At 44.0% G+C, this 72,089-nt stretch overlaps 1 protein-coding gene across 1 annotated transcript; it reads right to left on the bottom strand.

Moving 5' to 3' along the window:
* Positions 1-49,666: 49,666 nt before the first annotated feature.
* LOC115082509 (eukaryotic translation initiation factor 1b) lies at positions 49,667-63,777 on the bottom strand. Its single transcript, XM_029586736.1, has 4 exons — positions 63,582-63,777; positions 62,850-63,013; positions 57,954-58,055; positions 49,667-50,052 (listed from the first exon to the last, which is right to left on the bottom strand). The coding sequence occupies exons 1-4, from the start codon at positions 63,610-63,612 to the stop codon at positions 50,008-50,010; spliced, it is 342 nt and encodes a 113-aa protein (XP_029442596.1). The 5' UTR covers positions 63,613-63,777; the 3' UTR covers positions 49,667-50,007.
* Positions 63,778-72,089: the final 8,312 nt, after the last annotated feature.

The raw sequence follows: 72,089 nt of genomic DNA, 5'->3' as shown, positions 1-72,089 counted from the left end.
ATATGGAACCTAACATCGTGTAACTACAGCAACGGTTATTTTTCCCTATATGCAACATCTTGCACATGCCCACATTAAATTTCATCTGCCATTTGGATGCCCAATCTTCAAGTCTTGCAAGGTCCTCCTGCAATGTATCACAGTCTGCTTGTGATTTAACTACTCTGAATAATTTGTATCATCTGCAAATTTGATAACCTCACTCGTCGTATTCCTTTCCAGATCATTTATATATATATTGAAAAGCACCGGTCCAAGTACAGATCCCTGAGGCACTCCACTGTTTACCCTTTTCCACTGAGAAAATTGACCATTTAATCCTACTCTCTGTTTCCTGTCTTTTAACCAGCTTGTAATCCATGAAAGGACATCGCCTCTTATCCCATGACTTTTTAGTTTTCGTAAAAGCCTCTCATGAGGGACTTTGTCAAACGCCTTCTGAAAATCCAAATACACTACATCTACCGGTTCCCCTTTATCTACATGTTTATTAACCCCTTCAAAAAAATGAAGCAGATTTGTTAGGCAAGACTTCCCTTGGGTAAATCCATGTTGACTATGTTCCATTAAATCATGTCTTTCTATATGCTTTACAATTTTGTTCTTGAGAATAGTTTCCACTATTTTTCCCGGCACTGAAGTCAGGCTCACTGGTCTATAGTTACCTGGATCGCCCCTGGAGCCTTTTTTAAATATTGGGGTTACATTGGCCACCCTCCAGTCTTCAGGTACAATGGATGATTTTAATGATAGATTACAAATTTTAACTAATAGATCAGAAATTTCATTTTTTAGTTCCTTCAGAACCCTAGGATGCATACCATCCGGTCCAGATGATTTGCTACTCTTTAGTTTGTCAATCTGGTCTACTACATCTTCCAGGTTCACAGTGATTTCGTTCAGTTCGTCTGACTCATCACCCCTGAAAACCATCTCTGGAACTGGTATCTCCCCAACATCCTAATTTGTAAACACGGAGGCAAAGAATTCATTTAGTCTTTCTGCAATGGCCTTATCTTCCCTAAGAGTCCCTTTAACCCCTCTGTCATCTAATGGTCCAACCGACTCCCTCACAGGTTTCTTGCTTTGGATATATTTAAAAAAGTTTTTATTATGAGTTTTTGCCTCTATGGCCAATTTCATTTCAAATTCTCTCTTCGCCTGTCTTCAGGGAAGCAAACCAATTTGGCAGTGCAATAATAATGGGAGATTTCAATTACCCCAATATTGACTGGGTAAATGTAACATCAGGACTTGCTAGAGACATAAAGTTCCTGGATGCCACCTTGGTGGGGGTATGGCACTTTATGTCCGGGAGGGTATAGAGTCCAACAGGATAAAGATCATACAAGAGACTAAATGCTCAGTAGAATCTATATGGGTAGAAATCCCATGTGTGTTGGGTAAGAGTATAGTGATAGGAGTATACTACCGTCCACCTGGACAAAATGGTCAGACAGATGATGAAATGCTAAGAGAAATCAGGGAAGCAAACCAATTTGGCAGTGCAATAATAATGGGAGATTTCAATTACGCTCCTGCTGTCAACACTGAAGGTACGCATTTACATTGCATAATTTCTCATTAGCAGCCTGTATTGTTCCGTTCGTGATGTATGTTATTTTATTATAGATTAAACTTTCGCTGTGGTCCCTCCTGATGCAGCTTACCCGAAACACGGACCGTGTCGGGGGACTTTAATTGTTGTTTCGCTTGATTACCTGGAATGGAGTTGCCTCAACTAAATGAACTTTGAATGATTCACGTTACAATAAAAAATATATTTGAAGTTTCAATGGAACTAGATGTTTTGTCCTGCACCATGTTTATGTGAGTACTTGCTTATATGCAAGGTTGGCTTCTGTTGATTTTGGAGATTTCAATTACCCCAATATTGACTGGGTAAATGTAACATCAGGACTTGCTAGAGACATAAAGTTCCTGGATGTAATAAATGACTGCTTCATGGAGCAATTGGTTCAGGAACCAACAAGAGAGGGAGCTATTTTAGATTTAATTCTTAGTGGAATGCAAGATTTGGTGAGAGAAGTAACGGTGGTGGGGCCACTTGGCAACAGTGATCATAATGATCAAATTTAAACTAATAACTGGAAGGGGGACAATAAGTAAATCTGCATCTCTAACACTAAATTTTAAAAAGGGAAACTTTGATAAAATGAGAAAAATAGTTAGAAAAAAAACTGAAAGGTGCAGCTGAAAAGGTTAAAAGTGTTCAACAGGCATGGACATTGTTTAAAAATACAATCCTAGAGGCGCAGTCCATATGTATTCCGCGCATTAAGAAAGGTGGAAGGAAGGAAAAACGATTACCGTCATGGTTAAAAAGGTGAGGTGAAAGAGGCTATTTTAGCCAAAAAAAACATCCTTCAAAAACTGGAAGAAGGATCCATCTGAAGAAAATAGGATAAAACATAAGCATTGTCAAGCTAAGTGTAAAACAGGCTTGACAATGCTTATGTTTTATCCGATTTTCCAGAGGTCCACCTAAGCCCAGGCAGTCCGGGAATCCAAGGGCTCAACCCACGGAGCCCCCGAGCCAATATTGGTGAAGCTCCAGCTAGCCTCTGTCTCCTCGTGTGCTCTGCCTCTTGGCAGCAGGCGCCCTCTGGTCGCCTGCGCCAGGCCAAGGGTCCATCTCCAGCGCAACAAAATCTATTTGGAACACCAAAAAGCCTGAAGGAAACAAAAACTTTGTTTACCAGTGTATCCTGCAGCACATACATCTAGAAAGTATTGAAAAAGGGGCAAAGTGAGGGCATGATCTGGGTGAGGCATAGGCATTTCGGGTTATGAACCTGAGATGTGTACTTTTATACTTATGTGACCCTGCACATGCTGAGGCCCCCTGCTGTGTATTTTTACTTCTTCTATGGATGATGTGTAAGTTAAAATTTAAATAAAATTAGGCAAATATGTGGGGTTTTAAGGATCAGGGATAAATGGGAGGAGTGAAAGCTATTAAACAAGGGGCGGTTAATAAATATACACAGCTATTTCAAAACTACCTTTTATAAAACCTTTGCCAAAAGAGACCGAGAAGAAATAGGACAATTGTTATTAAAGTCTGAGTATCCCCCAATAGATTTTTAAAAAATGGGATGAGCCACAGCTTCCTAAGTACTTCAAGAAGTTGCCCAGTACTTAAGGACAAATTAATGAATATTGCTAAGAATTAGAAACTAGGGATATGCATTCATTTAAAATGAATGTACAAACTGCAATGAATAAGGAAAATGTGTTTCATTTGGGGAGGCCCCAAAATGAATCGAATGCCCTCGAATGAAACTAACCTTATTCATTTTAAATGAATGCATCGGGCCTAAGCCTAGGGCATTGGCCAAGGCCCAAAGCAGAGGCTGCAGCCCACTCCCGAGCACAGTGCGAGTGCCTTGGCTAAGGCCCAGACTGATGCCGGGCCTAAGCTGAGACCCAAACACTCTCTCCCTCCAAACTTTAACTTGCCTAATCCATGGGTATCCATGGAAGTGAAAAGACTGGGGCCCAATGCCTGGGACTCGAACTGGACCCAGGCCCAACACCAAGGCCCATCCTGGAGGTTGGGTCCCAAAACCTGGGCCTCAGCATAGTCCAGAACCTGGGCCCAGACCCAATGCCATGGCCCGGTACAGATGGCAGGTCACAACGCCAGTGCCTAGCCTAGATTACAGGTCCTGCTGTCTGGGCCTGGGCTTGAGGTCAGGCCCAGGCCCAGAGCCCAGACCTCAGAGAAGCTCTGGTATTTTTATGGGTGCATAGGAGGGAAGGACGGGAGGCCTTGGGAGGCCCCATTTTTGTATTTTGTCCTTTTTTTTTTAAGTTTGATTCATTTTTTTCACACGAGTGAAAACACCTCCTGAAAACAAACTGAAAAATGAAAACTAATTTTTTTCCCTGATTACTCCTATTAGAAACATAGAAACTAGAGATGTGCTTCGGGTTTGTATATCGTGCCTGGCTTCATTTCGGGGCTCCCCCGTGGGAATTTCGTTTTTCCCACGGTTCGTGGGGTTTTTTCCGGGGGCCCTGATTTTCAGGTTTGCGCACGCTGACGGGAAGTTAGCGTGCGCTAACCCAAAAATGATTTTTTTCCAAAATTTTGGAAAAAATTCAATCATTTTTCAGTTCTCCCGAACCATTCTGAATTAGGCAATTTCGTTGAAATTATCATCTTTGTCACTGACTAAGTGCTATTCAATGATCACACAATAACACTAAATATTTATCACACACTTCAGAGTAGATATTAACCAGACGTTATAAAAGGGGACCACTGCCAGAAAGCACAGTGGAGATAAAAATGGTGGAGTTCTATTAGTATCAGCAGGAAATGCTGCAGTAAACATGAAATAGGCAAGAAAAGAGATGAAAGGAGGAGGAGAACAGAGGAAGATGAGAGAAAAAGGAGAGAAAAAGGATAGAAGGACAGGGAGGACAGAAGGAAGAGAGGAGAGGGGAGATGGAGATGGAGAAGAGAATTGATAGAAGAAAGAGAGAGAGAGAGACAGTAGAGGAGAGCAAGAAGACTGCCATGTTCCCTTGATCTTTAGAAAATGTCACACCTATCTACAGAGAGTTCTGTTTAAGGCTTGGGCAACATGGTAGGAACCAGCAAACCTGGCCTCCATATCTGGCACCAGTAAACTGGGTTCATAGCACACCTAGTACCTACATGTTCATGCTGTGGTAATCATCATTGCTTCAACAGATGAACTTCCTGGGTTCTTGGAGGAGCTAAGCCCGTCTAAGTACAATCAATATTCCCAATCACACTGGGGAAGTGAATGATCTCACAGAATCCACTTTGCACCTCCTGCTTCTCCTTCTGAATATATGGATATATTCCGTGTGTTGGATTGGTATTCATTTTCGTCCAAATTTTAAAAGGCCCGCGTGCGAAAAAATCGGGTGCACAATTTAGAACGGGCGCAGCCAAATGCGTATCCCCCAATAAGTACACAAGTGCCAGGCCTGCTGAAAGGGGCAGGGTGGGGCGGAAGGCAGGCTGGGACAGCATCCTTTATTGGAGCAGACTGGGAGGGAACTGGGGAAGCCCTACTCACGTCACCACGCGTATTATTCTAAAATTCCGCGCACCCCCCCCCCCCCCCCCCCCCCCCCCCCCCCCCCCCCCCCCCCCCCCCCCCCGTGTATGGAGCAGGCCACCTGCCCAGACATATATGTGTGGACATGAAAATCCGGCTCGCATGTGTGCACGGGAAATGTATTTTATAACATGCTCACGCTGACGCACCCATGTTCTACAATTGGCACGTCCATCTGCACACAGGAAACACGCGCAAGCCTTTTAAAATTGACCCCTTTATGTCTGGATGCATGATTTTATGATTTATTTTTATCAGTGGAAGCTGAATTTGTAATTGCTTGTTTTTGTGCTTGTCTTTGTTTTGCTTGTCAGTGTTATGTAGTTTTAATTATGGATTTGATTTTGTTATTCACCTAGCATGATGGATAGAGTGGGCTACAATTCTTATAATACATAAATATAGGCAACTACTTTGACAAAAGGGAACTGACCGAATCCTGTTCTGGCCAACTTCTCCCACCAAAGAATAGATACTGTATGAGTCAAGGCACTCTGAAAGGGATTGTTTTCCACAAACTTTTATATATTGCTTATAAAACAGAAAACATTTATTTATTTATTTTCACAATTTATAACCCACACTATCCAGATTCTAGGTGGGTAATACAAAATTAATATAAAGAAATTTCAAAACAAATGTAAAATATTAACAAAAAGTTAACAAAAGACACAATAAAACACATTAGGTGACTAGGAAGAGCAGCAGGGAGAAAAGGGAGAAAAGTTGGAAAGCTATGACCACAAATGCTCATAGTCTGAGCAATAAAATTCCAGACCTGCAGGTCTTAATAGTGGAAGCAGACATGGACATAGTTGCTGTGACAGAGACTTGGTTCACTGAGTCTAATGATTGGAATACTGCCATCCCAGCTATAACTTGATAAGGAAGGACAAAGAGCACAGAAAAGGGGGAGTAGCAGCTCTTTATGTCAAAAACAATATCCAAGCAATTGAATTGCAAGGGATGTGGCATAGGGAAGAAGCATTATGGGCTGTCCTAAAAACAAGGATGGTGTTTCCATTTCAATCGGTGTGATCTACAGACCTCCAACTTAAACAGAAGAACTGGACAGAGATCTGTTTGGAGACATCCAAAAGGTTGGAAGGAAGGGAGCCATAGTACTCATTGCAGATTTTAATCTGCCGGATGTGGCTGGAGTATCCCTTCTGCAGAATCTGCAAGAAGTAGAGAGATAGTGGATGCCCTGCAAGGGGGTTCTGCTCAAATAAATGGTAATGGAACCCATGAAGGAGGATGTGATACTCAATCTACTGCTCACAAATGCAGATAATGTCTCTAATGCCCAGGTAGGTGCCCACCTGAACACCAGTGATCACCAGACAGTATGGTTTGTTATAGCAATTAAGATAAAGAGAAGTCACACAAAGACCCGAGTGTTAAATTTCAAAAATACAAACCTTGTCAAAATGGGGACATTTCTGGAGAAAGAGCTAGAAGACTAGGAGATAATAGGTGAGTTGGAACAACAATGGGCCAAATTAAAGGGAGCTATTATAAAGGCAACATTTCGGCCCCCCGCCCCTCATTCCCTAAAGTATCGCAGGCCTGCGATACTTTAGGGAATGAGGGGCGGGGGGCCGAAATGGGGGGCGGGTCTGCGATCACTGCCGGTTTCGCACCCAATAGCGCCACCATAGAAGGTGTAGCTATTGAGTGCTAACTAGGACGCGAAAAAAGCCTTACCTTTTTGTCGTCTGCGGCGTCTTCGCAGAGTTGGCCCCGGTGACGCCCTGACTCCTCCTTTTCCGAGGCCGACTCCGCCCCCATCCTGGTATCACACACAATAAGGGACTTTTCGCGTGCGAGCCACTTGGAAAATAAGGCCCTATGTATTAGAAAAGTAAACAAGAGGAAGAGGAAAAAGAAACTTAAGTGTTCAAGAAATATAAAGTATCCCAAAAAGAGGAACACGGGGAAGAATCCCTGGTGAAACTGAGGGAGACGAAAAAAGAAATCAGGAAAGCAAAAGGTCAAGCAAAAGAGAGGATTTCCAAAGAGGTAAAGCGAGGTGATGAAACATTTTTCAGATATATCTGAGAAAAAAGGGAGGCCTGAAGTGGTATAGTGAAATTGAAAGGTGACAAGGAGCAAAGTGTGGAGAGAGAATGAAGAAATGGCAAAAATATTAAATAAATACTTCAGTTCAGTGTTCACTAAAGAAACCCTGGAGAAGGAACATTGCTGGTTAACAAGACTGTAGATGGAATGGGGTAGACATAACTCCATTTACAGAAGAGAATGTATGGGAAGAGCTAGGAAAACTAAAAGTGGACATGTCCATGGAGCTGGATGAGCTACAGTCCAGGATGCTAAGGAAGCTCAAATATGTGCTGGCAGGTCCACTGAAAGACCTGTTCAATAAATCCCTGGATTCAGGAGTGGTGCCGAGTGATTGGAGAAGAACGGTGGTGGTCCAACTATACAGGAGTAGTAGCAGAGAGGAGACTATATACTACAGGCTAGTTAGCCTCACCTCGGTGGTGGGAAAATTAATGAAGTCTCTACTGAAGGAAAAGATAATGAACTATCTACGATCCCATGGTTACTGGAACCAAGGATTCAGCAGGAGAAGATCCTGTCAGACCCAATCATTTTTTTAATCGGGTGACTAGAGAATTGAATCAAGGAAGAGTGCTCAATGTGATTTACTTGGATTTAAGAAAAGCTTTTGATACAGTCCCACATAGGAGGCTCATGAATAAAATGAGAAGTTTGAGAGTCAGTGCTAAGGTGGTGGAGTGGATTACAAACTAGTTGACTGACAGGAGACAGTGTGTAATGGTAAATGAAACCTTCTCTGAAAAGAGAATATATTGAGTGCCACAGGAATCGGTTTTGGGACTGGTTATGTTCAATTTCTTTGTGAATGACCTGGCAGAAGGGAAGACAGGTAAAGTTTGTTTGTGGATGATACTAAGATCTGCAACAGAGTGGACACTCCTGAAGGAGAAAAGAGAATGAAAAGTGATATAAAAAAGTTTGAAGAGTGGTCAAAGACCTGGCAACTGGGATTCAATGCCAAGAAGTGCAGAGTCATGCATCTAAGGTGCAGTAATCCAAAAGAGCTGTGCGTGATGGGGGGTGAAAGTTTAATGTTCACAGACTGGGAGAGGGACCTTGGGGTGACAGTGTCTGGCAATCTGAAGATGGTGAAGCAATGTAACAAGGTGATAGCTAAAGCCAGAAGAATGCTGGGCTGCAGAGAAAGATGATAACCAGAAAGAAAAAGGAGGTGATAATCTCCTTGTCCTTGTACAGGTCCTTGGTGAAAGCTCACCTGGAGTGCTGTGTTTAGTTCTGGAGACTATCTCATAAAGGATAGGGACAGGACGGAGGTGGCCCAGAACAAAGCAATCAAAATGGTATGGGATCTGTATCAGAAGACTTAGAGGCTATAAAATCTAAATATGTATACCCTGGAGGATAAGAGGTGCAGGGGAGATATGATACAGACCTTCAGATACCTGAAAGGTTTTAATGATGCATGAACTTCTAACCTTTTCCGAGGGAAAGCAGACCGTAGAATTGAATTGCTGGGAAGCAATCTGATCTTTGGAAAAAAAAAATACCCATGACTGATTATAAAAATTAGTGCATGCATCTGATTATGCATTCTGGACTACTAGACTCAGACACAATACTGTTGCATTTGTTTAACATTTTGCCATTATACTCGCTCCCTAGTCCACAGAGAGGCTTGCAAGTATACACTGCCATCTAGTGCTGTAACAAGATATTTGAAAACTCTATGGAGAAAATAGAACGTGTATGAGATTCTCAAGCATGGATTGCATCTCCTATAATAAATTCTTTCTTCCCTATCCCTGCTCGTTCCTCCCCTTCTTTTTTCTGCCATCCTTCTCTTCTAGAATCCCAGCATTGAACATAAAGTTTGACCCGCAAAAGTAAGCCATTTCTTCTTCTTAAGTAGTCTGAACCAGTCCTGGACAAATTTGAGGCTTGCAAAATATTCTTTGATTTGGTTTAGCATTTATGAACATCTCTTCACTTGCTATGATAGAATACATTTGATATGTTTAAGGGAAATAGTGAAATTGATATTGTTGTTATCATGTTGTATATAAGTAACAGAGTAAACATCTTCTTCTAAGAGTGTCACCCCCCTATAATGATAGTAACTTGAGAGATGTGTTCATTTTCTCCCCAGAAACTTCATTAAAGCTTGCACAAGCTCCTAAACATTTACAGAATTTGATGATGCTGATGTTCTGAGGAAATGATTTTTAAAAAATGCCCCTTTTAATACCAGTGAACATTGGAACTAATTGTGATTTATTAGTTCAGAGTGGGAAATCAGATTTTTGACTACTCTGTTAAAATTTACTGAGTCACAGCTGATTTGGGCCTTGGGGATCTGAGCCAATGTGCCAAATGGATATTAGTTGACTTATCGATTGCTTCTTAATTATAACTGGGTCGATATTTAAAGTGTTTTGTCTGGCTATGTTTGGACCTGGCAGAACAAATAACGGGATTTCAAAATCCTATCAGTTTGACAACCCCTGATATAGCCAGATAAGTTGTTAGCTGGTTACTTTTTTAACTGATTACATTCTTATCTGGCTATGTCGGGGCATTCCAGGGTGGAGCAGAGTTATCTCGCCAATAACTCTGTAGTTATTGGCTGGATATTGGCTAACTAATGTAGCCAGATAACTTTAGAACAGCTGAAGAGCAGTCCTAGAGTTAACCAGACAAACGTATCTGGCTAACTTAGATAGCTGGGTATATTCAATGATGTGCCCACACATCTGAATATCCAAGCTAAAAAGTGAATTTTCAAAAGTTGCGTGCTTAAAAATGAGCAGTTGTGAGTATAAAATTGCATATATGCGAGTATATGCTATTTTAGAAACCTTCATTCAGTTGCTTCTTGGCACTAGGAAATAAACTATTCACTGGGGTAGATTTTCAAGGATTTACGCGTGACCGCCTTATGCACATTGGACCAATTTTCAAAGGTCTGGTCACGTGCGTAAATCCCCGGCCCTTTGCCGTGTGCCAGAGGATAGTATGTCAGCATGGTTCCGGCGCATGCAACCTGCACCTGCCTCGGGGCAGGCGCAAAAGGTAAAATAAAGATTTGGGGACGGCTAGGCTAGGGCTAGGGGGCAGGTAGGTTAGGGGAAGGTGAATCAGGCATCCATATGTGCGCACTGGGTAGCACATGCACATTGACATGCGCGCATCTCTGAAAATCTACCCCAATGCTTGTTAGGGCCCAGACCCGTACCTCCAGGCCAGGGGTGGGCAATTAATTTTCCCATGGGGCCGCATGAGAAATTGGGATGGTTTTAGAGGGCCGGACTAATATAACTCAGTTCTCAATAGCCCTACTTATGAAAAGACAGCAGTTTACCACCAATGTATGTCCTCTGAGAAAACACAACAAATAAGACCGATACAAACGCTTACATGCTAGCAAAATATCTCATCTCGGTAACAGACACAGAACCGACCTAACATACTCCCAGGATCTGTAGTAATGCACATAAACTAATCCGCACACAGTTACACCTGTATTATGGAATACACTCAAACAGGAGCAACCCTATCTATGAAAAGGCAACACTACAAATATTAAATCAGGTCCTAAAAACCAATACACCTCTTATTAGGAAAACAGAACTAGCAAGCAGCTATATATCCCCACACAGAAATAATTGTAAAACTATACTAATAAGCAGAATAAATGTTTCAAAACAGCTATGAACATCCAATAATTAAAAACTCATAAAAACTATTAAACATTCTCCAAACACCAATAAAATATTTCAAAAAAGCAGACATCACACAATTAAAATGGCAGTCAAGAAAAATAAACTTAAAGCCACCTTTACTTACCCCCTCCAGCAGCTCTCCTACTCCCCTTCCCTGCAGGCCATGGCACACACCAGAAGCAGCAGTAGAAGCTAAGCTCTATACTTATGGTCCTCTTCCTTAGTGCCCATGTCTCTCACACACACACCATACCAGTCATGCCCCATGACCAGTTTCTGTCTCTCACACACCAATCATCTCCCAAACAGTCTTTGGCACACACATACCAGTCACCTTCCTGAACAGTTTCTCTCATGCCATACACACACACACACACACACACACACACACACAGGCTTCCCACTCCCGTGTTCTACTTGCATATATGGTCTTCTCACTCTCATAATCACTTTCTCTGTCTCTCTCTCTCACACACACACACACACTCACTCACCAGTCTCTCACTCCCATGCTTGTTCTCTCCACATGCACAGGCTTCTCATTCCCAAAATCACTTTATTTCTCTCTCTCACACACACACACACCAGTCTCTCACTCCCATGTTCTCTTTCAGATATACCGGCTTCTCCCTCCCATGATGTGTCTCACACACACCCGGGTTTCTCACTCCCATGCTCACTCTTCACATGCACAGGCTTCTCATTCCCATAATCACTTTTTCTCTCTCTCTCTCACACACACCAGTCACCTGATCTCACTCATGCATACACACACACACACACAGGCTTCCCACTCCCAAGTTCTCTTTCAGATATACAGGCTTCTCCCTCCCATGCTGTGTCTCACACACACCCAGGTTTCTCACTCTCATGCTCACTCTCTTCACATGCACAGGCTTCTCATTCCCATAATCACTTTCTCTCTGTTACACACACACCAGTCTCTCATTTCCATGCTCACTCTCCACGTGCACAGGCTTCTCATTCCCTGAATCACATTCTCTCACATTCACACACACCAGTCTTTTTCTCTCACACACACAGTCACCTTACCAAGCAGTCTCTCTCTCTCATGCATGCACACTCACCCAGGTTTCTCACTCCCACAACTCCAGGCTTCTTATGCTCATGCTTTCCCACATACCCAGACTTCTCACTTCCATGCTTTTTCTCTCACACACACATCAGTCACCTCCCTGACTAATGCCTCACACTCTCACATACACACACACACACACATCAGCTCTCTGACCACTCAATCACACACAGGCTGGCTGGCTGCTTCTCACTCTCTCTTACTCACTTCCTCTTTCCCCTACATATGTCACGGAGTTTTTTACCGGTCCGCGGCGCGCGCTCCCGGTCTCTCCCGCTGCCGTTGCCGCTGGGCTGTCAGCACGTTCAAGCCCAGTGGGAACGGCAGCGGTGTTGGAAGAAGCTGTGGCACCCGCGGCTGGGCCTTTTCTTCTTCCCGCGCCTGCCCCCCCCCCTCCCGTGACCCGAAACAGGAAGTGATACACGGAGCGGTGCGCGGGAAGGAGAAAGAGCCGTGCCGCGTTGGCTGCAGCATCGGTCCCCGAGCAATTGAACCAGCCGGCAATCGAGAAGAGTCAGCAGCATGAGCCCCCGCAGGCCAAGAAAGAAGAATCCCTTCGGCCGCGGGAGGCTCATGCTGCTGACTCTTCTCGATTGCCGGCTGGTTCAATTGCTCGGGGGCCGATGCTGCAGCCTATGCGGCACGGCTCTTTCTCCTTCCCGCGCACCGCTCTGTGTATCACTTCCTGTTTCGGGTCACGGGAGGGGGCAGGCGCGGGAAGAAGAAAAGGCCCAGCCGCGGGTGCCACAGCTTCTTCCAACACCGCTGCCGTTCCCACTGGGCTTGAACGTGCTGACAGCCCAGCGGCAACGGCAGCGGGAGAGACTGGGAGCGCGCGCCACAGACTGGTAAAAAACTCCGTGACATATGTAGGAAAGAAACTCGAGCGAAGGCACGCTGTCCGATTGGCCGGTGCTGGGCAAGGCTTGCCCAGCACCGGCCAATCGGACAGCGTGCCTTTGCTCGAGTCACTCCCTCCTCCCCCCCCGGACGCTGTAAAAAAAAAAAACAGTTCATTCTCCGCTCCCTCGCTCCCCGATTGGCCGGCCAATCGGGGAGTGAGGGAGCGGAGAATGAACTGCTGCCTTCCCTCTGCAAGGGAAGGCAGCAGTGCGTCATTCCCCGTCTGCTCTCAGCAGTGGGCAGGCCGGATTCAGACCGTAGGCGGGCCGGATTCAGCCCGCGGGCCGCCCCTTGCCCAGGTCTGCTCCAGGCTGTCGCCCATCTCCCAGCACGATCAGGACCATCTCCATCCTGGCCGTGCGCCGCGCATGGTGCACGAATCGACGAGGCCGTGTTCCTCCCCTCATGTCAGCGCCTCTCCCAACACTCCTCGCGCTTACCGTGGGAAAAATCCCCTATTTAGGCTGACAGCCCAGCAGAAGCCTTTGCCTCAACTATAGGCTTGCTGTGCTAGTGCTACCTTCTGCGAACTCTCCTTACTAGAGATATGCTTCGGGGTTTTAGATCATGTCGGGGTTCGTTTCGGGGTCCCCCCGCGGGAATTTCATTTTTCCCGCAGTTTGGGGTTTTTTTTTCGGGGGTCCCGATTTTCCAGTTAGTGCGTGCTAACGAGGAGTTAGTGCGCTAATCGGAAAATGAATTTTTTCAAAATTTCGGAAAAAATTTGATCGTTTTTCGGTTCTCCCAAACCATTTCAAATTAGGAAATTTCATTGAAATTGCCTAATTCGGGGAAAACGATTGCACATCCCTACTCCTTACTGCCTTTTGGATTTGGACTGCTTCTGTATTGCCTTGTCTGCCGCCTGCCCTTTGGATTTGGACTGCCTTTTGGATTAACTTGCCTGCCACCTGCCCTTTGGATTTGGACTGCCTTTGGATTTACCCTGTCTGCCGCCTGCCTCTGGATTCAGACTGTCTTTTGGATCTGCCTGGCCTGCTGCCACCCCAGGCTTGGATTAGGCCCCTGAGCTCAGGTAAGGCTGATATTCTACCATTGGGTCCACATAACAAAACAATGCTTTTGAGCCTTAGTTTGAGCTAACAAAATTTATGATTTTAACACTGAATTGTGGCTACAATTATCAGTCATTATGGTGGATGTCATTGTTGACCAGCATTTTCCTAAAGCAGAGAGCGTTCAGCTCTTGAAATGCCTGCAGCGTCGGAATTGAAACTGCTGACAGCTAGGAAGACAAAGTCTGTTGCATTTTCAGCTTGCAAACAAAGCAAACATCATAATCTCCCGCAGCCATTACAGGATTTACTGTTCTTCATCATTGTCATCTACCTCCAGCACGCTGGAATGACTGAAGATAAGTATAGTCACATTTTTATGGGCATTTAAAAAGACCTAAAAATATATATATGTATACATATACCTGAATAACATGAGTTGCAGTATATTTCTATCATAATAAGTGTCATTGCCATATGGAAGAGTTTATAGACTCTTGTTTGTTTTAATGACCAATGATTATACCATTTATGGCTTTAAGGACATTAGTTATTGAAATAATTAATGTAGTCCTTTTGATGAGAATATGATGGTCATTTGAAACTTTATTTAAAAGGTTAATAGTGATTACATTATTTAGAGCTATTTTCTAGATATTGGATTATTTTAGAAACCTCAACATTCACGCATAAATCAGGGTCTGCAAGAAAATTTGTGCACGTATAAAAAAAAAAGGGCTAGGTGCATTATAGGGCGGGACCATTTTAGAAGCAATTTATGCAAGTAAATTTGGCAGCCCATTCACGTATATTTACTCCTGTTCAATATCTGGAGTGATTGTGAACATCTTAAAAGTGAAATACTAACTGCGTAGGTGATCTGGGTGAAATGGGGGAGACTTCTGGCTGAAGAGCCAGGAAGGTCTTGATGACCTGCAAATGGACTGGGTGAACTGGTAGATTAATTGGTAAAACTGATAATTTCATTGCCGTGCTCATGTTAGAAAATCCTGACTTACACCTGTAAAAACTGACTTATGGGTGTAAATTAGGGATGTGAATCGGGCTTCGGACGATTGAAAATATTGGACGATATTTTCAAAATCGTCAGAAATCGGGATCTCCCCCAAAACGATAGGAAAACCCCACGATATTGATCATGGGGGTTCTCTTATCATTTTGGGGGAGGGCGGGAAAAACGTCACACAAAAATAACCCCGAAACCCACCCCGACCCTTTAAAACTAATCCCTTAGCTTCCCCCACCCTCTCGACCCCCCCAAAAACTTTTTACAGGTACCTGGTGGTCCAGTGAGGGTCCCTGGAGCGATCTCCCGATCCCGGGCCGTCGGCTGCCACTAATCAAAATGGCACCGATGGCCCTTTGCCGTTACCATGTGACAGGGTATCCGTACCATTGGCCGGACCCTGTCACATGGTAGGAGCACTGAATAGCCGGTAGCCCTGTGACATAGTAAGGGCAAAGGCTATCGGCGCCATTTTGAATACTGGCAGCCGACGGTCCGAGTGCAGGAGGTCGCTCCCGGACCCCCGCTGGACTTTTGGCTAGTCTTGTGGGGGTCAGGAGGGTCCCCCAAGACTTGCCAAAAGCCCCTGGTGGTGCAGCATCTTTAAAGATGGCGCTGGCCATCCAGTGCTCCTACCATGTGACAGGGGCCGGCCAATGGCACGGATACCCTGTCACATTGTAAGGGCAAAGAGCCATCGGCGCCATTTTTATTAGTGGCAGCCGATGGCCCGAGGGTGGGAGATCGCTCCTGGCGCCCCCACTGGACCACCAAGTAATTTTAAAACGTTTTTGGGGGGGTCGGGAGGGTGGGGGAGGCTATGGGGTCAGTTTTAAAAGGTTGGGGTGGGGGGTTTTTTATTGGGCCATCGGCGCCATTTTTCTTACTGGCAGCCGACGGCCCGAGAGCGGGCATCGGTCCCGGGGCTTCCACTGGACCACCAGGTGATTTTAAAACATTTTGGGGGGGTTTGGGAGGGTGGGGGAAGGTAAGGGATTAGTTTTAAAGGGTCGGGGTGGGTTTAGGGGTTGTTTTGGTGTGCCGGTTTTCCCGCCCCCCCCCCCCCCCCCAATAACTCCCGTTAGTGGACACAAACCCGATTAATGATTTTTCACGATAAATCGGGGGAATTTCTATTGTATCGCACTCTTTAACGATTTTTGACGATTTAAAAAATATCGGACGATATTTTAAATCGTCAAAAAACGATTCACATCTCTATAGGACCACTTTGACATTCAAAGTGAGACGTATGAACAGAACAGTGCTCTCTTGTGAAGATTTGATGACCTTCGGAGTGAGGAAACTCACTCAAAGATGAGATTTGTGCAATATTCTCTCAACTTAGCTTGATGGACTCTCTACCTGGGTAACATCAAGCTAGGTTGAGAGAACATTGCACAAATCTCATCTTTGAGAGAGTTTCATCATTCCGAAGGTCATCAAATCTCTCTCTCTCTCTCTCTCCTTCAAAACTATTAAAAACAGCATTTGAGAACACAATACAATAAGGCCTTACTTAACACTACTGAAAAAGGTGTAGTTAAAGCCATGCAATAGGGCTTTGCAAAATGGTAATCCCACTCCTCCTCTTTTTCTGATTTGCATCGCACCATACATTATGGTGCTATCGCATGCGTTAAAGGCCTTAACGCATGCGAAAACGTCTTATAGCATTTTGATAAATGACCCTATTAGTTGGATAAGTAGCATTTTAAGACTTATCCAGCTAAGTAGTGGCATTCCCGCTACTTAGATAGATAACTCAGAATTAATCCAGATAAGTGGAAAAATGTATCTGCATGTTTTTTACATACATGCGCATATTCCCATGTGCATTTCCATATATTGTATAACCTGCATACATCATATACATGCAAGTTATAAAATACCGAACCAGTTCTGTGCGTGCCATATATATGCGTATATGAATGCGTGCATACACATTTTAGTTATCCTTAGTTTATTTTAGTGCAATTGGCACATATCACCATCATGTAGGAAAAGAGACCCATCTCAGTACAGACTATTTGTCCATTTCATATATGGTTTGCTTCACCCAGACCTTCCACTGTGTCTTGAGTTTTCAATGTGATACCAACCCAGCAAATAAAAGCTCCTTTTGAGCCTATGTACCAAAATATCTGACCTGGAAAGTTGTATTTTTGTTAGTAGTGAATTCAAAGTATATAGAGTCAATGAATTCCAAGCTCTAGTGACTTATGCACCTTATGCCAAATATTTTATATGTTAGAGTGGTTTTCGTCTAAGGTTAATTGCCCTTCCAACATTCTTTCCCAAGTTACATGTCACAAAGGTGAACAAGAACAGCACAATTTGAACTGGAAGAGAACTTTGGCCTTCTACCTGGAGTGGACTGAAGCCAGCTTTTTGATTCTTTTCACAAACAAACCTGTGATTGCTGTTTCCAAACATGCACTATTGAATTGGCTAGCAAATTGCATCTCCTTCTAATATGCCCAGATGGGCCTGAATCTGGTGGGCAAATAGTGTCAGAGTCATGGCAGTGGCTGTGACAAAGTGAGAGCAAAGGCGATAGGTGCCATTTTGAAACCAGTCCAGCAGCACCGGCACCGAGGGTATGATTGAAGGGATGGCTCCCGGACCCCCTGCTAGACCACCAGGTACATGTAAAAGGTTTTTGGGGGGGTCGGGAGGGTGGGAGAAGCAAAGGGGTAATTTGTAAAGGGTCGGGGTGGGTTTTTTTTTATCGGGCCATGGGTGCCATTTTTATCAGTGGTAGCCAAAATAGCGCTGATGGCCCGAGAGCGGGAGATTGCACCGGGCCCCCCCCCCCCCCCCCCCCACTGGACCTCCAGGTAATTTAACATTTTGGGGGGGTTCGGGCGGGTGGGAGAGCAAAGGGGTCATTTGTAAAGGGGTGGGGTTTTTTTTTATCTGCTCAGGCCTCACTAAAAAATTAACGATGTGAATTGGAATCGGAACCAATTCCAATTCACATCTCTAACGATCCGATTTTTTTCTCCCTCCATCTGAACCTGATCGTTAAAACGATCGGGCACACGATTCACATCTCTATTATTTTTCCCTATATGCAACACCTTGCACTTGTCCACATTAAATTTCATCTGCCATTTGGATGCCCAATCTTCCAGTTTTGCAAGGTCCTCCTGTAATGTATCACAGTCTGCTTGTGATTTAACTACTCTGAATAATTTTGTATCATCCACAAATTTGATAACCTCACTCGTCGTATTCCTTTCCATATCATTTATATATATATTGAAAAGCAACGGTCCAAGTACATATTCCTGAGGCACTCCACTGTTTACCCTTTTCCAACTAAGATTGGTCTTCATGAATGAGATCTGCAAGAATGCAACACAGAGTTCTTTCCACACATTCATATTGCATTATTGTTTGGACAGAAACTCCAAGGTGATAGTAAATTCAGCCAGTCTCTCCTGAGGAATATGTTTGAGGAGTGGAACCCAGCTCTATCCCTTCTAGGGCCCATTGTTTTCTTCCAGGCTGCATCTATCAAAGAAAACTATAAATAAAAAAGGCTCGTTACCACTAAAAACCGTTATTGTGTCCAATGGCACTATTTTAGTTTGTCAGGGCACTCTATAGCTAATGATTCCTCACTTGTGAGGACTGCCATCCTGCTTGTCCTCAGAGAAAATAGAGTTCCTGACCTGTGCTAGGTATTCTCCAGAGATGACAGAATGTCAGCTCTCATGAAACCCACCCATCTCCCCATGGAGTTGACTTCTTCAAGTATAAGCTAAGAAATTAGACTGAAGGGTCCCCCAAGTAAATGCGTGGCAGCATGACATGCTCAAAGTACTAGAAACTTTGAGATAAAAATTATGTGCCAGACTCCATCCGAAGATATCACCCACTTGTTAGGAATGACATCCTACTATTCCTTGGTAACCAAGGAATTGGATCAAGGAAGAGCGCTCGATGTCATCTACTTGGATTTCAGCAAAGCTCTGGATACGGTTCCGCACAGGAGACTGGTGAATAAAACAAGAAGCTTAGGAGTGAGTGCTGAGGTGGTGACCTGGATTGAAAACTGGTTGACGGACAGAAAACAATGCGTGATGGTAAATGGAACTTTCTCTGAAGAGAGAGAGGTTTTAAGTGTTTTACCGCAAGGATCGGTGTTGGGACCGGTCCTGTTCAATATCTTTGTGAGCGACATTGCGGACGGGATAGAAGGTAAGGTTTGTCTTTTTGCGGATGACACTAAGATCTGCAACAGAGTGGACACGCCGGAAGGAGTGGAGAGAATGAGACGGGATTTAAGGAAACTGGAAGAGTGGTCGAAGATATGGCAGCTGAGATTCAATGCCAATAAGTGCAAAGTCATGCATATGGGGAGTGGAAATCCGAATGAACTATATTCGATGGGGGGGGGGAAAGGCTGATGTGCACGGAGCAGGAGAGAGATCTTGGGGTGATAGTGTCTAATGATATGACGTCTGCGAAACAATGCGACAAGGCGATAGCAAAAGCCAGAATCTCTCTCTTTTCTTGCTAATGTCTTGAAATCAGTGTTATTAAAACACCTCTCTCGCAGGTTGAGCCCTTGGGTTCTAGCAGCAGGCAGATCTTAGTTTATCCCTAGGGTGGTCTTGTAAGCAAGAGTCTGAAGGCACGCCGAGGTCAGGGCAGGTAGTAGACACTAGTCTGAAGGAGGCATGCAATTGTGGACAAGTCCAAGCAAGAGGTCAGAATCTGTAAGTCAGGCCAAGGGTGAACAAAGACACACAGAAGACATTGGATGAGACAGATAGGATAAAGCAAGACTGGACAAGGAAGGCTGGATGAAATAAGGCTGAACAAAGAAGGCTGGATGAGGCAGGCTGGACGAGGCAAGGCTGGACAAGAAAGACTGGACAAGGCAAGAATCAGGAATGCAGGACAATCAGGAACTCAAGCAATATAAACTGCTACAGCAGGAGACCCATTGCCGAGGCATCAAGGCAGTGTTCTGGGGAGCCTTATATACTGAGAGCTTGTGATGTCATCAAAGTGTCCTGAGGGATCATTTCCCACTATGGCCCCTTTAAGTACCAGCACACAGTGCATGCTCACCTATGGATCCTCGGAGGGAAGCAAGATGATAATGGTGTCTTGGCAGTATATGAGCCTTATCAGTTTCTAGGGCCGGCATGGTTGTGGTGGCATAGGGAGTAAGTGCAGAGGCTCATGGGACCTACACACAAATTAAGGACTACAAATGGTTCTCAATGTTAGTACGTTCCATTGGAACTTCCCATCTCAAGTGTTGACATTTGTGTGTGATGGGCCAAAGGAAATAAAAACATTATTGAGGCCTTCCTTATTGGTCCCACCTACAGTAAAACTATCACTTTGCATTCCAGTGGCGCCAGCACATGCCCAAAGCTTGGAACTGCTCCGTCTCCAATCTAATGGATTTCCTTATAGCTCCCATTTGAATCAAAGTCATTATGTCTGTTTTCCAAATATTTATACTCCTTCAACAAACTGCAGCTTATTGAACAAAATATGTAGTAGAACCTGGTTTGGAGGTTTAGGAAGCAAATTGTTGTATATGGTTGTTATTATTGAAATTGCATTAATTTTCTTTATTGACTTATGCCTTGGCTGCCAATATGTTATAGGTCTCTGCCATAAGTCCACCACCAGTTTAATAGTTTCTGCAATGGTATCAACTTCACTTCCTGTTGCTACTGAACTTTCTGATCTCCATGCAAGAGGAAACTCTCAGCCCTTTCTTATTATCCTCTTATTCCAAACTCCCCAGAAGAAGAATTTCAGATGTTTCAGATTGGCCTCAACTAACATGAAACTAGCCCAGAGTCTCCACTCCTATGACACCTGAAAGTTCTAGCTTAACCTATTGCTCCATGGCCAGGCTCTTCATGGGATCAACTTAAGACACAAGGTGTAGGCCAGACGTATTGGAGCTAGCATAACATTGTTATACTAAATATTGCAAAGGAGGGAAATGTAAGAGTGCTTTAAAGGAGACAGACCAGTTGGTGGCAATGAAGAAGCAGAAAGATAATAGCAGCATAATAAGGTTGAACTGATCAGACCTGTGGAAAAATGCCAAGGTTGTTAAAATACTAAAGTATGCCAAAGGTCAACATTAGGTTTTGCTTCTGCCTTCTAGGCTCAGCTTTCAAGAAATCATATGACCCACATTAATGCAGAAATATTAGCATATTTGAGATAAGGTAGTGCCATTAATTAGTTGGAAAATGTTATGTGAACAAAGTAACTAACCCATTGGTGTATAAATTTAGAGGAGACGATGTATATAACCTGTTGCACAACCTCAGAGGCTTGAGCTCTGTATTTACCTTGCTCTATATTGCTCTATAAGATATCTTACTAATAAAGATTTTCTCTTTGCTGATTGTCAATGCTCAGTACTTATTCGAACAATGGAAAAAAACCCAGAACACAAGAGGGATCTGCATTGATGTGGCTTACAAACAGGGTTGGTGGGAATGCCAGGCCCATCAGCCAATTAGGACATGGAATCAAGTGAGCTGACTAACACAGTTGGTGAAGAACCCAAGTTACACCAGCCCAGGATGCAGAAGTGCTAAAAGAGTTAATCTCTGTAAATAGTAGGGAGCAGCCCAAGGGAAAGTGTTGTGTCCATCAGTTCCCGACGCCCTCTCTCCGCCCTCCTTACCTCTTTGGTGCCTCCTAGGGATGTGAATCATTTTTTGACAATTTAAAACAATCGTCAGATATATTTTAAATCACAACACCCCTGGTGTCAGGGTTAGGGCACTGTGTGCAGGAAGATCACAACACCCCTGGTATCAGGGTTAGGGCACTGAGTGCAGGAAGATCACAATACTCCTGGTATTAATAGGGATAGGGCACTGTGTGCAGGAAGATCACAACACCCCTGGTGTCAGGGTTAGGGCACTGTGTGCAGGAAGATCACAACACTCCTGGTATTAATAGGGATAGGGCACTGTGTGCAGGAAGATCACAACACCCCTCGTGTCAGGGTTAGGGCACTGTGTGCAGGAAGATCACAACACCCCTGGTATCAGGGTTAGGGCACTGTGTGCAGGAAGATCACAACACTCCTGGTATTAATAGGGATAGGGCACTGTGTGCAGGAAGATCACAACATCCCTGGTGTCAGGGTTAGGGCACTGTGTGCAGGAAGATCACAACACCCCTGGTATCAGGGATAGGGCACTGAGTGCAGGAAGATCACAACACCCCTGGTATCAGGAATAGGGCACAAGTTCTAGTCATATTGACTGATCACATTACTTTTTTTGTCAACTACCAACAGTTTCCATTTCCCATCCCCCCAACCATCACCTCAGTGGGAACCTTGGTAACATCAATAGATAAGAGGGGAGCCAGCCAATAGGAATACATATTCATTCCTAACTGACCTTTACTGACCTGGAAAGTGTCAATTTGTATCATTTTCTGTTAGTGCGCACTAACGGGAGTTAGTGCGCACTAACACGATTTAACGATTTTTAACGATAAATCGTTAGAATTTCTATTGTATTGTGTTCCATAACGATTTAAGACGATATTAAAATTATCGGACGATAATTTTAATCGTTGAAAAACGATTCACATCCCTAATCTCAACATGGCCCCCTGAGAACATCAGCACCATGTTGAGATGTTTATATACAGTGTAGAAATGAAGCAGGTGGTTTTTGTACTGCCAAAACATGGGCCTATATCAGGTTTATCTAACAGCGTAATAATGGCCTGCAGATTTGGTGATTGTTTTCTTTGGCAAAGACCGTTGAAAATTTAGATAAGACATTTTTATTTATTTAGATATTTTCTTATACCAGTCTATTTGAGAAATAAAGCATATATCATATAAAGCCATTGAACCAGAAAATGTGTTACGGTCCCGGGCCATGCCCTGGTCCCTTCACCTACCTCGCGGCCAGCCCGGGCTGCTGGAAGCCTCCTTCAGCCGTCTAGGCCCGAATTGCCTCCTGCCGCAGCATTCCCTCTGCAAGGGAGACGCCGCCGATCCTCCATCACTGGCCCCGCCCCCTAGGCGCTCATGCGCGCAGGGGGCTCCAGATTTAAAGGGGCCAGCACGGGAATTGAAGGACAGCCCTAGAGATGCAACAAGGTTCACTCTCTTGAGTCACTAGTTGCTGCTCTTCGGACTTCTCCTGCTTCTGTTTCCTGGCTTCCGACCTTGGCTCGTCTACCGACTCTGGCTTCAGCTTCCGTCCCTGGCTTTTTCTTCGGCTTCTGACTTCTGGCTTACAACCTTGGCTTGTCCACTGACTCCGGCTTCAGCCTCCTCCCCTGCCTGGGCTCCGGCTCCAGACCTCTCGTCTTCCTCAGGTATCCTGTTCTTCACCCGCCTGGAGGTCTCGCCTAAGACCCAGTGGCTCGGGTCCTCAAGGGTGAAGTCTCTTTGGACCTCCTGGGCTCAGCCGCTTCGTTGGACTACCTCTTCAGGGCTTCTCTTTTGGTCCTCGGTCGCAGAGGATCTCACCTAAGTCCAAGAGGCTCGGATCCCTATGGGCTCCTCCTGGGGGGACCTCGGGCTTCCAGTGGTGAAGCCTTCCCAGAACAACCTCTTCAGTGCCGCCTCCCGGCTGCGATGTCCACTGTGGGATCCCCACAGTGCATCACCACCCGTCTCAGCCAGCCCAAGGGTCCAAAAATCTAACAAAATGAATGAGTCAGAGTGCTGTTACCTGAAGCTGCTTGGGTCTCATTGTGTGGTGAGAGGCAGTAGATTAGATTTTTGAGCACACTGATGAAGTGATCACACGTGTAGTGAATATGTTTGTATTGGAATAATAATTGGTAGAATTTTGTATGAGTTTTTCTTTGTCATCTCTCTTTTTCTCTTTTATGAGTTGCACTGTGAGAGGTGTCTGCATTTTGTTTTTTCAGATTAACAATAAAATTTACAAACATATGCTTATTTTCCTCTACTTCCATCCTCAAATATGAATAAACTTAAGCGGTCAGTTATAATTGTGTCTACCAATTAGTTTATTAGAAAATAGCAAATATTTGATAAAATGGTAGTTTTCAAAACATTACTTTGCACTGTCAACTTTATTGATTTGCGCATTCTGTTGAGAATAAAGAAAGACTTAAATGGTAATTTTATGAAATGATTCAGCTTATTTAAAAATAGTGAATTCAATGTTTCAATTATCTTAAAAAGTAGTATAGCAAGAACATGAGACAAAAGCTTAATAGCTGTCAGAGCTGTGTAGAAAGACGAATGTTTGGTTGGCATGTAAGAGGACTGATTCACCCAGTTGGCATTTTCTATCTAACATATAACAGTTCATGAGTTAATACCTTCTGAATTTAATGTAACATAATTACTCATAACTGAACTCATTTTGAAATGGTGACATCTTTAATTTAAAGAATTAGCATATCCTATAAATGTGTCCCTACTACCCAAATGTCATTTAATAGATCTATTTAACAGAGTTAGATTTTCAGTATTCCCTGTTGTTAATAAAATATTTTTTTGCTTTATGGTAGACAGGACATACTAGTACTAAAAATCGGCCCTGGCATTTGCAACATACCAGACCCAAAATTCAAGCTGTAAGGTCTTTACTAAATTAGGTTTCTCCTATATTTTCAGCTAATAAAATACTTTTAATAGAAAACATATGAACATAAACTCTCATATGCATATTTAGCTATTTTAAACCAATAATCAAAACCAATGCTATACCTTCTGGGATGAAGTGAATGCAGTACATTATAGAAAAACATCTTGATGCAAGCAATCTCCTCACTGTCTATTTATTTATTTATATTTCTTTAGAAATATAAATAAATATATTTATTTATTTATAAATCGGGGGGGGGGGGGATTTGTTTTAAAGGGTCGAGGTGGGTTTTAGGGTTGTTTTGGTATGCCAGTTTTCCCGCCCTCCCCCGATTTACGATTTTTCACGATAAATCGGGGGAATTTCTATTGTATCGCGACTATTTTTGACAATTTAAAATATATCTGACGATTTTTTTAAATCGTCAAAAAAAAATTCACATCCCTAATATTTACCGGTGGGTCCCGCATTGTTAATCCCAGCTCAGTTAGGCCAGTCAAGCTCCTTCCAATGGCGGTGGTTCCTGGCAGAACACTGCCTAAAACCCAGATGTTTATTTCTTTCAGGGTGGTTAAAACTCCTCCGTCCTGAAGTTGCCCTGTCGCTCCAGCGGTTCGGCCTCCCTCGCACACTTCCCCCACCTGAAGCAGCTTTGGCTCCGGGGATTCAGCTGACCCACTCGCTCTGACATGGCCGGGGGGGGGGGAGGGAGTATCTGGTGCACCAGGGCTTAACGATGGTTCGTCAAGAAGTGCTGAGGCTTGCTCCTCCTCCCGCACAACTGCCGACTCTCCTGGGCTTAACCCCGTCACGGCATAGAACTCTCGAATCGTCGTCTGAACCGGGGTAGGCTTCAGGGGGGTCGAGGTTCCCTCCCTTACCTTCCCCTTTCTATTTCTATGCGGCATAGTTTATTAAAGGAAATAATTTCTGCACGACGATCAGGAGCTCATCTCAACGCGTCCTTCCTTCACGAAGCCATTTTGTTCTCTCATCCCGTGTATTTACGAAATGCCTGGCAGTAGTGGCAGCTCACTTGCAACAATGCAATATCCACGTCTATCTGTATCTAGATGATTGGCTCCTCAGAGGTCCATCCAAAGAGGTAGTACTTCACTCCCTCCATTTCACCATCAGCCTACTGCAATCCTTGGGGTTTCTAATAAACTATCCCAAGTCACATCTGACTCCATCAAGCTCCCTCTTGTTCATCGGAGCAGATCTAAACACCCCAAAGCGTTTCTCCCAAAGGACCAAGCACGCACATTATCAACCTTGGCCAAAGCAGTACAGACTCGCCGAACCACTACAGCTTGTCATCTACTAACCTTGTTAGGTCACATGGCGTCCATGGTTCATGTTGCCCCAATGGCTCGACTAGCCATGAGAGTAACACAATGGACTTTAAAGTCCCAGTGGTCCCAATCAAATCAACACATGTCCCACATTGTCCACTTCACCAGCCAGCTTCGTCTCTCACTAGCTTGGTGGATACAGGAGTCCAATCTTCAGATACGACTACCCTTCCAACCTCCGGAACCTCAAATTACTCTGACAACAGATGCATCCAACCTGGGTTGGGAAGCCCATGTCAACGACCTCCAAACCCAGGGAACCTGGACCACAGTGGAAGCAAAGCCAGTCTGTCCTACATAATTTATTTCCAGTGTGATAACCCAGCTTCCTTCCTGTGATCCACTAAGAAACTCAGGCTGTCCTCCTACCCAAAACCACCCCAGTTGTTGTGCCTGTTGCACATCGTTGGGTGCTTTTGGTTCACTCTATTCCGGCATCCTATAGCTCACTATTCACCCATATGTGAGGACTACCATCCTGCTTGTCCTGGGAGAAAGTAGAGTTGCTTACCTGTAACAGGTGTTCTCCCAGGATAGCAGGATGTTAATCCTCATGAAACCCATCTACCACCCCGCAGAGTTGGGTTCGCTTACGTTTTATTTTATTTTATTTTTCACTCATACTTTTTGCTGCAAACAAGACTGAAGGGGGACCCCTGCTGGATGCAGAGTTGTTGGCATGCTGGGTATGCTCAGTGTGCCAGCCAAAGTTCTAGATGATGTCACCCACATGTGAGGACTAACATCCTGCTGTCAATTTAGACAAAGATAATGGAGTCTTATTGATTTGTTTAGATCTAAGCTCCTCATTTGATATTTTAGATCATGATGTTTTGAACTTTCATCCTGTAGACTTACAGGATCAGTACATTTTTCTTGAAAGGCAGAAGCTATGTTGTAGTCCAATCAATTTCAAATCTGATCCGCGACTGGGGCATTGGGAAGTATTCCAGATCTCATTCATCTCCCCCATGCTGTTAATATATATGTCCACTGCGGAAACTGAGAAGATAACTTTAAAACATGTATGCACATGTCTATATACGCATGTATAGGAGTGCGTGGAGTCAAGCTCATGTATTTTACATCATGTGCGCAAGTGCGCACACACGATATAAAATACACTTAAATCTACCCAACAATATGCTTGTTTATCAAAGATACACACATGTATTTTCAACAAAGCCAGAAATGTAGTGTTTTAAAACTTATCCAGCTATATTATTTAGCCGGATAAGTAGGGTTTTTTTTAGACTTATCCGGCTAAGTGGCAGCTGCCACTTACCTGGAGAAGTCAAAATTTACCCAGATAAGTGGCACAAATCTCCTATAAGTGAGTATTTTTGCTCCTTATTTTAATCATTTACTCAAGATTTAACTTGCATATTTTCCTTAGCACTTGTTGGCTTTTACATGTGATCGTCATCAAATTTTGTAACATGCACATGTGAAGGAAATTACCAATTAGTCCACCAGTTTGCCCAGTCTATCTCTAGGTCATCAAGACCTTCCTGGTTCTTCAGCCTACACTCCCCCAAGTTTACTCAGACCCTTCACCCAGTCAGTATTTTATTATAAAGAATTTTATTCTTACTTACACCAGATAATTAGCAGGTTATAAAATAGCAACCTATACGCATAAGTGTTGGCCCCGTTCTGGAATGTCCCAGGCCTACTTGTTTTTATATGAGCAAATTTATTCATGCACCATTACTTGTATATGTATGTTAGAGGTTTATAAAATAGCATTTATGTGAATATTTCTGTGCGCATCTGCTAATTTGTACGCATGCAACTCTTTGAAAGTTCACTTTTAAGTTTGAACATTGCTGTTGTGTCTCTAAAAGTGTTTGAATATTGCCTTGTATAATTATCAGTTCTATTCCCATTCAACCAAATGTTGCTGTTATTTAAAATAATAAAACCAGCATTTTGTTTCAAGCAAACACAGCTTGTATGTCTAGTTATCAATGTCAAATTATAACTGCATGTCTCCTATAATGTTTTTTTAAAGTTGCATTTTATTCATAAACTTAAATATTATGTACATAATATAATATTGTATCCATGAATGCTTCATTATGCATACAATTCATTCTTCTTTTACTTTTTATTCAGTTTATATATATAGACTATTTTAACTCAGACATACGTTTGAATTAACTACAACATATAAATAGCAGTAAAATCAGGAAATAAATGTCCTTAAGATGGACAAAAATATGTATCACACTGTACACTAATATTAGAGAAAGAGTTTTTGATATAATGATTTATGCTGCTGATAAAATGTAATGTCTTTTGCAGTTTTACCCTTGATAGGTTCCATATACCCTGTTTATCACTTCCTTTTCTCTGGGACCAACTTGAAAGCAAACATTTTTTCTTAATCTGGCTTCCCTGGTCAACACATTTAAAGTAAATATGACACTAATGAAAAAATTGTGCCTTGCTTCCTGCTATACCAGTTAATTAGTTTAGCTTAGTTGAAATCCATTTTTTAATGTAGTTTTTAGAATAAACATAGGGACAGTAACTTTCAAAACGGCACATGGGCATACATGTGCGCACGTGCATCGGCCTGCACCCAGGGACATGGCTATTTTCTAACTTGCATGATATATGCACACATCATAGAATAGCCTGGCCACATGCACATGTGCCAGATTTTAAGCGGGCGTGCATGGGCACGCAAATCACACTTCTACTGCATAAATCGGGGGATTTTAAAAGGGGTGTGCACCGAAGCTATTCCCAGTTTTACCAGTTTGTCCCCAGTTTACCCAGTTAAGAGATAGGTCCTCCAAACCCTCCTAGTTAAAAGCCTTCCTCCCCCCAGTTAGCCCTGACCCTTAAAACCCCACAGATCTGCCGATTTATCTTTCATTTTTAACTTACACGTCCTCCATAGCAGAATTAAAGTTACGCAACAGGAGGCCTTGGCACGAGCTGGATCATGTAAGTATGTACGCGCACATCTCAGGTTCATGCCTCAAAAATGCCCATGTCCCACCCAGACCACGCCCACACCCCACTACTTTTGAAAACTTTTGAGATGTGCGTGCTCTTATCTGGCTAAGTGGCAGTCACTGAACTTAGCTGGATATTCAACAGCCAGCACTTAGCCAGATAAGTCCTACTTCTCTGGCTAAATAGTGTTTCAGTTTTGGACTTCTTGTAATTAGTTGGTGTGCCTCAGGGCTCTGTTCTTGGCCCTCTTCACTTTCTTCTTCTACTACTACTACTACTACTACTACTACTACTACTAGTTATCATTTTTAAAGCACTACTAGAAATATGCAGCACTGCACAGATACACACAAGAGACAGTCTCTGCTCCATAGAGTTTACAGCCTAGTCAAGGCAAACATACATGACAATAACAAGTCTGTGAAAAGTGTATTTATTGTAGAGAAGTACTTAGGATTTGAAAGTAGCTTCTAACAGGTCAGTTTTAAACAGGATTTGAATACGGACAGAGAGGAAGCATAACGCATGGACTCAAAAGGTCTATTCCAGGCATATGGCACAACAAGGTGGAAAGTGCAGAGTAGGGAGGTGCCAATAGAGGAGAAGGGTATAGATAGTAACTTGCTTGAAGAATGCAGTTCACTAGGAAGGATGTAGAGGAGAGAAAAGAAAATATAGGTAATAAGGAGCTACAGAGTGAATGCATTTATAAGAAAACCTTGAATTGCATAAGAAAACAGACAGGGAGCTAGTGTGGCAACTTGAAATGAGGAGTTGCATAGTCATAGCAACACTGAAGTTAAGATAAGTCATGCAACTGAATTCTAAATAGTTTGCAGTGGAGAAAGACAGTTCAGTGGAAAGCCCACAAAGAGCAAGTTGCCGTAGCCTAAGCAAAAGGTGATAAGAGTGGATGAGCGTTTTAGTAGCATACTCAGAAAGTAGGGGACAGATTTTAGTGATGTTCTAAAGGAAGAACCGATCCACATCAGCAGTGTTTTGAATGTGCATAGAGTAGAGAGAGGCATCAAAGATGACCCTCATGGTTACAGGCTGAGAGAATGGGAGGAAGACAGTGCCATCCACAGAGAGAAAAAGAAGGAGGAAGGGAAGCAAGTTTTTGATTTTGTTTTTTTGTTGTTTTTTTTGGGGGGGGATGACAATAAGTTCCATCTTGGCCATATTAAGTTTAAGGTGTCGCCAGGACATCCAGGCAGTGATGTCAGACAATCAGGCTGACATTTGAGTTTTGATTTGTGATGGTATTTCTGTTGCAGAGGAGTAGATCTGGGAGTCAGCTACATTAATTCCCTTGGTGATCTGATCTCCTCTCACAGCTTTCAGTAATGTTTAATGTATTTGATAAATCACTTTTCTTTACATAACAATCAAAGCAATGTACAAAAGTACAAACTACCATCCTTGTGCTGATGACTCCGTTTATGAGTCAGAAAGGAAGCCACCATTGTTATAGAGTTTCGGAGTTTGTGAATACTTTTAAGTCATAGCTTAAATTGATTTACAACTTCAAATGTATTTTTTACAATTTTATTATAAAATAAGATTGTCAGTGAACATGGAAACTTGAAGTTTAAATTTATATTTGTAAAACTCATTTCATATTTACTGAAATCCCTTCAGAATAAAGAATTATCCTAAGCCATTTACACTGTTTTGCACTTTGAAACCATATGAGAGTTAATCATTGTAAGACTTGCAGTTGTATAAATTCCCACATTGCTTCATTGTTTTTATTAACATAATTTTTAAAAACCACTGCTAGATTATTTTTTAATGATTTGTATATTAGAGAAAATAATAACAAAGAGGCTAAAAGTGACCACAGATCAATCAATTATTTATAGCTAAGAATGTCCAGTTCTTTATTCCTCTCTCTCTCACTCACTCATTTCCATTTCTTTTCTCCCATGCTAAAGATAAAAATATGTTTCAAAAGACTTCTTTGCCTACTAGTCTTGTTTTGCAAAAGTAGTGGAGCTCATTGGCAGGGGCAGTTAGGTAGGTACCCCATAAAATAAGCAGGACATGCATCATCATCAGTCAGATGAACAATAGGAAGGATATTTTTCCAATGCACTCTCTCATCCTTGGACATCATCTCAACTCTGAAAACCAGATAATAGTTAATGGACAATGGTTAATATAATATTGCCTTCACCTCTCTTACTAGGAGGAATTAGCTTAGTGTGCTCACTGCAGCATACAGCCCTCATCTGCATTATCTTCTCCTACTATACACCAGCAAAATAAATTCTGCGAAAAACAATGGAGTATTTTTACTTCCTTGGAACAATTACATATTTTAATATGTGTTAAGCATTGATGTTTTCTAATTCATAAATAGTATTCCTCTTAATTAGGAATACTGCCTGTTTCAAGGTTTTCTGGGCTAACGGAAATTGGTACTTCCCAATTGTGTACTAAAGGCATGGAAGAGTAGCCTAGTAGTTAGAGCAGCAGGCTTTGAACCAGAGAGACATGGGTTCAAATCCCACTGCTGCTCCTTATAACCTTGGTCAAGTCACTTTACTCTCCATTGCCTCAGGTATAAATTTATATTGTGAGCCCTCTGGGGACAGAGAAATAGCTACAGTACCTGAATGTAATCCACTTTGTTGTGCTAAACAATAAATAAAGGACGGGGAACGTTCTCACTTTTATCAGATGATGGTTAGAGAGGGGCAGAACATAGAAGCTAGAGAGAGCATTTGGTGGAATGGACTAAATCAAGGCAGTGGCCATGGTGGTAAGTGGGGGCAGTAGAGCATAACAGGAGGACAAAGGAAGTTCGGGCAAGAAGCTCTCCAGCAAAAGAGTTAGGTCATCAGGGTGGAGGTCAATATATCCAATAATAAGGGAAGGGTTAAAAGAGTCAAGGAAGAAGGACAGCGAGGATTTGAAATCAGTAAAGAGAGAAGAAGAATCTTATCAAGGGGATGATAGATAATAATTACCCAATGAGACAGAGGCAGAAAAAGGCAGATCCTATAAACCTCAAAGGGAGAAAAGAAGTGGGACTGAGGAAGAAGGAGCTAAAACTGTGACCAACAGAGTAAGATATGTGAGAAAAAAAAAAAAAGACACCCTTCATGAGATACAAAAGCAACTGGGGTAAAGTCTCAGAAGAAATCCAGGTCTCAATCAAGGCAAAAGATGGAGGGAACAATTGATAAAAAGGTAATCAATGTATACAGGATTATTAGAAATTGAATGGGCATGCCACAGGTAATAATGAAAAAAGGAGAGAAGATGGAGGAAGCAGAGGACTATGGAAAAGGTTGGATAGATACCAGGTAGATGTATATGTAATCCCCACTCCAGGCTTAAAGCCATACATGAAGGGGGATCAAACAAGAAAATTAAATAAAATGATGGTAACTTTGAAACAGCTATGCGGACGCACATGTATGCCGGCTCACGCCAAAGGACACAGCCATGTTATAACATACGTGCGTATATGCGCACATGGTATAAAATAGGCTGTATATGCGTACATATGTGCACAATTTCATATGGACACACACATGTGTGCACAAATGCTGCCTCTACCATGCAAGTGGGGGATTTTTAGTAGACACAAGCACCGGCGCAATTACCAATTTCCCCAGTTTGTTCAACTAAAGGATAGAACTTCCTAACCCCCCTAATTATCTATCCTACCATTTCCCCTGTTAGCTCCAACCCTTAAAACCCCACTAACCTCTTTAGTTTTTTTTTTTTTTCAGGGCTTACACCTTATCCATAGCAGAAGTAAAGTAACACAGCAGGGGACTCCGGTGCGGGCTTGTGTGCGTAAATACTTACGTGCATATTTCATTGAGAAATCTAGGAATGGCCCTGCTCCACCCAGACCATTCCCACGCTTCGCCCCTTTTTTTGCAAAAACATTTTTCTATGCGTACCGGGAGATATGCATGTGCTCCTGTGCTTTTAAAAATATGCGCGGTGCGCATCTTTCTCAGCTTTGGCGCACGTAGGACTTTTAAAATACAACTTGATATGCACTGCAAGCATAGCAGATTACATGGATTCTTTAATATAAGGAGGAAAGAATAGAAACTCTCAGGTTTTTACCTTTCACATTTATTCCATCACAATCTCTCTTACGCTATTTTTAGCAGGCACGCCGAACATTAGCATATGCATCCAGGAGATTTCCCACCCTCTTTTCAAATAGAGAAGACTTAGGGATTCCAGAAGGAAAGCAACTTAGCTTTACTGGATTATGATAAGTATGGAATAAATCTAATGCAATAAACAACAACAGCGTTCTGTTACATATACAAATAAATATCTGAATAAATGGATTAAAGCACTATTGTACTAAAAGTTATAGTCTCTGGTAAGAAAAAATATAGAAACTTAAATTGTAAATAACACAAGTCCAGAACCCTTTTTACTGTAACATCCCCCCCCAATATACCCCCAAATTGGAAAAATGTTGGAGCTCCTTTCAATGGTGCATTTAAGTTATTTTTGTTGTAATTGGTCTTATCGGTTCTCCAATATGTAGTGAACGTGGCTTTAAAAACTACTTGTGATGCAAGTAAGCTGTGTCTCCCTCTTAGTAGATGCACTGCTTTAAACTCACAGTTCTGAAGTTTTGCTTTTGGTGCTAGCTGACAATCACTACTGATCTGCACAAACACACACTTGCACACATTGGATCTCATATTCTCTTGCTTTCGAATATTGGCAAGGCTGTTTCTTACAGTCCACAGCCATCTCCTATAAAATGGCTGTAAAAAAGGAAAATGCTGATTTTCAAAATTCAGTGCCCTTAACTTTTGGATCCTTAAAGCCACAGGAAAAACAGCAGAGCCTCTTCAGCAGATATCCTAAGCTAGGAACTACATATATATATTTATATATATATATATATATATATATATATATATATATTTAAGGTTACTTTGAAGGGCTAACTTTGAATTGATATCTCCAGCTGAGTGAAGAAGAAGGTAAAGAAATACAGAGTTAAGAAGTGATGAGAAAGTCTCAGACAGTGTTGATGATTGGATGAGAAAGCAAAAGTGTTGAAGTTCAAGAGAAGTAGACAAGACAGAAGAAAAATGGATGGAGAGGTGTGTAATGTCAATTAGGCATGTGCAGAATCAAAACATTTATTATGGTTTGTTCATTTGCTATATAGGTTGCAGTCATTTGTTAAGGCTGGTTTCAATGGAAAAAAAATGCATTTGTGTTTTATTTGCTTGTTCATTTGCCATTATAGCCAAAGGGGGAAGCAATACAATATAATTTTTACTCCAAAATTGAAATTTTCTAATCACTTCTAATGAAATTGGTGGGAAGACATCATCAGAAGGGAAAAGGCAAGAGTATGTCAACATGGCATCAAAAGTTGCATGAAGAGCTCAAGGATCCACAATGAGGCAAAATGCTATCAACAGTGGCAAGTGTTCTCCAAGACACTGTCGGAGGAGCAAAACATCATCAAGATTGTCCAGACCAAAGGGCATCAACAGTGGCATGACACCCCCCCCCCCCTACACACACACACACAAAGCTGTATGAGAAAGGCAAAGCAGCTCCAAGTGTGGCATGAATAATAGCTCAAGGCACCATGAAGAGCACCAAAAGATTCAGAAAATCCCCCAAAACAGTAATAGAGGGTGAAAGCAACTGAAAGTGTGGCATGAAGACCCTAAAGCATCGTGAGAGGCTCAAAGCAGCCACTCAAAGTGGCAAGAACACCCCAAGGTGCCAAACAAGAGGCAAAGGACAGCCTCCATATTGGTAGAAAGCCTAAGGCAGGGAGAAACCAGAGGAAATCCCTGCAGGAGGCCTGATGTTATTTCCACATGACATCATTACATGTAGGAGCTGGCTATTCAGGCTTGGAGTTAGTCTTCACTGGAAGCTAAGTTGCTACTGACTAGAGGCCCCAAACACTCTTTAGCTACGAACTGTTTAATATTCTGTGATTCAGGGAATCTAAAACACATGACCTCAGAAGCAATAATCATGGAGAAGCATGGTCCTAATTCTGGATGATGCATTTCTGCAGCCCATACCTTTTGTTCTAGTAATCCATTAAAGGCTAAATACCGAATGAGACCAATAATTGCAAGAACCTTAAGGAAGTGGAGTTTGAAGAAAATGTCCAAGAGGGCATGAAACCGTTAAAGACAACTTGGTGGGTAAGGCCTGAGTAAAGCATTGGATGGCCAGAGCAAGAATCAGCAAGTACCATAGGGGAAGGGGATTTGGAAAGCACCAAGAAGACAGCTGGAACAGTGGAGGAAGCATGCTATGGAACCAAGACTGGTAGGAAGCAGAGCAATGCTGCAAGAAGACTAGCCGAAAGTACTCAAAGTGTACTTCAAGGGCTGAGGTGGGAGGAAGAAGAAAGGCATCAAAAGCCAAAGGCACCAGGAGGGCCAACCAGTAACTGCAGTGGCATGAAGGGCCTGAGGAGTGATGGATGGCCAGGGGCAAGACCAAACATTGTCAATATCATAGGGGAAGGGGATTTGGAAAGAACCTCAAAGACAGCCGGAATAGGGGATGCCTGTTCAGAATGAGGAATGTAGTTGATCCTACCAGTGGACTAGCATATGCTTTTATCAAACTGTAAACACTGAACCATGTATATCTTATGTACACATAAGTGGTATAATGAAACTGTGACTGGCTCATTAAATCAGTTATGATTCCAGCTTTTACTTGTATAACTGTGGTGACTGTTGAGCTAATACATGCTGATGAGCGCTGACCCCCAAGGCTCTAGATTGTGGTTCATCACAACAGTTCAAAGATGTCTAAATCCCGAAGGCTAAGAGTGCAATCCAACACAAACAGCACAAAGATATATAAACCCCCAAAGCTTGGAGTATGGTCCATCACAAACAACCGAAAGATGTCTAAACTCCCAAGGCTTAGAGTGCAGTTCACTGCAAAAAAACACAAATGTGTCTAAACCCTCCAAGGCTTGGATTGCAGTCCATTGCAAAAAGCACAGAGGTGTCATAAAACCCTAAAGCAAATGGTGTGGTTAAACGCAAACAGCACAAAGACCTAGACAGGCCTTGACAACAAGACAGAAAACAATAAAAGTAGTTTTTTTTATTTCTTCCCATTTCTTTTCTACAGATAAAACATCCAAGTATATCCAACAAAGAAACAGGGTGGGAGAACAAGGCTGGGATTATAGCGGAGTAGAACAAAATGAAGAACGAGAGAAAAGGTGGGAGTGGGAAGAGAAAGTTGGGGGGATTTATCATGGTTCAGACAAATTGAAAAGGAAAAACCGTGGTTGGACTTTCTTTTCTGATGCATCATAGACAAGGTTGGATATATTTCATAGTTTGAGTCTTTGTGCCTAGTGGATTCATGATCTGATTTGATTAGTTTGATAAAGGTTCATTGTTTTGTGTTTCTGTATATGCAACTAACTACGGAATAAAAATTGTTTTGCAAAAAAACAAAACAAAAAAAACCCTTTACTCTGAAGCCCTGCATATCTCAGAAAAAATATAAACTTCATTTATGCACATTTTTAAATCTACCCCCACTACAATTAGCAAAATATATTTTCAGCTTTATTATAATATGCATTAGTCCCCCCCTAGGGATATTATTCACTATCCCATGTGGACAACAGGGTACCTGGTTATAGTGGAAGGACCCAAACTGGTACTTCACAACAGGAGGGCAGCTAAAGCACATCCTATACAGTTTAGCAGTATGTACATTTATTTTCTGCTTTTTTCAAATGTTAGCATGGCTGTGCATGTTTCATTCAAAGAGTGAATTCATGTATATATTGCATGCTTTCTTCATTTTATACATGTGAGTGCGATCAAATGGTCACAAGCTCATCTTGATTACGCACTGGTCTGCAAAGTAGAATGCATGCATGTAGTGGTAGGCTTCAGTCAGCTATTGCATGTATGCTATATGCTGCAACTGGAGGAGTGCGAGAAATAATTCAACTATTCAGGATCGTGATCATATGCATGTTATTCGAGCTGGTACCAGCTTTTCTTTCTTTGCCATATGGTCTTATGCCATTAGATACACTGTTAACACAAATTACAACATTACAGAAAGTGCCACCCTTCTCTTACTCTTTTCTCTGTTACTGTTTGGTGCCTGGTCCTCTCCTTTTATCTATGGTTTCTGTCTTTCTTTGTTAACATGGTATTAGACGTGTATGGTTAGACGGAGGTTAAGAAAGTGTTTACATACTTGATGCCTTCCATGCTGTTGATCTTTTGTACGCACACACAGACATGCTTCTCCTGTAGCTCACAGCCATGCATCTCATAAGGCAGGAGAAACACATTGATGAATTGCTTCTTTATTTTAATAGTATCTTTATTATAGCACAGTAACATTATCTTGTCATTTAGTGACATCTAGGGACCTGTAACAGGAACAATATTTCCATTATTTATTTATCTTGCACATTTTATACTCTTGGAACGTGTGTATGCAGTATAACTAACCACTCATGCAACATATTTTTAATTATTAAAATGGTTTATTATAGTATGTATATAAGCAAACAGCAGTCTACTTAGCCCACAGTACTTGATGTTTCTGAAAAATTATTAATTTCTGCATCATACTTAAACTGTATTTTTACATCATATTCAATCATAATATTCTAGATAATTGAGAATACAATTCAAGGGAATACATTTACCATGGTCATGGTAAATTTAGCAAACCTTAATCCATATGGGAATAAGGACTATTCAACAATAACAAAAATTCAATAAGCTGAATAGCTATCTTCCTATGGACCAAAGTGTGACCCTAGAAGGTAATGTAAACAGCAAGCACACCTGCAATGCCAGGGCACTGGAATTTAAGACTAGAGAAAGTCCTGCAAAATGAGCCATCCTTGAAATATCCTCTTATAGACAGAGCCCTCTTCCAATTTCCACCTTATTCCAGGACCCATTCCCCCCACGACCAGCAAACTGGCAGGATAAGAGCAGCTATGGCCTCTGAAATGCTATTTGCATCTGAAGTATGTGCCAACATGTGGTCAAGCATGCCTGCCTTAGAACAAGATATTCTGACTGTGACCATTTGTTACATTAGCAATCGAAGATGCAGCCAGAACTCACTTGGTTCCTAAAATTTCCGAAAAAATGTGTCAAAACCACCACACTGTGAGCCATGATGATATCATAAAAAATGTTTTTAACCCATTTTTCCTGTTGTATTAATTTGAATGGGTTTTCTAGCTTTTTGTTTCTCTGTAATTTACTCTGAAATTTTCAGACAAGGCGCATAAGATAGCAGCACTTATTAGATAACACCGGCACATACTTCAGATGCATGCATTTCAGAGGCCACTAAGATTCACAAATATGAAAGATACCAACATTAAGGAGAATGTAGTACAGGCACCACTTCCTGCAGTAACTGGAGCCACTTCAGTACAATCTGGCCACCATGAATACAGTAGATTATGTGACATGTTTTACCGTACTATAATTGGTTAACAATGGCAACGTCCCACAAGAAAAAAGGTACTTTTGAAAGATTATACAGATTGCACCTCTAAAGCGCTGGATGGACTCTCTACCAGGGTTCTATCAAGCTAGGGCGAGAGAACTTTGAAGAAATCTCAACCTTGTGTTACTTTCCTCATTCCAAATAATGTCAAATCTTCACTGAGGTCTGTGCTGTTCGTACGTCTCACTCTGCATGTAATACTGGGCCCAAAACCCTACACCACCACAAAAACCTCTCCTCGAGTTAATGGCTGGCCCTCCTATAGTGATATAAATACCGTAGTTCACTACTATGAAGGCCTCATCTTTCTTTCTCTCTGTGTGAAGTTTAAAATTATCATAACGACGCCCCTTTTTATCATGGGTGCTATCCATGCAAAATTGTAGCATTTTGATGAATCTAGTGGTAAGTTTCTCTTTTGTTTTCAAAAGTGTGTCTTATCTTCCAATGTACATTTAAGTGCTTGAGGGTTTGTTTTTTTTCTAAATGCCAGTATCACACAAGTAACTTTACTCTCCAGCAGCGCTGGAGGATCAGGTTATTTCATAAGACTCTGTTTCCGATCTTTTAGCCAGTTTGTAATCAACAAAAGGACATTTTCTTACCCATAACTTTTTTAAATTTTCTTAGGGAAGGAAATTCTTTTGGCTAAAATAGCCTCTTTCACCTTGTCTTTTAACCATGTTAGCAATCTGTTATAGATCTGATGCCAGATGGGTGGAGATATCAGATAGGTGAATCCTTGGGCTGATGGCAGATGACAGTGACCCCAGGAGGATATCCTGAGAGGGACCATCAGCTACGCTTGAGTAAGGAGACAGACACAGAATTCTTTTATTAGACAGGTAGTAGAACCACCAGAGTTGGCAGTAGTGAGCTGCTACGCGCGGTGGGCTGAAGTCCCTCAGGTACTGGAATAGCGATCCCAGGGTAGCGGAGTTGTAGAGAAACTATAGATAGTGAGTAGACAGGTATACTGTGTTCATAGCCAGAACTGGATGATAGATCTCACATAAGGTCTTTAGAAAGCTCAGTAGCTAGCTGGAAAGGATTAGGCCCTCGAGGAGCGAGTACCTGGTTCCAGGGAAAGCTCTGAGAGAGCAATGGTAACACACAATTGTCTGTATCTGCGATAGCTTCCATGCAGTAGAGAATCTTCAGAGTGTTCAGGAACATGGGCCCTCGAGGAGTGAGTACCAGGTTCCTATCAGCAATCTGACATAGAGAAAAAGAGAACGAGGCGCCCCGAGGAGCAGGTTCCCCTGGTAAGTCCGAGGAGGCAGAGTAGCTTAGGTAACAAAACCCTTTGCTAACTCTATCCGTTAGCAATTTCTGAGACCTTTTATATTGGAAGCTGATGACGTCAGTTCAGGGGAACGCCCCCGAGGTTTGCGCCCTTGCTGGTACATCATTCGGAGCGCGTGCGCACCCTACGTCCATCAGGAACATGCCGCAGCACACTGAACCGATGATTTCAATGTGTTATCCACTATGACGCCTAGATCTCTTTCTTGGGTTGTAGCAACTAATATGGAACCTAACATTGTGTAACTAATGCATGGGTTATTTTTCCCTATATGCATCACCTTGCACTTGTCCACATTAAATTTCATCTGCCATTTGGATGCCCAATTTTCCAGTCTCACTAAGGTCTTCCTGCAATTTATCACAATCTGTTTGTGATTTAACTACTCTGAACAATTTTGTATCATCTGCAAATTTGATTATCTCACTTGTCGTATTTCTTTCCCGATCATTTATAAATATACAAGCCGTTAAGCCCGTAACAACGGGCTACATTAAAATGTTTTTTTTGGTCCTTTTTCGGACACTGCACCCTTCTACACTGCTTCTCCCTCACTCCCCCTTTCCCCTCGCTCATTCACCTCAGTCACTCATCCTCCTCCCCCTCGGTCACTCACCCCCCTCTTCCCTCCCCTGCCCCCATTCAAACTCCCTTCCCTCAGTCTTACCCTCTTTCTCCCACTGCCTCCCTCCCCTCTCACTGAAACCCCCTTCCCTCACTCTCACCTCCCTCTCTCATTCTCCATCTCACTCCTTCCCCTTCCCTCAGTCACTCCCCCACCCTCTCTCAATCCCATCCCCCACTCTCATCCCCTCCCATCCTCTCTCAGCTCATCCACAACCCCTTCCCTCTCCCTCAGCCCTCCTCCACTCCCTCTTTTTCTGTTCTCCACAACTTCTTACCCTTCCCATTTACTCACCCACATCCCTTTTCCTTCTATCCCCTCTCACCTCATCCACAACCCCTTTCCTCTCCCTCTTGTTCTCTTCAGCGCGGCCCCGCTCTCGCTGGACGGCACAGACACGAAGACGGGAGGTCTCCGGGGATCTCTCCCTCGCGCGCCACTCATCTGCTCCTCCCCACCACTGCATTTCTTCCCAGCGCCATATACTGGCCTGCCCGACACTCCGATACCGCCGCTGCTCCTCCCAATATCGCCACCGCCGCTCAGCTGCTGCTCCTCCCAGTGCCATATTGTAGCTCCGCTCTGACCAATGTGCTCTCCCGCCCGCGCATGCGCGGTAGAGCTGCTCTCTACTGCGCATTTGCGGGCCGTCGGTCAGAGCCCATTTATATGGTAGATTGAAAATTAAGGGTCCTAATACAGATCCCTGAGGCACTCCACTGCCCTCTCCCTTCCACTGAGAAAATTGTCCATTTAATCCTACTCTCTGTTTCCTGTCTTTTAGCCAGTTTGCAATCCACAAAAGGACATCGCCACCTATCCCATGACTTTTTACTTTTCCTAGAAGCCTCTCATGAGGAACTTTGTCAAACGCCTTTTAAAAATCCAAGTATACTACATCTACCGGTTCACCTTTATCCACATGTTTATTAACTCCTTCAAAAAAGTGAAGCAGATTTGTGAGGCAAGACTTGCCTTGGGTAAAGCCATGCTGACTTTGTTGCATTAAACCATGTCTTTCTATATGTTCTGTGATTTTGATGTTTAGAACACTTTCCACTATTTTTCCTGGCACTGAAGTCAGGGTAACCGGTCTGTAGTTTCCCGGATCAACCCTAGATCCCTTTTTAAATATTGGGGTTACATTAGCTATCCTCCAGTCTTCAGGTACAATGGATGATTTTAATGATAGGTTACAAATTTTTACTAATAGGTCTGAAATTTCATTTTTTAGTTCCTTCAGAACTCTGGGGTGTATACCATCTGGTCCAGGCGATTTACTACTCTTCAGTTTGTCAATCAGGTCTACCACATCTTTTAAGTTCACCGTGATTTGATTCAGTCCATCTATATCATTGCCCATGAAAACCTTCTCCAGTATGAGTACCTCCCCAACATCTTCAGTAAACACCGAAGCAAAGAAATCATTTAATCTTTCCACGATGGCCTTCTCTTCTCTAAGTGCTCCTTTAACCCCTCGATCATCTAACAGTCCAACTGACTCCCGCACAGGCTTTCTGCTTCGGATATATTTACTAAAGTTTTTACTGTGAGTTTTTGCCTCTATGTCCAACTTCTTTTCAAATTCTCTCTTAGCCTGTCTTATCAATGTCTTACATTTAACTTGCCAACGTTTATGCATTATCCTATTTTCGGATTCTTCTTCCTATTTTTGAATGAAGATCTTTTGGCTAAAATAGCTTCTTTCACCTCCCCTTTTAACCATGCCGGTAATCATTTTGCCTTCCTTCCACCTTTCTTAATGTGTGGAATGCATCTGGACTGTGCTTCTAGAATGGTTTTTTAACGACCACACCTCTTGCACATTTTTTTTTACTTTTGTAGCTGCTCCTTTCAGCTTTTTTCTAACAATTTTTCTCATTTTATCAAAGTTTCCCTTTTTAAAGTTTAGTACGAGAGCCGTGGATTTTCATACTGTTCCTCTTCCAGTCATTAATTCAAATTTGATCATATTATGATCACTATTGCCAAGCGACCCCACCACCATTACCTCTCTCACCAAGTCCTGTGCTCCACTGAGAATTAGATCTAAAATTGCTCCCTCAATCATCTGTTCCTGAACCATTTGCTCCATAAAGCTATCATTTATTCCATCCAGGAATGTTATCTCTCTAGCATGTCCTGATGCTATCAGCGAGGGGCTGATGTGGTCAAATTTCCTTGGCCCTAGCCTAGTCTAGCTGAGGGATTTTGCATTAGTTGTAGTGGTTTTAATAGGCTTAGTAATAGTGAGTTTCAGTAATCTGTTTGAAAATATTGGTGCTTGTAAAACTGTGTGGAAGTCCTGTATTGTTAGTAATGGTTTCAGTCAATATAATATTCTCAGCTTGGAGTATCCAATTTTCATTAATTTGCTTATATGCTTTTTCATTGTAAAGTTCTCATCGATCTGTATTCCTAGGTCCCTTACTTGATCTGAGGGTATAATGTTAAAATTTCCCAGGTCTAGGATTGGTGGTTTGATTATCAAGGAATTTCTTCTTAACCACACAATTTCAGTTTCTTTTGTGTTTAGTGTTATTTTCAGCTGAGATAATTTTTGTTGTATTGCTTCCCTGCTGATGCAGTTTTTTCAAATGATTTATTGAATAGGATGTAGTATGTCATCTGCCTATAGGAAGAAGTTTATTCCTAGCTCCGCTAATAATGTACATAGAGGCAGCATGTAAATGTTGAGTAGTGTAGCTGAGAATGTTGAATCCTGGGAACACCTTTATTGATTTAGAAGATGTCAGATATGTGATTGCCCAGTTTGACTTGGAAAGACCTATCTGCTAGAAAGGAAGGAGAACCATTGATAACATTTCGGTCTATTCCAATTTTTTTTTCAACTGCTAGCATAGCAGGGTATGGTCTATGTTCTCGAAGGCTGCTGTTAGATCAATTAGCACCATGATATAAGATTCATCATTGTCAAACCCGTATAGTACAGGGTCAGTTAAAGAATTAAGAAGGGTTGCTGTTGAGCAAAATTTTCTGAATTGGTTTGGGTACAGAATATTATTGTCTTCTAGGTGGATTTCTAATTGGGATAATACTGATTTTTCTAGGACTTTAGCTAAGAAAGCAGATTGGATATTAGTCCTAATCATCAATTCTGCCAATTTTATTTTTCAAGATTGGTTTAATCACAGCTTGTTTTGCCAGAGACCATGACTACCGTGTGCAATTCTGGTCACTGCATCTGAAAGATATAGTTGCACTGGAAAGTTTCAGAAAAGGGCAACCAAAATGATAAAGGGGATGGAATGGCTACACTGTGAGGAAAGCCTAAAGAGTTAGGACTGTTCAGCTTGGAGAAAATGGGGAATATGATAGAATGGGCTATTGTGAATGTTATTTACTCTTTGGAAATAGCACATTTAAAACAAATTGGAGAAAATTCTTTTTCACTCAACACACAAGTCAACTCTGGAATTCATTGCCAGAGGATGTCATAAGGCAGTTAGCATAGCTGGGTTTAAAAAAAGATTTGGATAAGTTCCTGGAACAGAAGTCTCCATCGAATGACTTATGAGCAATGGTTGAAGAACCTGAATATGTGTACCCTGGAGGAGAGGAGGAGCAGGGGTGATATGATACAGACCTTCAGTTTTAATGATCCAAGGTTGTCAACAAACCTTTTCCATTGGAAATAATTTAGTAGAACTAAGGGTCACGATTTGAAACTCCAGGGAGGAAGACTTAGAACCAATCAGGAAATATTTCTTCACTGAGAGGGTGGTGGATGCCTGGAATGCCCTTTCAGAGGAAGTGGTAAAGACTAAAACTGTGAAGGAATACAAACAGCCATGGATACACACTGTGGATCCCTAAAAGACTAGAGGATGGGAATATATAAAAAAAAAAAAAAAAAAAAAAGCAAGCTAAACTGGCACAGAGCGGCAGTTACTATCTTGGGAAGCTTGCTGGGCAGATTAGATGGACCATTTTGGTCTTTTTCTGCCATCATTACTATGTTACTAAGACCCTAAACTGCTATTAAACTTAAGGAATAGCCATAGCTTACTACTAGTATTAGTAACATTGGGTTTAGTTACTGTTTAGGTATTTGCCAGGTCCTTGTATCCTGGATTGGCCACTGTTGGAAACAGGATGTTGGGCTTGATAGACACTTGTTCTGACCCAGTATGACAACTTATGTTCTGATATGAAGATAAGAATTGATGACCAAGCTTTACTAGGGATAGCTCAGAGCTGTGGCTAGAATCTGAAGGCCAGCTAGAGAATAGCAAAATGCCATAGGCTCCTACCCCCTTTGACAACGTGCATTTAAAAGCTTTTCCTAGTTCATTAAGGTCGTAAGAGATAAAACGTTGAGAAGCCTGCTGATATGGCTAAGCTCTCTTTAGATAATAGGCCCAGAGCCATAGCTATCCTATGGCCAATGTGGCCACAGCCATAGGCATTCTGCCTGAAGGGCACCCATGGCCAGAATTGCCCTGGGGTGTTCCAGCACTCCCTCCTGATATAAAAGGAAGAAAAAAAAAAACCAAAACCCACACTTCCTCCCAGTCTGCTGGATACTTTCTGCTACTTCTCTCCCCCCCCAGGACAGAAGAACTGCAGCTGCTGGCAATCCAGAAGTGCCTCCAATCACACAATGGGCCAAACAGTTTCTGGCCAAGCCTGCCCCATGAGAATTTTAAAGCTGGTGGTCAAGCACTTCTAACCTCATCCTTCTACTACCGGCTCTTCTTCCTTCTGCATAGTTTAAACAGTTGATTTATAAACTGAACAGCATGGGAGGAATATGAGCTGACAGTAGAAGAATAAAGTTAGAAGCGCCTGGCCACTGGCTCTTACCACTCCAGTGTGGATTTAAAGGACAGGGCTGTCTCTAGGCCCTAGCCCAGCAAGATTCACCCTCCTCAACATGATGAAGAGAGCTAGAATGTTGGCAGAATTGGGTCCTGAACTCGAACGAGGCAGCCTAAAATTAAATATAAGGCTCAGCTGAGTCCTGGGTCGCTTATCAGCTCCCACACTCCTTTGCTGAAAATTTAAAAAGGGCAGATACTGGTACATTAATAAATAATTGAGCCACTTGTGCACAGTATTCTGACTGGGTATTATTAGTGAGACTTGATTAGAAAGGGATGGAGATGAAAGAGAGAAGAGCAGATTAAAGGCTGGAGTTTAGTCGGGGGGGGGGGGGGGGGGGGGGGGGGGATGGGGGGCAAGGGACCCATCCCGAGGCAGGTAGGCTCTTTGCCCTCTCTAATCTACAGGTGTCTCAGGGTGATCACAACTCAAATGTTTCCTAGTATGCTTCTTGAGGTTTCCAGTTCGATTTTGTCTGCATGTTAACATGTGGTCCCTTTTTCTGTATTTGGTGTGGATCTGTCCATATTTTGCATGTGTGACAGATGAAAGGATTTTGCTAGTATGTAGTTTCTGTGCAAATTAGCTGTAGTAAGCTAGTCATTATTTGTTCTTAGTAGATTGTGTATTGATATTCTAGGGCCCCTTGCTATATTAGCAGTGGTGACTTTTCATATGGAGAATTTAGGGCTAGAACCTAATTAGTTTAACATAAAGCATAGCTAATAACAGGAAAATGGTATGCTCATTAAACACCAATACTTCCACTGATAAAGGTTATGAGGAGAACCAATTTAATCATGACTTTTCTAAAACACTTCTTTAACTTTGAAATAAATAACATTTTACTCATATCCTTTAAAATTACTACTTACCTGATAATGTCCTTTCTTCTAATAAGGGAAGAGATCAAAGAGGAGGGAAATAAAAGGAACCTTAGGAGGGATAGAAATAAGGGATGGAGGAGGACAAAGTGAACAGAGGAGGGATGCAGAGAAGAAAGGAATGGGAGGGAAGAGGGGTCAGGAGAAGGACAGAAAAGCAAGGGGGTAGTTGGATGAGGAAGATGAGAAAAGAGTGAGGACTAAGGATGATGTGGAGAAGGATGCAAGCCAGTCTCCCCCATCACACTTCTATCCTTTTCCTTTATCTCCCCCTTCCACAGCCCCTTGGATCCCTCACTCATCCTGGTTCACGCCTGCCCCATTCTGCCTCCTCCCCCATAGAAACGACAGCAGAAAAAGACCAATTGGCCCATCCAGTCTGCCCAGCAAGCTCCCACACTTGTTTTCCCATACTTAGCTGTTTCACCGACCACCAAGTTCAGGGCCCTTGTTGATAACTGTTTGATTCCTCCTGCTAGAACCGGCTGCAGTGGTAGCAGGGCGATGTTCAAAAAGACAGATTAGGCTTGGCGGGGTCAATAGGTTGCTGAGCCTGTGGACGCTGGCCCTGCGGTTTTGGTTCTGTTGATTCTGCAGATGGGGAGTCTGATAGGAGGGGGACAGTATGAGGCATATGGTCGATAAGGTCGGCATTGGAATATTTGTCTGCGGGGTAGCGTAGATTATCGGCGTGAAGCAGAGTAAGTTTGAGGAGTGGCTAGAGATTGTACGGCCACTGACTGCTCTTCCAGTTGAGCTACCGTTTCTGAAAACGTGTCCCGAACAAGTTGTCACCTTTGCAATGTAAGTTGACTAATTTTTCATGGATGTCTTCTCTAATAGAGCTGGCCCTCAGCCACGCCACACGTCGTGCCGCAATGGCAGCTGCCGACGCACGAGAGGAGGTCTCAAACCCTTCGTAGACCATGCGCAACAGATGGCGTATGCCTTCCTCCAAATCTTGAACGTGGTAAGCATCCCCGGGTGGGTGGGCAAGGTCAGAGTTTTCTTTCATCCATTGCACACGCTCGTAGAGGTATTGAATAATGTAGAATTGATGGTGGTTAATGCAGGCGGCTAGCATAGGAGCCTGGACGCAAATTCATCCAACGAAAAAGATCTCTGCCCGGAGGGGTAGCCGAGTGTAATCTGGACTTCCTTGTCCTCGCCATTGCCGATTCAACGACCAGGGACGCATGAGGTAGTTGTGCCATCGTGTAGTAGGGCGATTTTTGCATCTTATATTTGAGGTCGGTCTTCCTGGAGACCACTGAAGTGTGAAGGGGGTATCCAAAGAGCGTTCCAGAACTGAGTCCAGTACGGCATGGGGAGGCAGAGCGGTAAGCTCTGCTGGAAGGTCAAAGATTTTCAAGAGACCTAACATTTCAGATCTCGGATCAGGCACCTGCTGAATGTTGAGGTTGGAACCCATTTTTTCCCAAAAACTTTGGATTAGGTCTTCCGGCGGGGAGTATGGTTCCGCTGGTTCTTCCCCTTGCTCCGAGGGATACCCTGTTGAACTGTCTGGTGACGTTGGTTGGAGATCCAGCGACACTGGGCTAAGTGGCCGTTCCTGAGGTTGCTGTGACTGTGTTGGGACCGGAGAAGGTGTATGTGGGGAGGGAGGCTGTGTATCCTGTGGAGACTGAGGCAGTGTATGTGTTGTGGAGACGAATGCACAGATTGTTCTGGAGACTCCGGGTTAGTACTGGCCAGGAGTCTGCTAGCTGATAAGAGGATTGTATGACCTCAAAGAAACCAGATAATGCCAGGGAGAGATTAACAAAAGAATATTTCGTCTTTGGTGGCCGAGATGGTGCCTGTGGGTGTCCTGTCGGAATTGCTGCCAGTAGAATATCAGAATCTGGCGGCTTGGTGTCGTGTGCGTAGTGTTTCTGGTCCCTTGCGTTTTTACCAGCGGTTCCTGTAGGACGTCACCTCGGGAGTGGTGTTTAGAAGCTGAGGATAAGTCTGAGAAAACAGAAGTCGAGGAAGCAGATGAAACTGGAGACAAAGAAAGGAGGATTGGACCTTCGTCCCTCTCTGATCTTGATGAAGAAGCCGGTGAAGAACGTGTTAGGGTTAACGGTGCACACCTGGAGGCTTTTGGAATTATGTGGGCAGTAGACGGTGGTAACAAATGGGATTTTTTTCCCATTAGGTTCTGGAAGTTTTGTCAGTTCTGGCTTTCTTCCTTTTTTCGGGTGTCGGCGCCGCTGGAGTAGTCCCGTGCTCCGACGGCGCCGTGATTTTTGCAGGCTTGCTTCGATGCATCGGCGTCCTCTTTTTGCGCCACAATGGTGCTTCCCCGTGCATCAGCCGATGCACCTGTGTTGCAGTCAATGCCTGGGGCGATGCCGAAGGCCTCGATTTGTGCATCAGACCTTCCGACGCCGTGTTCCGGGTCGCGTCCGCACGGCGCTGCGTCGACGTATCTTGCGTCTGTGGCTTCGACACATGGGTTGCTCCACGGGCAGGTTCTATCATCCACCCTGGCGCATGCGACTCTGCCCGGCGTCGGCGCGTGTCGCGGGACGGATCCAGACTTCTGGAGGCCGGAGTTTTACCTATCGTTCGGTCCTTCTAAGTAGGAGGCTCCATCGAGGCCCCCCGACGCTGTGGGGGTGGCACAGTCCTGGCGGGCCCCGGGAAGAGTGGGCTTCCGACGGCGGGGCATAGGATCCGGTCCTCGGGCGATTGAAGGTGCTCCATTTTTTCCCTTCTCTGGTGTCGCGCCCTCGGGGACATCCAACCACAATGAGGGCACGACGCTAGCGGGTGGTCTGGGCCCAGACATCTGCAACAGCGGTCATGTCCATCTATGATGGCATGACCTTCCCGCAGAGGCAGGGTTTGAACCCCGAGGGTCGGGGAGCATCCTTCCTACTGTGATCTTTCATATTTCCGTTTTCCTGAGCTGCACTTCCCTGAAAACAAAGATGAGCTGAGGAGGTCTGAAGCTCCGCGTGTGATCCCACGTGCGGAAAAACAGACTGAGGAGAGTTGTTAGCAGCACGGGAAACCAAGCACAGCCTCAGAGCAAAGCTCTGACATAAGTTAGGAAGCTCTGCCTCCCAGTCCTGATGGACAGTTCCCATGACAGCATGGCTAATTCAGCCCTGCTATCGACGGGAAACCAAGAGCATCAGGACCTGCTTTACCAAGAGAAAAAAAAATCCTTGGGAGTGCAATCCAAGGCTGCTTTACTAGGGAAAGAATCTTGCCAGCCAAGGATTTTGCTCAATGTGAAGAGACAGTTCAAGACTGCAGGCAATGAGCTCTCCAAGACAGGTATAAAACCCCTGGAGCACTTTTCTGCTATACCAATCCAGACACCTGCTTCCATTTGCTGGAGATAGAATACTGGTGAACAGCAATGCTGTACCAATATTAACCATGATTATTTTGCTAGAAAATGAGTTCTGTAACAATCTGCTGGCAGAGAGGTATAAACCCATAGGAATGGAATGGTCTAGCAGGATAACAGGGAGAGGGTGTATGCCAGTAAAGATTTTGTTTATAGTTATGAAGGTCAGGAGAAAATTACCTTCCTTCTTTTGAGAATTCCAAGATGAACTGTAATTACTTCTAAATAGCATCCATAAGAATGTAATGGCATCTTAACCACCAATAATAAAGACAACATTTTATTGTTTGGTAGCAACATACATGGTTTTATTACAACAAAAACATCTTAAATCAGGTGAAAAGTAAACTGAACAATCAGCACTAAAACATTTCCATTGGAAATGTGCTAAAAATCACAAAAAAGTCTTCTGTTACCATCTTACAGCTGTTTTCTTATGTGTTACTAGCCTACACATCCCACATCTTCTGTAGTCATGCAAATGCAAATTAAATGTTGACTGCTCAGACAAGTGTAAAGTCCATATACTGCAAAGACTCATTTTTCATAAAGTAGCCAACTTGGGCAAGAGCAAAATCTGCAAACAATTCAAGTGTTTATACACATTTCAGAAGCCATGAACCTTAAGTTGCTCCTCCTTGACGATACCAATCTAAAGAAAGAATAAAACAAAACACAAAAAAAAAGAGTTTAGGTTTCTCCTTACCCAAAAAAGATTGCATAGACAATAACCAAATTGAAAACAACATAGTTTGACTCCTTAAATCTGCAAATAGTTGTCACTGGTACTGAAAATAAATGTAAAGGGCAAACATTTCAATTCACTTTCCTAGTCACCTTTATCTACATTCAACAAAGTATTAACTAGAAACTGAGGCCATGGAGGAGGGAGGGGGGGGGGGGGGGGGGGAGTTTCCAATCACTTTATTCAGTGCTGTTTATCCACAAGGATACAGTACTGCAAGAACCAAAGCCACCAGGTTTCACAAAATGATATACGTTCATACTAAAAATATTTTTGAAAGTAAAATTTGTGTTTATCACCATAAAACAGGTAGTCATGGTTCCAAGTTTTTAAATATAGCCATGTGGACAAGAGCTTAAAGACTGGCAAGGGGAGAGAAGGATGAGCTGTGCCAACAAAAAACATTTGACAGCTGCAGTAGTGGCAAGAGAAGCATCAGTCCAATGTTTTTGGGGGTGTGGAGGGGCTCCAAGTGCTATAATTTCATAGCAAGGACTGTGGAATCACAGCCTGTTTATTTATTTTTTAAATATTTTTGTATTTAAAATGTTTCTGATGTATACCAAAGCAAAAAAAATTGAATGGGAGTTTCAGAAGTAAACTAGCAATGAAGAGGAGCAAAATTCTCTTGAAATATTCTAGTTTGAAACAAAGGAGGTCTGTTTATCACCCAAGAAGATCCTCATACCAAATGCTAGCCACATACGTTTTCTTGGAAGTATTTTCTTTCTACTCTCAAGAGACTGTAAACATTTTAAACTATTTTAGGTTACATAAAATGGCTGTTTTAGACATCCAGAAATAAAAACACACACCACAAACATTTTAGCAACAAGGTAAAAATTGAGGGGAAAACAAAAAATAAAAAAGAATGACTGCCTCTGTAGTCTTAAAGTATTTTACTAGTAATAAAATGAATACAAATTCTTATGCACCATTTTCTAAAGTGAACCAAAGAATTTTGATAGCCTTTTTGCTATTTTGAAGTAGGGGAGTTAACATTTAATAGTTTATGGACATCGCAAGAAACCATGCTTTGTTTGTATTAAGTAATTACATGGGGTAAGTATGCACCATACTATGCAAATACTTAAATCATAGCCAATATGGCCAGAAAATGATAGTTTAAAGGATTGTATAAGGAGATTTTTGCTACTGTGGCTACTAATTTTCATGGAGAAAAACATGGTACTCTCTCCAATTATGCTGGAGTTAGAGCAGAATCAACTGGAACAACTGCATTAACAATCCTGTTTGAAATTCATATCCCAAATATGAGCCGCTATCAACCTAATGAGTGGACTACCAAATGTGGGGATGGGGGGAGGATTCTGCATTTCTGACTGACACCCAACCAATGCCCCTGGTAAGCTGTGCACATGTATACAAGTCATGAAAGAAAGCACACATGGGAAAAATACAAATAAAATAAAATGGTGTTTCAAAGATCACTGTACATAGAAGAAATAAGAGGGAACACACTGCATCCAACAATGGAGAAATTACTTACCTGATAATTTCATTTTCCTTAGTGTAGACAGATGAACTCAGGACCAATGGGTATAGTGTGCTCCCGATAGCAGTTGGAGACGAGTCAGATTTCAATCTGATGTCAGCACTACATATTCCCCTACAGGAAGCTCTGCTCTTCAGTATTCTCCTCGATAAGCAATTATGGATATGTGTGTGTTTGAATAACTTTATTAACTTGAACTGGTTGACGTGAATTTTAGCTGGAGATCACCAGTGCACTCAACTGAGAAACGCCGACGCCGAGTAACTATGGGTGTCCTAACTAGAGGACAAGCGTGGCTTACCTGTGCTTGTCTTGCTCTCGGGGATTGTCACCCGAGATTTCCGGATTCTGAGGTGGCCGTGGGTGGGATTCTGAGTCCATCTATCTACACTAAGGAAAACGAAATTATCAGGTAAGTAATTTCTCCATTCCTAGTGTGTAGCAGATGGACTCAGAACTAATGGGATGTACAAAAGCTACTCCCAAACCAGGTGAGAGGCTGCCCATGGCCCACTTAGTAATGCCCTTGCAAATGCTATATCCTCCCGGGCCTGAATACCCAGGCAGTAGAACCTCAAGAAGGTGTGAATAGAGGACCATGTCGCCGCCCTACAGATCTCGGTGGGTGACAGCATCTTGGTTTCTGCCCAGGACACTGCCTGGGCTCTGGTGGAATGGGTCTGACTTGTAGAGGTGGAGGCTTGCCTGCCTCTACGTAGGCCGCCCTGATTACTTCTTTCATCTAGCGGGCTATGGTTGCCCATGAGGCCGCTTCCCTTTGTTTCTTCCCACTGTGAAGGACGAATAGGTGGTCTGTCTTTAGTACGGATTCTGATCTTTCCAGGAATCAGACTAGGAGTCTGCCGACGTTAAGATGGCAGAAGAGGCGCGAGTCTTCAGAGTCCTTATGCTCGTCAGGAGATGGCAGCGAGATGGTTTGGTTTAAGTGGAAATGAGAAACCGCCTTAGGAAGGAAGGAAGGGGATAGTGCGTAGCTGTATGGATCCCGGTGTGAATCTGAGGAACGGTTCCCGACAGGATAGTCCTTGAAGTTTGAAGATGCGACGGGCTGAGCATATTGCCACTAGGAATGCAGTCTTCAAGGTCAGGAGCCGTAGGGACAGCCTGCGAAAAGGTTTAAAAGAAGACACCGCTAGGAAGTAGAGTACTAGATTGAGATTCCATAGGGGTACCCGACCACTTTAGTGGTGGTTGGATTTGCTTGTCCCCTTTCAGGATGCGGGAGATGTCTGGATGGGAAGATAGACTGATGCCATCCACTTTGGTTCTGAAGCAGGCCAGTGCGGCCAGTTGAACCTTGATGGAGTTGAAAGACAACCCCTTCAAGCCATCCTGCAGAAATTCCAGGATCAGGAAATTTTGACTGTCTGTGGAAGGATGTCACGGGCTTTACACCAGGCTTCGAATATTCTCCATATTTATATGTACATTAAAGATGTGGAAAACTTGAGTGCTTGGAGCAAGGTGTCAATCATTGCCCCCGAGTATTCGCTCTTCTTCAGGCAAGTCCTCTCAATGCCAAGACCGTAAACGAGAATAGAGTTGGGTCTTCGTGGAGGATCAGTCCTTGCTGGAGCAGGTCCCTGTGTGGAGGTAGATACAGAGAGTTCCCCCCTCCAGAAGTCTTTGCATGTCTGCGTACCACTGCTTTCTTGGCCAGTCCAGGGCCACTAGAAGTACTAGCCCCCTGTGGTGTTCTATCTTGCGGATAATCCTGCCCAGTAGTGGCCATGGAGGAAAGGCATACAGCAGGTCTTCCTGTGGCCAGGTCTGGATAAGGGTGTTGATCCCCTGGGATTGTGGTTCTCGTCTGCAGCTGAAGAACTTGGGGACTTGGGCGTTAGACTGGGTTGCCAGAAGGTCCATGGCTGGAGTTCCCCAGCGGTCTTATTAACTGGAAGGCTATGGTTGACAGCCTCCATTCCCCTGGGTCTAGACTTTCCCTGCTGAGGTAATCCGCAGCGACGTCTTTTCCCGCGATGTGGATGACAGAGATCCCTTATACCTTTGCTTCCGCCCACGCCATTAGGGGGTCTATTTCCAGGGACACCTGTTGGCTTCTGGTTCCTCCCTGTCGATTGATGTAGGCCACTGTTTTGGCGTTGTCCGACATGACTGACAGATTCACCCCAGAGTCTGTGACTGAATCGTAGACAGGCTAGTCTGACTGCCCGGGCTTCCAGACGGTTGATGTTCCATCCTGACTCTTCCTTGTCCCATTGTTCCTGGGCCGTCAGTTCCTGACAGTGGGCTCCCCACCCTCGTAGGCTCGCATCCATGGTGAGCAAGACCCAGGTCTGTGGGGATAACTTTACTTCCTTGTTCAGGTGGTCTTCTTGTAGCCACCATAGGAGCTGGATCCATAACTCTGCCGGTAACTGGAGGCGGACAGTGTAGTCCTGGGACATCAGGTTCCATCGTGACAGTGGAGAACGTTGTAGTGGTCGCATGTGGGCCCTTGACCATGGTACGACTTCTAGGGTTGATGTCATGAGTCAGAGGACTTGGAGGTAGTCCCATACAGTGGGGCGAGCACCGTCCAACAGTTCTCAACTGGTCCATCAATTTCCTTCTCCTTGTAGTGGGAAGAATGACATTGTCCTGTTAGGTGTCGAAGCAGACTCCCAGGTATTCCAGAGATTGGGAGGGCTGCAGACAGCTCTTGGTTGCGATGACGACCCATCTGAGGTTCTCCAGGAGATTCTTGACTCTGGTGGTCGTCTGATGGCTTTCCTCTGGAGATTTTGCCCTGATCAGCCAATTGTACAGATATGGGTGAACGAGGATGCCTTCTTTCCTGAGTCGCTGCCACTACGACCTTGATTTTGGTGAACGTCCGAGGGACTGTACCTAGCCAGAAGGGTAGCACTCGGAACTGGTAGTGATGGTCCAGGATCGTCAAGCATAGGAAGCGCTGATGATCGTGATGGACTGGGATGTGCAGATAGGCTTCTGACAGGTCCAGTGAGGTCAGAAATTCTCGGCTGTACCGCCCTTATGATAGAGCGTAGTGTTTCCATGCGAAGTGTGGTACCCTCAGGTAGTGGTTGATCGACTTGAGGTCCAGGATGGGCCTGTACATTCCCTCTTTCTTGGGGACGATAAAATAGATGGAATAGTGTCCAGTATTTCATTGGTGCATGGGCACGGTATTATAGCCTTTAAGGCGAGCAATTTGGTTAGTGTGGTTTCCACTGCCGTCCTCTTTGAGGGGGAATGGCAAGGAGATTTCACAATTTTGTCTGGAGGGATGCTGTGGAAATCCAGAAAGTATCCCTCTCGAATGATGGTTAGGACCCACTCATCCGACGTTATCTCGAACCATCTTTGTTAGAATCTGGCAAGCCTGTCCCCTATGGCTTCTTCTGTGGATGGGTCTGTTGATTCTCATTGTGGGGTGCAGCTGGGGCCTGGACCTGAGCCAGCTCCCCTCTTGTGTTTGTTCCGAAAGGACTGGCCCCTGCCTGCGGGGCGAGATTCTTGGTATGTATTCTTGTACAGTCTGAAACGCTGTGATCCTCTGCCCCTGGATGTTCGGGGAGAGGGGCGTTGGCTTCTCTTGATCTTGTCCTCCGGTATCCGAGGTATTGGGGATTCGCCCCATTTGTCGGCTAACTTCTCCAGTTCACTTCCGAACAGGAGGGTTCCTTTAAACGGCATTCTCGTGAGTTTCGTTTTAGAAGTTGCGTCGGCTGACCAGCTTCGGAGCCAGAGCTGCCTTCTGGTTGCCACAATGGATGAGATGCCCCTAGCTGAAATGTGCACCAGGTCGGAAGTCGCATCCATGAGGAAGGATATTGCTGGTTCTAGTGTTTCGACGGGCATGGTGGTGTTCCTAGCCATTAACAAGCATGCGCTTGTCACCACGGCATAACAGGCAGTGATCTGTAGTGTCACAGCTGCTGCATCAAATGACTGTTTAATAATGGATTCCCGACGTCTGTCTTGGGCATCCTTGAGTGCTACTCCTCCTTCGACTGGAATGGTAGTGTGCTTTGTGACAGCGCAGACCATGGCGTCCATTCTGGGAAACACCAGGAGTTCTTTGGCTGAGGGTTCCAGTGGATATAGGGCTTCTAGGGCCCGTCCTCCTTTGAAACTGGCCTCCGGAGCATTCCATTCCAGGTTGATCAGTTGCTGTACGGCTTGCAGCAATGGGAAATGGTGTGAGGCCTGACAGAGCCCGACCAGAAGAGGGTTTGTCTTTGGCTCCGCTGTGGCGCTTGTGCCTGGGATGGTGAGCTCCTTCAGGCTCAGGGACACAAGGTTTGGTAGTTCGTCTTTGGAGAAGAAACGCATCATGGTTCAGTATGGTTCCATTCCTGGAGGGATTTCCCCTTCCTCCAGAGATTCTTGGGTCTTCCTCAGAGGTGTCAGTGTCCCCTAAGGTTAGGCTTTTGTCCAGGGGAGGCACGTCTCTGGGAGGCCGAGAAGGGCCTGGGAGGTTTGGGTCCTCTAGTGGAGGCTGTGTCACCAGTGGCGCCGATTGCATCTGGACGAAGGTTTGCAGACCTTTAAAGAATTCCACCCAGGAAAAAGATTCCTGGGTCTACATTTAACCAAGCGGCGTTCCCCGAATGTCCCGTTTGGAAGGCCGAGCTGGGGATAGAGAGGTCCGAGGTACTATCTGTGGATACGGATTCCTGTACTGGCTGGGGTGGGCTTTGCCCTGGTTCTCCCAGAGCCGTCTCACACTGTAGGTGCAGGGCAGTAGCCTCTTCATGCTGCGCAGCTCTTATGTGGCAGGCTGGAAAGAGGGCTTGTGCTTTGGCTTTCTTGGCCGGTGATGCCATGGCTTGTGCGCGTATATGTGCGTGCCGGGAGACTTAGATATGCGCTCTGGGTGCGCCGAGGGCGTGCTGGCAGGCCAGTATGTGTGCTTACGGAGATGCATGCGCCACTGTGCGCCCACCGCTGTGCGCACAAGTATGTTATGTGCCCGGCTCGCTGCTGTGTGCATGGCTCAGTTAGACAGACAGTACAGCGATCAAGAGGGGGGGAAATGGCACTCCCTCCGGAGGGTCTCCAAGTGGGAGGATCGTCGAGCCGGATCTGTGTCTAGCCTGGACAGGGCTGCTCAACCCAAAGGGACAGACGCCGACAGGCGATCTGTGCGGCTATCCGAGCCACGGAGACTTAAAGTTTTCTACCTTACCTTGTCTCTGTGCTTACTGGTCTCCGGCTGCGGGGGGAGAGGGAAATACCTTCACCGCCGTGCTCGGTTTTGCACCCGCTGCCTCTCAGCTGCTCCCTCCTGGGGGATAAGTCCACACTAGGAACCGGCTGACGGACCGAGGCTTACCTCTGAAGGATCTCTGAAATCACCTCAGGAATTCTCGACTGGGGAAGGGACCCTTAGGTATTACCACAGGAGAGCGGGGCTTGTCTCGTAGTAAGATTTTGGAATTTTCTCTCTTCTTTGGTTTGAATTTTCTAACGCTGTGCAAGCGTGTGCATAGTCCCGAACTGTTAAGGAGACTGAGAAATACTGAAGAGCAGAGCTTCCTGCAGGGGTATATGTAGTACTGACGTCAGATTGAAATCCGACGCCGTCTCCAACTGCTATCAGGAGCACACTATAGCCATTGGTCCCGAGTCCATCTGCTATACGCTAGGAAATGTTCACTTCAGGTCCTTGCCATTAGGATGGCAAGGGCCTGAAAGTAAACAGGGGTATTCACCACGGCAGTTTATGCTGACTTAAGTTTTAACCATATAATCCGCCTGAGCAAGGTTATTCCTGACATTACTCCAGAAGTTAAACAATGGTAAACTATTTGAAAACAATACTAGTTAACCAAAAGTTATCTACTACTTCTTTTAATCTCATTTTTATCCCTACAGTTTTCACATTTATCCACTAGCTTCACCACTTGAAGCATTTATTGCCCATCACCACCCGTCCAGTTTCAACATCTCTAAGCAAGGCTTGAGAGAATACCCCATGAAAATTCATAGCAAACAGTAGTAGCAGTACAACTGTCTGTAGCCAACTAAATGTCTCTCCTCTTTTGGATTTATTTTTAGACTTTATACTTAGCATTTCCATTATTGTTGCCCCCTTTCAACAATATCCTTTCAAGACACCATAGTTTATGCTATACACATGCTTTATTTCCAGCCATGACAGTAGCATGGAATTCTTGTGGTTAAAAACAATTTAGATGCAAGGTTAGCAAAGAGTTAATAAAATAAGACATTAAATGATTGTGTATTTTAACAAATACTTAAGTCATCACCAGTAATTTACAAACAATTTGAATTTGCTTACCTCCATCAGGAACTGGCAGATGTTCTTTCTCTGATCACCTTGTAGCTGGATAACTTCTCCGTATTCGGGATGCTCGATCACAGTACCATTACAAGCAAATTTCTGCAAGGATAAAGGCCTATTTATTACATATCTAATTCAACTTCAAAAAAACTAATCAAATGAGCATTTGTAGGTAAGAATAGTAAGCTATGAACGTTTTTTTTATATATACAAGTTACATGGCATTAAAAGAACTGAATTTTAGGTTTTGATCTTTATTAAATTTACATGAAGTTAGACTACACAACACAATCTGGATTAAGTCCACTTTTATGGCAATTGCACTAATCAGGCATGCCTGGGTTAAATAGTGAAACTTGGATTGGGAATTAGAAAAAAATCTTAGGTGGCATCTGCTGAAATCAGAAGACAACTGGTGTTAAATTTGCTATTTATTTGTTCTGGTCAGATACCAAAGAACAAAGCAAATATGTGCCTCTTCCCTTCTGCTTAAACTAAGTCCCAGGATATCAGACCAGAAGCAGGTGGCAATTAGGAAATGTTAGTATAAATATTAACAGATGTTAATGGCACCTCCCTTTTAACAGTGCCCCTCTACTCCATGTTCTATCCACTCCTAAGTTTTCAGGTCATGTAAGGGGAGACACGAGTACTAACAAGGATCTCTAATCCATACATATGCATCATGATCCTGTGCACATCCTGGAAAATAACCTCTTAGTTCTGAATGATATTTCTAGTTTTTAACTGGAGTTAATTATATCTGATTGACTGACCCACGAATAAACATTACTTCAAGAAAAATGTACAATTTAACTTGGAGTGCTATCATAGTTACATTTGTTTTAAATTGATTTAAACCAAAGTGAATTGACATTAACAGTTTATAGCTAACCAGTTACACCGAATCCAGTCAAGTATTGCGAGTATACACAGGAGCACACCTGTGGCGTGGCAATTTGTATATTGTTTTAGCATCTGACTTAGTATCAGCATATCTCTCTACATATGACATTCTTACTTTACTTCATAAGCAAAAGCCCCAAAACTGAAAGCTTATTACTTATTTAATTTTGTATTTAAAGTATTCACATGGACTCTGCAGGAATATATCCAGAACTCCAAAATGCCAGAACTACTAAAGAACTATAAAAGTCAGGGCTATAGTGTCAAATCAATGGTTCAGGCTGTAACTCTGCAATAACTGAACATACAATCATTTCAGCTCAGGCCCGCAGCTCAGGCCCATAAGGATCCCCGTGAACCACTCAGGTATGTGGGGAGGGGGGACAAAAATACAATATGTACTGTATATTGTACACCTTCATAATTGAGAAACTGACAACACACAAATAGGGTGTAGAACATTATGCATTTGTAAAGAGCTACCTAAACTAAGAAGTAGATAAAATGATGGAACCGAACAGGATACATCTAAGCTATTAGGGAAACAGTTCTGGTAGCTCCATTGGCTAACCTTTTTGATGCTTTAGAGGTGGGAGTAGTATTGAGGACAGGCAGATGCAGTTCATCGCCACAAAAGTGAAAGTAAGGAAGAGTGTGAGAACTACAGGTCAGTTAATCTAACTTCAGTGGAAAATAAATTTATAAAGTCACTGCTAAACAAAAGATAAGAGTGTAATAGAATAGAGCCAGTGGTTCTCAACCTTTTTTCCATCGTGACACACCTGACAGACCACACTCACGTGTGACACACTGCTCATTACAATTTACGGCAGAAATAAAAAATAAAGGTCCAGTATTATTTTTATTGTTAAGAATGACAAGGAAAAAAAGATACGTATTCTGTCTGAACAGAAATTGCATAAATATCCCACACCAAAACAGCACCAATTTCCAGCACTTAAACAGTAACCACCTTACATAAGAAAAGGCAACACTGAAAATATTACACCAGGCCTTAAGATACCAATACATCTATTAGGAAAACGGACCAAGCCAGGCTGCTATAGAGCCCTACGCAAAACAAACTACAAGCCAGCAGAAAACCTCACCTGAATCACGTGCTGACCCTCACCTAACAAAGAATAAAGAGACCAAAACGCATAACTAGAAGCATGCAGACAAAAACTGAACTGGAAACCGCAACAAGTCAGAGAGTCTCTGTATGCAGTGTAATAAAGGAAAAAAAAGAATCATCACCCATCCTTATAAAACAAATCAAGAATTATAAAATCAGTAGCAGTAAAACCATACTAACAAAAAGAACAGATTATTTCAAAACAGCTGATGAATGGAATATCCAATTAAAAACTCATAAAAAATTTCTAGATACCAATAAAATATTTCAAATAGACACGAAGACCCAGTAATGAAAAATAAGGATACAAAAAAATGTTTGCTCTGCATATTTGGGAACATTTGATATCCAGGTGCCCTGAGATTTTTGAATTAGCAGGAGGAGGGATGGTTTGCTTGCAACTTTCTCCTCTCTCTCTCACACTGGCTCTAAATCTCTCACATATACACATGCTTTTTCTCTCTCACTTATACAAGGCTCTTAATTACACATTTACACACATGCTATCTTTTTACGCTTACACACACAGGCCAGTCATACACATACATGCCGTCTTTCTCTCACACAGACTCATTCACATGCTTACAAACATGCTCTCTTCTCATTTACACACAAGCTTCTCAATCATATACTCCCTCACCTAAATCAGCTCTCAATCACACACATACTCTTTCACATATACAGGCTCTCAGTCTTTCACATCCATGCTATTGCACTCTCACACACAGGATCTCAAACACACATGCTTGCTTGCTCGCTCACTCACTCTCCCCCCCTCCCCTGAACTAGCAGCAGCAGCCTCCCAACCCTAAAGACAGCAGCAACCTCCTTCATTTTCAGCCCTCGCGAAGAAAGGAGTCCCATTGGCCAAGGGGGTTGAAGTTGTTCCTCATTTTACTCCGAGCTGTGCTGCTCATCTTTCAGGCCGCGCCTCTCCTTTTCTTCCAGTAGATGCTGCCCACGCTAGCATGGTCTCTTCTTCCCACCCATGCACCTGCTGCTCACCACTTCCTCTTCCGGTGTGCGGGAAGAGAGCATGCCGGTGCCACTGACTCCAGCTGCGTTCCGCCCAGGCAGAGGACCTATTTCGTTTGGGTAAGGGGAGCAGCTGGGTCAGCAGAAGACCGGGAAGTGTGGCAACACACCCACGTGTTCTTGGTGCTGTATTAGAGGACTGGAGGTATCATGGTTTAGAGTAATCTAATCAATTACTTTGACTGGGTGACAAGACAGTTAAATCAGAGGATACAACTTGATGTAGCATTCTTTTGATTTCAGCAAGGCTTCTGACAGGGTTTGCATAGGCCTGAAAGTGACTGACTGGGTTAGAAACTGATTGAATGGTATGACAAGCGTAGTGTAAATGGAGTTCACTGAGTAAGGGGGGGGGGGGGGGGGGGTTGCTGGTGGGCCAAGAGATCAGTACTGAGTCTGGTTCTGTTCAATATTTTTAAGTGATCTCATGGAAGGGCTATTAAAAAAAAAAAAAGTTTGCCTTTTTGCAGATAACTAAACCAAATCTGCAACAAGGTAGACACCCTGGAATGTTTGCAAAATATAAGGAGGGATCTCAGTGAAGCTAGAGGAATGAACCTCATAAACCTTCAGGAATGGTCAACTCCCGTCCTTAAGAGCCACAATCAGGCCTGGTTTTCAGGCTATTCCATGCATATTCATTATGGGTATTTGCATATAACGAGTTAATGCATACAAGTCTCATGCACGTGATATGCTGAAAAACAGACCTAACCTGTTTGTAGCTCAAGGACCAGAATTTGTGCAGTCTCTGGCAAATAAAATGTAGTGCTAAAAATGCAGGGTAATGCATTTGGACTGCAAAAAAAAAAAAAAAAAATCAGGGGAGTAGTACAGTATAGGGAGGGGGTGAAGATCTGGGCACAAAAGAGCAGGATCTAGAGGTAATCATACCAGAGGATATTAACATTGTAGCAAAACCTGTAGCATGCTTAGGTATAGAGAGGGGGCTAACCAGTAGGAAACAGGATCACATCTTCAAAATGAATCTGTCTAGAGTGCAGCTACTAAAATGGTCAGTAGATTTTCTTCATAATAAAGCATATGGGGACAGGCTAGATGTTCTAGATATGTACGATGAGGAAAAGGGGTGATACAAGACATACATTTAGATACTGTCAAGGAATAAATGCAAAAGAGAAGGCCTCGCAACAGGAAGGAAACTCTGGAATGGGAGGGTCATGGGATAAGGATAAAGGAAGAGGACTCAGGAGTAATCTAAGGAATTATTTATTTTCAGAAGGGTGATGATGTATGGAACAATCTCCCTGTTAAGGTCACAGAGAGGAGGCCAGCATCAGAACTTAGGAAGTGTGGACCAAACTGAACAGGAGATGTGGATGTTCAGGCTGGATGGACAGTATTGTCTATTTGAGATTATGTTCTATTTTTCTAGTATGAATAATACTTGTCTGACATTACTCTAGAAATCCCACATGAACATGCTTGTTATGAAATATGCTGCCTACTTAAACTGAATTCTTACTTTGCAGCATTCACTGTGTTTCCTTAGCTGTCTCTAATTTCTCTAAACAATTGAAGAGAGTCCAAACTGCTGAAACTAAATGTGAAAGGCGTGGAGACAGCCTGAAACCTCAGCCATACCCGAGATAAATAAAGGAAATATCTGAGGCAGAAAATATAATTCAGTTTATTGGATTTAACCTGATATTTCAGTGCTTCCTCATATCCTTCTATCCAAAAATAGGTCATTAACAGCGAAATCAGTAGAGTTAGCAAACACCCTCCACCCCTATTTGAAATTATTCAGCAGGCTCCCGTTTCCGCTACAGAGTATCCTCAGCTTTCCGTTTTACCTTCTTAAAGGCCTTTACAAGTTTCTTTTTGTCGTAATCATCTGCAATCCCTTGAACTGTGGTCAGCGTTTTTCGGCCGTTCCGCTGCTGGATTCTTATATGGATGTAATCCTCAGTCCCTGCCGGGAGTAAATCGTCACCCTTAGTTGCATCAGCAAAGGGGTCTGTGAAAAAGAGATGGGGAAAAAAAATGCACTGGTTACAGAGCCAAATCCAAAAGATTGGGGAAAACTATTTCCACCTGGACATTGCTAATTTTAAATATTCTGAAAGGGGTCCTTTGAACTCTCCACTTGATTTAAAAAAAAAAAATGCAGGTTTTTCCCCTCCTGAACAGCCTAAATCTCTGACCGGGGGGGGGGGGCTGCGGCTCGATCCCGCTAGCAGAGTTGCATCAGCCGCAGCTCTTGGGTGGGAGCCCGCACAGTAACGAGGGAGGGGGGAGGGACCCAAGTCATCGTCGATAATAGGAATAACAGCACGGGAAAGGGGGGGGGACGCCTCGAAGTCTATGTTCACCACCACCTCCCCCAAGGATAGAGCTTCTCCCGTAACAAGGGAAAGCGAAGGAGAGCACTGGGGTGAGGCCTCCGCCCAGCTCCTTCCACTTACTGGGGGACTTTCCTGCTCCCCAAGCAGCTCCCTCCCCGCCGCCGCCACCACCTGCATAAACACGCAAACTTAAGAATACACCTCCCAACCGCCCCGCCAGGCAGAGGGGCCGCTCCTCACCGAAGGATTGGAGGTTCTGGATAGAGGACATGCGATACTATTACGCGACCGGTGTTGCGAATGAAAAGGCGTCGGCGGGTTTCTGCCGGTTTTCCTGTTTCTTTTTCCTTTTTTTTTTTTTTTTTCCCGCGACGACGGTGAAAAGAAAAAAAATACCAGGAAGAGGAGGGGAAAAAAAAAAGGTGCAAGCTGAAAAAGGAAGGCAGGAAAACGGGGGGGGAGGGGGAGAAAAAAACAACCCAGAGACCCGAACGCCGGAACCTGAGGAAGATTCGCTACTCCCACAAAATGGCCGAAGAACGCGCCGATGGGTTTTTTTTTTTTTTTTTCCCTTTTCCCTTTTCTGGAGCTGTGCCTACGTCACGCTGAGCGGGACGGAAACCACGAAGCCTGCTGGGAAATGTAGTTTTCTAGGTTATCTCTTTCTCGCACCCATCCTAACCTCGCACACTTTTCGGAGCAATGCTTCGAAATAGGTCTCTTGCATTCAGCTCATTATTTTTCTGTTGGTATTTGTTTCTCAAGCCCCTGTTTCCGTTTCGTGGTAGTTTCAGAGTTTGGGTTTGCTTTTTTTTTTTTTTTCGTTTCTTTTCAGAGTTAGTAGTTTTTTTTATGAGTTAGAAGTTTACTCCATTTCAGGCCGATACAGTAAGGACGCGTAAGAAAGAGTGCGGCAGTGCCGGGTGCACCCTCGTTTGCCACGCGCACACTTTGGATCACATACCGCTCGATACAGTATTCAAATGAGACGCAAATGCAAGCCGCGTCCAAAGCGCATCCATGAAGCGGTAGGCGTGCGCAATCCATTTTACTGTATAGAGCGGTATACAGCGCCTATACAGTATCCTGGGTGCGCTGGTACCTGTCATTTCAAATGTCTTTTGAAATGCCATTCCACCAGGAAAGTGGATGGCTCTCCTACAGACCCCGCTGCCTTGAGCGCCAGCGCCAGCAAGCCCCAGTAGCCAGCGATCGGCAGCAGGGAGCGCAACAAAGCACCTGTACGCGCAACAAAGCACCTGTACGGACAGGCAAGAGAGAGATGAAATTTCACGCGCAAACTTTCCCCCAGCCCCCGCTCACCTGCCCTGGCTGCGGCCATGCAAACCCCCAGCAGCAGAAGGGCGTCCATGGGTGTCGGTCTCCCGTGCGGGCGCGCCGACAACTCCGGAGCAGCCCTAGTCCTCTCTCCCCTCCTCCCGAGGCGCGCACCGAGGCTCCCCTGCCTCCCGGGGGAAGCCGGCGGCGAGAGCAGCTTCAGCAGCCCGGGGCGGATCGGGCGCTCCCCATGCGAGGCGGCTTCCAGCAGCCCCCCGCCCGTGAATGTGCATGAACACATGCCTGTACGCCCAATTTGGGCGCTCAAGGCAGCGAAGGTGCATGAACGGACGCCGAGACCTGAGCCTCCAGCTGAACGTCCGAGGTCACGGTGCGCGTTCATGCGCCTTCGCTGCCTTGAGCGCCCAAATTGGACGTACAGGCGGGCGCTCAAGGCAGCAAAGGTGCATAAATGCATGCCGCGACTTGAGCGCCTGGCTGGACGTCCGAGGTAAAAAAATAAATAAATTACTTTTTAGTGATTGGCACATGTAATCTTTGGGAATGTGCAAGAGTAGCACTTTCTCTATGCAGATCTCACAATGTACGAGATCAGCATGGAGGAACTGGAAGCCCACGGGGCCTGCACAGAGGAGGCAGCAGAATGGGCTTCAGTGTCAGTAGCAGCAATCAGCACCTCCCCAATAGCCACGCGGCAGCAGTGACAGTGGCAGCAGAGGAATGAGAGAGGTTCCGAGGTTGCTGGCAAAAGAGAGGGGGGGCTGCCTTTAGTGTGTGCATGTGTATGACTGGAACTCTGCCTGGGAGTGTATGTGTGTGAATGCATGGGTGCCTGCCTGGGGGTCTGTGTGTGTGAGAATTAAGGTGTGCATGCCTGGGGGATGGGGAGGGAGTGGTGTGAAAATGAATGGGAGCCTGCCTGGGGGTCAGTGTGTGTGTGTGAGAATGACTGGGAGCTTGCCTGGGTGTGTGTGTTTGTGTGTATGTGAGGAGCCAGTGAGTGTGTAAGAGAAAATCCAAGGGAGTAAGAGTTTGTATGTGGTGGGAGAGAGAGTGTCTTAGAGCCTGAGAGTGTGTCAATGTCAGTGAGAGTGAGAAGTTATGGTGGATATAAGAGCATGAATGTGTATGTATGTGACAGTGTATGTGTGAGAGAGAATGGACATGTGAGTTTGTGTGAGAGAGAGAGGATAACCTCCTAATCCTTGACAATATCAGGGTGTCTGTAAATCAAGAACTCCCACAGAAGGGACAGCAGGGCCTTTTTAAAATCCTTATTAGTTTTAATTATTGAATATTATTTGATGTCTGCTCTTTTTGAAATATTTTATTGGTGTTATATACAAATTTTTGAAAATTTCCTTGAGTTAAATTACTGGAGGTTCTATTCATCAGCATTTTTGAAATATATATTTTTAGTATGATTTTCCTATTGTGATGTTTTATAGTTCTTGATTTTATTGTTTGATGTTTTATGAGGAATGATGGTATTTTCTGTTTTTCCATTGCTGCATTACATACAGTCTAACTTGTTGTGATTTCCAGTTCAGTTTGTCTGTGCATTTCTGTGTATATTTTATGGTCCCTTTATTCTGTATTTGGTGACTCACCAAATTGTATGTGTAATTTGGTACCCATGGGCCAGTATGGAGAAAAATCCCCCGGGCCACTATTTTCCCACAATCCGCCCCTGCCTAAATGCCACACAGTTCAGGAAATGGACGTTTGTCAGTTAAGCATCTATTTCCTGACCCAACTGCCAGTGGGGTTAAGAACATAAGAAAATGCCATACTGGGTCAGACCAAGGGTCCATCAAGCCCAGCATCCTGTTTCCAACAGTGGCCAATCCAGGCCACAAGAACCTGGCAAGTACCCAAAAACTAAGTCTATTCCATGTAACCATTGCTAATGGCAGTGGCTATTCTCTAAGGGGCGGATTTTAAAAAGCATTTACATGCGTAAATCTGGGTTTTACGCATGTAAATGCACTTTACTCGAGTAAGTGGGCTTTTGAAAATTGCTACAATATATGCCATTGAATCGTCCATAGGATTTATTCGCATAAGTGCACTTTACGTGAGTAAATGGCTTTTGAAAATTGCTACAATAGTAGTTACATTTATGCGCGTAACTCCTTTGAAAATTACCCCCTAAGTGAACTTAATAGCAGGTAATGGACTTCTCCTCCAAGAACTTTTTTACTTTTTTTTAACTTTATTTAATTTTGTTTTTCCTCCTTAATATTCCAACGATATTAAGTAGGAGGCAGTACAGAAAAGCAGTTTTATGCTTTTTTGTACTGATCTAAGGAGCGCTCAGCTATTAACGCCTGCTCCAGGCAGGCGTTAATTTCTGATCGCTAAGGGGTAGATTTTACAAATCTATGCGGGATTTTATAAGATACGCGCGTATCTTATAAAATCCGGGGTCGGCGCACGCAAGGGGGTGCACATTTGTGCAACTTGCGCGCGCCGAGCCCTGCGCGCGCTGCCCGGTCCCTCCGAGGCCTCTCCAAAATCGGAGCGGCCTCGGAGGGAACTTTCCATTCACCCCCCCCCCCCGGCACCTTCCCCTCCCTTCCCCTACCTAACCCACCCCCCTCCCCCCAGCCCTATCTAAACCCCCTCCCTACCTTTATCTTAAAAGTTACTACTGCCTCCGGGCAGTAGTAACTTACGCGCGCCGGTGCGGCAGGCCCCGACACAGGCCGCTGTATCAGGGCACTCGGCCATGCCCCCGAAACGCCCCAGAGCCGGAAACACTCCCCCTGGACACGCCCTGAAAACGCCACGTCACTCCCGACACGCCCCCCCAGCAAGCCCCGGGACTTACGCGCGTCCCGGGGCTTGCGCACGCAGGGGGGTTTTAAAGGGTTACGCGCGTACCTTATGCGCGTAACCCTTTTAAAATCCGGCCCTCAATGTGTATCCTAGATACACATTTTTTTTTTTTGCATTGGGAGTGAATGCCTCATAGCCTCATTCACATGCATTTGCTATTATATTCACTCCGCCTTTGATGCACATTGTTGAGGGGATTAATTAGCGTCTCTACAACCCGCGTCCAACTTCAGGTTATACAGTGCGCCTTGGCTGAGGATTGCCAACTTTTCCACAGACCACAACTGAACACCCAGCAAGGCAGTGTCTCCTCTGAGCCTGGGACAGGGTGGAGGGGAGTGCCTGCTAAATAAATTACTGTAATAAATATTAGTGATGTGCAAAGCCCGAACCTTTTGGTTCGGGCTTCGTTTTCGGCCCGCCACAGGAAATTCTGTATTTCCGTGGTTCGGGCCTTTGAAATTCGGGGAGACCTGAATTTCGGATTAGCGCGCACTAATAGGATTAGTGCACGCTAACTCCCCATTAATTTCCGGAAAAATTCATTCAGGATTTGTTGTCCCCGAAACAGGATGGATGCACATCCCTAATAAATTTAACATAATATTTTAATGATTAAGTAACACTGACTTCCCCTGGACTTCAACTAATAATAATTTCTGAAAATATTTTTTCTTCCTTTCTATGGAGGCATTACTTGAAACTTGACTCAGGTTTAGCATCCTGTCTTCGACAGTGGCCAGTCCATGAACAAGCAGTATATTGATATTCAAAAGCCATTTATTCAGATAACTGAAAATGCATCTGTCTAAATGACTAACTGGCGATATTAAAAGCCGTATGCAGTTAATTTCTAGTTGCAAAAGTCGGGGGCAGGCAGGAGGCATTTCGGGGAGGAGTGGAGTTATGCGGCTAACTCGTATCATGCCATAGGGCTGCCTAAAGTTAGCCGCATAAAAATAAGCGGATAAGTTTAGCACAGCCAGGTATATTCAGCGGTATGGTATATGTTTATCCAGCTGACTTGCCAAGCTGCTCAATGGCTGAATATTGGCCTCTGTATTTCCCAAGTACACGTTGTTAATAATATTTTATGGACTTTGCTTCCAGCAATTTGGCCAAACTGGATGGATGTTTAAAAAAAAAAAAAATAAATAAATATATATATATATATATATTCTATGCATTATAAAAGGTGGAAGGAAAGCCATATGGCTGCCAGCATGGTTAAAAGGTAACAAGAGAGGTTATTCTAGCCAAAAGAACATCTTTCAAAAACTGGAAAAGGGATCTAAATGAAGGAAACAGCATAAGTACTGGCAAGTTAGATTTGAAGCATTGATAAAGAAGGCTAAAACAGAATTTGAAAAGCTGCTTGCTGGGGAAGTAAAAACTCATAATAAAAACATTTTCAGATACATTTGAAGCAAAAAGTCTGCAACAGGGTCAGTTGAACCATTAGATGATCGAGGGGTAAAAGGGGCACTAAAGGAGGGCAAGGTCATAGAAAAGAGATTGAATGAATTTTTTGCTTCAGCTCTTACTGAGGAAGATATAAGGCAGATACCCATGCCAGAAGTGATATTTAAAGGTGATGATTTAGAAGAACTGAAACAATTTTCAGTGAACTTGTAAATTGTAATAGGGTAAATTAGTCCTGGGGGAATTTTGCGCTACTGCGGAATGCAGAATTCACTAGGGATGTGCAGAGGAGCCGCATATGTTTCATACGGCATTCATATTCGTCGGAGCCAGATACGTTGTATCCGCTCAAAGGGGCCCCCCGATCCGTTGATACGTGCCATTCTTATTCGTTTCCCTTTTAATTTAATTAACTACAACACCCCACCCTCCTGACCCCCTCCCCAGACTTGCCGAAATTCCCTGGTGGTCCAGTGGGGGTCCTGGAGCGTCTCCTGCCCTCCCTCCATCGGCTGCCGGCGCCATCTTGTGCTCCTACCATGTGACAGGGGCCAACCAATGGCAGCGGTAGCCCCTGTGACATAGTAAGGGCAAAGGCTATCGGCGCCATTTTGATTACTGGCAGCCAACGGCCCGAATGCAGGAGATCGCTCCAGGACCCCCACTGGACCACCAGGGACTTTTGGCAAGTCTTGGGGGACCCTCCTGACCCCCACAAGACTTGCCCCTGTGACATAGTGAGGGCAAAAGCTATCGGCGCCATTTTGAATACTGGCAGCCGATGGCCTGAGTGCAGGAGGTCGCTCCCAGACCCCCGCTGGACTTTTGGCAAGTCTTGTGGGGGTCAGGTTTGTCCCCCAAGACTTGCCAAAAGTCCCTGGTGGTCCAGCGCACGTAATTTACTACTGCCCGGAGGCAGGCGTAACTTTTCGAAAAAAGGTAGGGGGGGGGGTTTAGATAGGGCCGGAGGGGGGGGGGGGGTTGGTTAGGGAGGGGAAGGTGCAGGGGGGTGGAAAGAAAGTTCCCTCCGAGGCCGCTCCGATTTTGGAGCGGCCTCGGAGGGAACGTGCAGCGCGCGCAGGGCTCGGCGCGCGCAAGGGGGTGCACATTTGTGCACCTTGCGCGCGCCGAGCCCTGCTCAAAGGGGCCCCCCCGATCCGTTGATACGTGCCATTCTTATTCGTTTCCCTTTTAATTTAATTAACTACAACACCCCACCCTCCTGACCCCCTCCCCAGACTTGCCGAAATTCCCTGGTGGTCCAGTGGGGGTCCTGGAGCGTCTCCTGCCCTCCCTCCATCGGCTGCCGGCGCCATCTTGTGCTCCTACCATGTGACAGGGGCCAACCAATGGCAGCGGTAGCCCCTGTGACATAGTAAGGGCAAAGGCTATCGGCACCATTTTGATTACTGGCAGCCAACTGCCCGAATGCAGGAGATCGCTCCAGGACCCCCGCTGGACCACCAGGGACTTTTGGCAAGTCTTGGGGGACCCTCCTGACCCCCACAAGACTTGCCCCTGTGACATAGTGAGGGCAAAAGCTATCGGCACCATTTTGAATACTGGCAGCCGATGGCCTGAGTGCAGGAGGTCGCTCCCAGACCCCCGCTGGACTTTTGGCAAGTCTTGTGGGGGTCAGGTTTGTCCCCCAAGACTTGCCAAAAGTCCCTGGTGGTCCAGCGCACGTAATTTACTACTGCCCGGAGGCAGGCGTAACTTTTCGAAAAAAGGTAGGGGGGGGTTTAGATAGGGCCGGGGGGGGGGGGGGTTGGTTAGGGAGGGGAAGGTGCAGGGGGGTGGAAAGAAAGTTCCCTCCGAGGCCGCTCCGATTTTGGAGCGGCCTCGGAGGGAACGTGCAGCGCGCGCAGGGCTCGGCGCGCGCAAGGTGCACAAATGTGCACCCCCTTGGGCGCGCCGACCCCGGATTTTGTAAGATACGCGCGGCTACACGCGTATCTTATAAAATCCAGCGTTCCTTTGTTTGCAACTGGTGCGCGAACAAAAGTACGCGCGCGCGTAGATTTATAAAATCTACCCCTTATTGTGTGCAGTTCTAGTCACTGTATCTCAAAAAAGATAGAGTAGAATTAAAAAAGGTATAAAGAAGGGCAACCAAAATGAATAACGGAATGGAATGATTCCTCTGAAGGAAAGGCTAAAGAAGTTAGGGCTCTTTAGCTTGGAGAAGAGACGGCTGAAGGGAGATATGATAAAGGTCTATGTGGAGTAGAACAAGTAAACCTGAATCAGTTGTTTATTCTTTCAAAAAGTACAAAGACTAGATGGTATGCAATGAAGTTACTAGGTAATACATTTAAGACCAATAGGAGAAAATATTCTTTTTACTCAACACATAATTAAATTCTAAAATTCGTTGTTGGAGGATGTGGTAGAAGCTATTAATGTAGCTGAATTTAAAAAAGATTTGGACAAGTCCCTGGAAGAAAAGTCCATAAACCATTATTAAAGTGGATTTGGAGAAATCCATTGCTTATCCCTGGGCTAAGCAGTATGGAATCTATCAATCTTGGCATCCTGCCAGGTACTTTCAATCTGTATTGCCACTGCCAGAAACAAGATACTGGGCTTGATGGACTTTTGGTCTGACCCCAATATGTCCAATGTTATATTCTTTTATCATTTTGGTCACCCATTTCTATATCTTTTCTAGCTCTGCTATATCTTCTTTGAGATGGAATGACCAGAACTGCACACAGTATTCAAGCTGTGGTTGCACTATAGTTTCATACAGAGATCATCATGATATCCTCAGTTTTATTTTCCATTCCTTTCCTAATAATACTTAATATTTTGTTTGCTTTTATGATTGCTGCCACACATTGGGCCAAGATTATGTCCTCTGCAGATTTGATCATCTCCCTTTTCCACATCATTTTAAATATATTGAAAAACAATGGTCCCTGGACAGATCCCTGGGGCATATCTTAGCCCAGTGGTTCTCAAGCAATGGGTCTCCAAAAGCTGGGTGGTGTGTCACCAAAATTTGACATAGACATCAATCTTATGCTTTCTATAATACCCACATGCACCTGCTGGCTGAGGAGAATGCAGAGCAGGGAGCCAGGTACTTGAAGTCCTAATTGCAGCTGTGTATATTGCTGTTTTTCTCCCACTTCAGCAATCACTGCCACTGCTGGCCCAAGCTGGAAATGTTGTGGTTAAACT

Source organism: Rhinatrema bivittatum, unplaced genomic scaffold (assembly GCF_901001135.1).
Source record: "Rhinatrema bivittatum unplaced genomic scaffold, aRhiBiv1.1, whole genome shotgun sequence".
Taxonomy (NCBI): Eukaryota; Metazoa; Chordata; class Amphibia; order Gymnophiona; family Rhinatrematidae; genus Rhinatrema; species Rhinatrema bivittatum.
This window is presented reverse-complemented; position numbering and strand designations above follow the sequence as displayed.

Bases quoted from the DNA above. Each gene is read 5' to 3' on its own strand.
- LOC115082509 (XM_029586736.1), bottom strand. From the start codon at position 63,612: ATGTCCTCTATCCAGAACCTCCAATCCTTCG. The intron at 63,014-63,581 runs GTGAGGAGCGGC...TCTTTTTCACAG, and splicing joins CCAGAACCTCCAATCCTTCG to ACCCCTTTGCTGATGCAACT. The intron at 50,053-57,953 runs GTAAGCAAATTC...TTCTTTCTTTAG, and splicing joins TCTGCCAGTTCCTGATGGAG to ATTGGTATCGTCAAGGAGGA.